Source organism: Labrus mixtus, chromosome 2, assembly GCF_963584025.1.
Source record: "Labrus mixtus chromosome 2, fLabMix1.1, whole genome shotgun sequence".
Taxonomy (NCBI): Eukaryota; Metazoa; Chordata; class Actinopteri; order Labriformes; family Labridae; genus Labrus; species Labrus mixtus.
In genome coordinates this window covers 12,405,464-12,475,212 of record NC_083613.1, presented here as the reverse complement: position 1 = coordinate 12,475,212, position 69,749 = coordinate 12,405,464, and the positions used below count along the sequence as shown (strand labels likewise).

Genomic DNA, 69,749 nt, shown 5'->3' with positions numbered 1-69,749 from the left:
TGCACAAAAGAAAAGAAAAGTTCAGGAATCATTACTACTGGTGCCTAACATCGTGACAGAGGAATTGAGCGTGTCTGCATTTTTGCCACCTCATGTTCAGACTCACTTTGAGTCTAACAGAAGAAGACAGTCTCTTGTTTTGTGTGAGGACATAAGAAACTAGACATGACATCTGCCTCAGTGTTATCAGTGGACTCCCCTCTGAAACTGAATCAGTCAGGACGATATAATAAATATGAATGTTTGAAGTCTGAGTGGCGTCCCCCGTCTGCTCCTGCAGGGGGCGCTGGAGTCCCATCGATGGCGGTCTCCATGCTGGAAATGCTGTCTCAGTCTAACTTTCAGTCAACCTAACGACAGGCTGAGAGCTGGAGCTGAGGCGGGTTTTAAACCTCCTGACAAACCGTTACATCGCGCCCACCTGTCAATCAGGTCAGCTACACGCCTGAGGATAACACTTCAAATCAAAATCAAAACAGAGCTGTTTAAAAAGATTTCAGCCCTCGTACAGTGTGTGCCAGTGATGACAATAGCTAATCAGAGCTATTTGGGTTTTTGGGAATGTTACATAAGCGTTATGCATAAGAAGCAGCTGGTGGTGGCAGTGATGCATGGGACATTTAAATCCATTCTCTTTGTATTCCATGAAATGATTAACTTTATTTCACCTCTGAGGTTTTTGAAACACGACGTGGAGAGAGGCGTGAAGGACAGCTCAGCGAACGCAAACTGGAAATTATAAAAAAAGGAAGAAAACCGAAAGGAAAAACAGAACATGTGGCCATGTTTTCATCTGAGATACAAACGCACTTCCTCTTACTTCGAAAAACGTTTTTTTTTTTTAAAAAGAGGAAGTTTCACATTTCTGAGACATCAACGAGTTCTCAGTTTTCTGAAGAAGTCTAAGGAGAAGCAGATAGAGCAGATCGTACCGACTACTGTGCGTCAGCGTCCTTCAAACGGAAGGGAAATGAGTGACACACACACACACACACACACACACACACACGCATACACCCCCTCCCCCCTATATGTTCTCTATCCCTCTTCCTGCATCTTATCCCATCTCCCTCTATCCCTTTTTCAAGCCCGGTGCAGTCTAGGCTGTGAGGGCTGTTTGGCCTGGGATCCGGCCTGAAGATTTCTGCCTTTTAATCAGGAAGTTTGTTCTTACCACTGTAACTTTTGCTGCTCTGCTAAAGTGCTCATGATGGATTAATCTGGGTCTTAACAAAGAGTAAGAGTCTTTTTACCTGCTTTTTGTAAAGTGTCTTGAGGTAACACTTGTTCTGAGTTGACGCTATACAGATACAGTTTGATTGAGTTAGAGGCCCCCACACGGACAGACTGCAGCCCTGGATGAAGAGAGACAATAACAGCACATTTCAAAAGACCACAGACCACTACCACAAATAGATCTGTAACAAAGAAAAAAAAAAAGCTCGAGGGAGTTCACGGCCTCTCTAACCTCTGCACAGCTGGCCAATCACAGCGTGACATGGGTGTGAAAGTCGAGTTCTCGGTTTGGGGAATGAATGGACACGTCTCTCTCTCCCCAGTCAGACATGGAGGAGGTGTGGGAGGAAGGTGTTCCCGGGGCTTTTTGACACATCGAGGGGGGGGGGGGGGGGGACGTTTGGTTTGACCCACATGCATACAACATCCTTTAATGTTTATATGTCAGCCATCAGGTGTGTGTGTTATGTAACCTCTAACACTAAGAAATGCAGAGCAGCGAGGGCGGCACGTCGAGGTCATTCAGGTCACTGTCAGGATCAGGAGGTGACTAACATCCAAGAACCGACTTCCTGTCTGATGGACGGCCGTGACGGATCTGTTTTTTTTCCCGCGTGGTTAAGTGGGAAGGTTTTTGTCTCGCCCCCTCCTTGTTCTGCTGAGCACCTTCTTTTTCTAAAAGCGATTGTTGCAAAAATGGGAAGTAGCACTTTGCTGATGAACGTGTTGTTTTCCACTTTACTGCACACACACACACACACACACACACGCACACACACACACACACACACACACACACACACACACACACACACACACACACACACACAGATAAGGAGAGATAACGAGCATTGACACATGTAGGTGACACACACACTTGCGTTGTGCTGACTCGTTATGATGTCACTCGCTTCACAGACAGGCTTAACACTAAAGGATCGCTGAGGGTATTTTGTCCGACTGAAGGATGTCTCCTGTCTCCTCGTCTTTCTTTCCTTACTCTCACGTCTCACGTCTCACGTCTCACGTCTCCTGTCTCCTGTTTCCTGTCTCCTGTCTCCTGTCTCCTGTCTCCTTGTCTTTCTTTTCTTACTCTCACGTCTCCTGTCTCCTGTGTCCTGTGTCCTGTCTCCTCTTCTTTCTTTCCTTGCTCTCACGTCTCCTGTCTCCTGAGAGAGCAAGAGGGGCGAGTGATGAGACAGGGAGCACGATGACTGTCGAGGTAGAAGATGGTCGTGTAGATGCAGAGAGCAGAGCGGACAGAGGGGGCGGAGCCAGTCGTAACAGCTGCCCTTGAGATGTGTCACATGATGATCATCCACACTCATGTTGTTGACTCAGACTTTGACACAGATGCCCCTCTTTGACATTGCGCCTCTTTTGCTAACCAGACACATTTCACTGACGGATAAAATTCTCTGGTGGGTTCAGTCCGGAGCAGACACTCACATGTTTCCTCCTCTATATTCTGATCATCTGATGCACACAGCAGCACAGGAGCCTCGTTCAACAAAAGTGCTGTCATGGCACTTTAAGGGCCTGAGTCCACCTGTTGGTTTGACCTGATAACTGGTCTCATATCTAGCAAACCGAGGGGCGTCCAAAACGGCCATGTGGGGGGTGTCTTAAAACCGCCTACCTTCTCTGGTCCAAACAAATCCAGAGCATTCAGGACTAGAATCTAAAGTTAGAAGGAGGACATACTGGATGCTGCATTGTTGTCAGAGAAGCCAGCACTTCAACATAGCATGTTTCATTAATGTTTGATCATATAGTAAGCTCACTTTATCATTTCACTCACTACACATCTTACTGAATGGACCGTAGATAGAATTTTTTAGTGGCTCTAACTGTACATTATATTTTTTAGTATAAAGCTCACAGCTCATGTCATCTATTTAGGGCAGAAGCAGCCAGGCTGCCTCGCACCTGCTCAAGCTGAGGCTGATTCACAGACAGCACACCTGGAAAGTTTTTTATGGAGCAGATTTCTGAACGCTGCTCCTTGTTTTCTGCACTGTGAGATCGCGGCGGCTTCGTCACAACAGCGAATGTGTCAGTGCTGAGACAGGAACAGATCATGGAAAGTGTCAGCAGCACATCATCCTCAGGCATCTGACTGTTTGTGTGTGCATGTGTGTGTGTGTGCATGTGCGTGTGTGTGCGTGCGTGTGCGTGTGTGTGCGTGTGTGTGCGTGTGCGTGTGTGTGCGTGTGTGTGCGTGCGTGTGTGTGCGTGTGCGTGCGTGTGTGTATTTCCTTCTGTCCTATGGTTTCAGAAGGAAATACGTCACAACACGACAGTTAAATACTCTCCAAGTTTGATTTCATGGAGACTTTAAGTCTCGAGCGAGACTTGTTGAGTTGAAATGTTGAGTTTTCTTCTTCTGTTTAACGATGAAAATCAGACTCTGCACAACACAAAACACTTCAATACACACTGTGATAGAACTCCTTACTGGCACTAACCCATGCACTATCAAACCCCTGCAGGGGTTCAAGAACGCAGCAGAGCTACTCGTCTTCAACCTCCCCAAAAAACATCATGTGTCACTCCTCTGTTCATCCCCCTCCACTGGCTCCCAGTTACTGCTCCCATCAAATTTAAAACTCTTTAAATTTGATGGGAGCAGTAAGTGAGAAATTTTCCTCATTATGCTCTGCCAATGAAAGGCACTAACTAGACTCTTCTCCTCTGTTGCCCCCCGGTGGTGGAACCAACTTCCAAACTCCATTCGATCTGCAGAGTCCCTCTGCATCTTTAAGAAAAAGCTAAAGACCCAGCTCTTTCTGAACACCTACGACCTTCATGATGATGATGATGATGTTGATATTTAGGATGGTTTAATGCTGATTAGAACTCTCAAGGACAGCTGTCGATGTGGTTTCCCTGCCTCTGGTCACTTCCTGTCAGCACCTGTTCTCTGCCTCTAGTCACTTCCTGGCTGCATCCGAATTTCCAAGTACCTCTTCAATCTGTCAGTAGGCAGTAGACAGTACCTACTATCCGTGCTGTATACTGTTAGTATCTACTATTCAGTAGGCGCGTACAGTAGGCAGATATTTGTTCCTACTTCATCTGATTCATTCAGTATGGAAGTGACGTCATTTACGTTACCCGAACCGGGTACCCGTTTTTTTTATTTTTTTTAGCTTTATTCAAGAAGAGTAATGCTCATATACAGTCAGGTAAAAAAAAAAACAATATTACAATGTAAATCAAGTAAAAGACAGATTAAATAACTAAATAACATACAGTACATAAAGAAAAGAACAAATGAAAGACAGTAATATACAGAATATAAAGTAAAATAAACCAATAAAGACACATTTAAATAGTGAAATCATTATTTAAATAGAGGGGGAAAGGTTTTATAATAATGTATACATTTGTTATATTTCTGTTGTTAATTAAAAGTAGTGATTTCAGTCGGGACTTTAAAGGTCCCATATTATGCTTTTTCTGGTTTTATATGCTCTTTAGTGTGTTTTCCAAGTGTCCTGTGCATGTTTAGGCACATCTATGTGCAAAAATGTAAAGTCTGCGGAAATGTGGCTTCTCCTACGTTCTCCTGTTAGCTGTAGCATTAGCTGCATGTAACGCTCGGTTCTAGCCCCCCTCGATAAAAATTTGTCAGTCCGACATCATTGTCAGTGTGAGATCACTGATCTAAGTCCATTGGCTCGTTGTGGCAAGCCCTGCAGCTCATGTTGAAATTTCCGAGACGCGTGCTGAGCAACTGACCAATAACGACAGAGCGGATCGGCAGACCAATCAGAGCAGACTTGGCCCACGTGGGGTCTAACAGTGTGGGCTCAACAGAGCGTAGCTGACAGACTCAGAGCGTAGAGGGAGCAAGGAGGAGCAGTACATGAAAACAGACACTTTTTTTTAACTTTAGCTATTGTGAACATACAAAAGTAGGTACATAGATTAAATATACGAACCCCAAAAAGGGCATAATATGACCTCTTTAACTCTAGATTAAAAATTGATTCAATTAATCCACGCTTGTTTGTTTTGATTTGGAGGCTGACGTGAAGTGATGATTTACGTTTAATTTCGCACTGCATTGTGGGTGGTAAAATACAATTCATTTCCTGAAAGGATGCATCCGATCCATACTGCATGAAACCCGGAAGTTAGTATGCATACTGAAATGTTCAGTAGACTGAGGTGGACCCAAAAAATGCTGCTGAATGACCACGACAGTTCAGTACACTGAAACTCCATACTGAAAAGTACGTACTGCATACTGAACTGTGACTATTCAGAAACGGCCCCTGTCAGCATCTGTGTTCTGCCTCTGGTCACTTCCTGTCAGTACCTGTGCTCTGCCTCTGGTCACTTCCTGTCAACACCTGTGTTCTGCCTCTGGTCACTTCCTGTCAGCACCTGTGTTCTGCCTCTGGTCGTTGTCTGCTCCCCTCTGTCTCCTTAGTTGTGTCGTTGTTTCTCTCTGAGTTCTTTTTTGCAGCCTAGCGGTGAAATAACTTGCGTCCAAAGACCTCTGCTGACAGGCATGATGTATGTGACGTATTGTGCTTGTTGTTTTTGGCTCTGTGTTCACACTGGACGGGATGGTGTTACCTTAAGCTTGTTATGTTTTGCTCAGAGGCTCAAACGTCCACCATGTTAAAATGTCTCTGTAGGGGACGCTGGTGGCTCACCCCATTACAGACGCAATAGTCCTTGCAGCGGGCGTCTGGGTTCAAATTGGACCCTAGGCTCCTGTCCTGCATGTCGTTCCTCTCTCTCTCTCTCTCTCTCTCTCCCTCTCTTTCTCTCTCTTTCCCTGATTTGTGACTCTGTCCACCGTCCTGTGTCTACAATATAAACATAAAAAGGCACAAAATAAATCTTTAAAAAACAAAATGTCATTGCAGGATGTTAATGGTTTTCCTTTGTGAACATTCAAATACAATCCACCCTGCACTCTGAGCTCATGGAGGTAAGCTCCTGCTCCCTGTTTGCTCTCTTCAGGTCTTTAGGTCTTCAGGTCTTCAGGTCTTCAGGTCCAGGTTTTGAAGCTGCAGATCAGAAGGTAAATCCTTGAATGAGTCCCAAATATACTCAACATAGTGTTCCAGCATGCTGAAGAGATCTCACTCTGAGTGTTGTGATGAAACAGACAGTCTACGTGTCCACGTTTTCATCTCAAGGCCAATGGTGCCTCCTAGTGGTGAGTCCTGAGATGTGCGCAGCCTCTGATATTAAACAGTTCTTTAGTCTTCTCATTCAGTGTTTGTGAACAAGCAACTCCAGGAGCTTCAGGGGCAGCCTGTTTCTGGCATGGATTTTTTTTTTGTCATTTGAAGGATGTGAAATGAGATGTTTGTGTGATTGAATCATGTTAAATATTTCATCTAGAAATTATTTTTTTCCATTAGTTTTATTTTATTTTTTTGCTGAAAGTAATCCATTAATAATCAAACCCAGAACCAAACAACACACGGACTGTTTCCCTCTCTTCTCTCACAGCAGTAGGTACAGTGGCTCAGGACGGCTGATGACAGTTTAGTCCTCTAGGGGGCAGCAGCATGCAGCGGAGTCATATGTCTCCTTACTTTAAGAACTCTATGAAGATGTAAATCAACATGACTAACTCATATTCCAGAGTCCAAGTCACAGATATGGACTCACCTTTAAGATCAGCTTTGAGACACGCAGGTAGACTGATGTTTGTATACCTCATGTATTTACACTTCAATCAATCTTGATTTGTTAAAGCGACGATTCATACGCTTTGAAACAGAGCGGGTTAGAGACCTTACTCGTTGGTAATAAAAACGGGATAGGAGGAGATGAGATAATATGCAGGAAGGATTTCTCTGTATTCCTCCTGTTCCTGTCTTCCACACTTCCTTTTCGCTGAGGTCGAGGTCGAAAGCGGGTCGTGCATGAATGAGGACGGCGTTGATACACTTAAAGCTTAAAATAAAGTTTTTTCAAAAAGGTTTATTTTGGGGCTTTTTATGCTTTTTTATTTCAGAGACAGGACAGTGGAGTCGGGAGAGAAAGAGGAATGACACGTGGTTACCACAGGTCGGATTTGAACCCCGGGCCGCCCGCATGCAGCATGCATGGAGCGCGTGCACTGACCACCAGGCCAGTGTTTCTCAACTAGTGGGTCGGGACCCAAAAGTGGGTCGAGGAGCCATTTTCAGTGGGTCGTCAATGTGTGCCTGGAAAGGTCGAGTGTCAACACGTTTGTTTTGTGTCTTTGCCAGGAGACTTGAGGGCAGAACACAATGTAAACATTTTTAAAAGCAAACTCAAGACCTACCTTTTTAGTAGAGCTTTTAACTGACTCTCATTTCATCTAGTTTTATTACATTATGAACCTCCTGTGTTTCCTCATTTAGAATAAATGATAGCGTTTCCTCAGTACCTGTTCATATCTAGTTATTTTTATTGTAGTTTTTGGATTGTGGGATAGGGGTGGGAGAGGGAGTCATGTTGTTGCTGTTTGATTTATGTTGATGTAAAGCACTTGGGATACGTTTGTTGTATGAAAAGTGCTATATAAATAAAGTTTGATTGATTGATTTGTTCTGTCACGTTCTGTACCGACTGAGGTCCAAACTTCATCAGAAATCGGATTGGTTGAAATTCGGATCATGAAGGAGTTGAGAACCCCTGCGCTAAGCTACCGGCGGCCCTGTAGACTAGACTTCTCTTTGTTTGATACACAAACACTGACACTGTGGGTGCATGAATGATTCTTTTGTTTCTAGCTTTCATGAAACTTGAATATGTGATGAATCTTCAGAGATGGTGTGATGATGTTGTCACGTTGATTTTTCACTCTCAGTTATTGTGGTGATTTAAATCAAATATCAGTCACAGTGATTCCTTTATAACGCTGACGGAGGATCATGGTCCTCATGCTGAGGTCTGTGCTCGTCTATTTGCAGTATCGTGGTGGTTTCTGTACAACACTGGTTGGGGGGGGAGTGGAGCCTCCTTTCATGAGCTGGGATAACTCGAGGAGAACGTCTCATGTGGTGGATGCTCGTGGTGTGTTCAAGAACAACAAAAATCTGTAACTCTCTTCACAAGACCGGTTTGATGTCTCAGACATCATGTGAGCTCGAACAGATTAAACACACACACACGTGCACACTAACGGAGCAGAAGGACTCAAAGTGACACCTGGACACAGAGCCGACAGCCCTTCACAATAAAACCTGAAAAGTCCGGAACAGGATGTGATGATTTGTAAATTCGTGTTTAGCCCTCTCCAGCTGCACCTCTTCTTCTTTATGCCTTTATTACAGAAACAGGAACGTGAAGAGAGAGAGTGAGGGATGACATGCACGAAAGGAGTTGGATTCAAACCGGGGCCGTCCGCTTCAACAAGTGAATGGGTCGAGCAAACTAATGATTACTTCACCACTAGGCCACCGGCGCCCTTAAAGTGTTGTGAACAGAAGAGGTGGTGAGGGTGCCGGTGGCCTAGTGGCCAATGTACAGAGGCTAAGGTTCTCTGGGGGGGGGGGGGGGGGGGATTTCCTACTCTGTACTTCATGTGTGTTCATGCAGCACGGTCTTCAGTGTGCAGACCCCTCCCCTTGTTTACTTCAGAAAGATCCTTCTTTTGTGATGATCTTTTTTTTATACTCAATCATGTTGCTAACCTGTTGCCACTTAAGGAGTCATATTGAGCACGTTTCTGCTCGTGGAGCTTATTAGAAACATGCAGAGGCTTTTTAGGTCGGGTACAATCACTTCTATCTGAACCAGTTCTCTTGCCCGCTTCCATCGCTGCAACACCTGTTGGTTTGACCTGATAACTGCTCTCATATCTGGCAAACTGAGGGGTGTCCAAAACAGCCGTGTTGGGGTGCCTTAAAACTGCCTTCCTTCTCTGGTCCAAACAAATCCAGAGCATTCAGGACCAGAATCTAAAGTTAGAAGGAGGACATACTGGATGCTGCATTGTTGTCAGAGAAGTCAGCACTTCAACATGTTTCCTTAATGTCTGATCATATAGTAAGATACCTTTATCATTTCACTCACTACACATCTCACTGATTGGACCTTTAAATTCATCAATAAAGAGAAGAACACACGGGAGAGGAGACGTCCTGACATGCTCCCTCCAGAGAACGACCATCAGTCTCTTCAGGAGAAAATGTGTCATCGTCTTTCAGACAGCAGAAAACATAAAGAGCCTGACATCACTTTTTCCACTTTCAGCACAAAGAGGTCGATGGAGTCGTTGAGGTTTGGAAATCTTGGTGTTTTTATTGTAAGTATTGCATCTTCAACTTACACGGCTAGAATCATCATCATCATCATCATCATCAGACTGCATGTTTTACAAAGGATGGCCACAGGTTTAGAACATCAGGAGGAGCGTCCTACTCAAAGTCAAACCTCCTGTGAGACCGACGCCAGCATGGAGTGTGGTTTACAGACAAACTAAAAAAACACTGCAACGTCCACTTTTTGTCGGAGCTGGTGCACGGCTGGCCAAGCTGCAAAACTGGAACTGGACATTCTTGGAGAGTGAAACCCGCATGAAAACACCTGACCTGAAACCCGGAGGTAAGAATATAGCTTTGTGATCTCCAGCACATGAAGATATGATCGTGGTGGTCTTTAAAATAATAACTCTGAGCAGTCTGCGGCGAGGGCCATTAACGCTCAGTGCAACAGTTAGATCTGATAAGGACGCAACAGCACCGCCGGTTAGGACGCGTCCTGCTGGATAGATCGCCTTCTGATGACGAATCACAAGTCTGATCAGCCCACTGAAGTCTGCAAACGTGGGACCTTTTTCTGTTCCTGTCCGCAGTGCAGGTTCATCACATCGACATAATGAAGACGAGAGAACAAAAAAACAACGAGAATCTGAAGGTTAATAACTTAAACGGGGGAGGAATAAATGTAAACTGTCCCTCAAAACGAGAGAGGGAGGGAGGGGTAGAGAGAGAGAGAAAGAGAGAGAGAGGGGAGAGAGAGAGAAAGAGAGGAGAGAGAAAGAGAGAGAGAAAGAGACAGAGAGGAGAGAGAGAGAGAGAGAGAGAAAGAGAGGAGAGAGAGGAGAGAGAGAGGAGAGAAAGAGAGAGAGAGGAGAGAAAGAGAGAGAGAGAGAGAGGAGAGAGAAAGAGAGAGAGAGAAAAAGAGAGAGAGGAGAGAGAAAAAGAGAGAGAGAGAGAGAGAGAGAGAGAGAGCGAGGACACTGAGGTGTTCTGAGGTGGTTTTGGTGGTTTTTCTTCTTCTGTAAAATCCGGCACCTAAATGTGGTGACTCAGCGTGACCACAGCTGGCGTTAAACTTTCCACCTTCACGACGTCCTTCAGAGAAAGCAAAGGATTTGTTCTGTTTCTTTTTTTTCCCATATATATTTCATCTTTAAAACCTCAATCGGAGGCCTTGTTTTGTAAAAGGTAAGACACATTTTGTCGACTAAAACACACGTCTAATAGAGACTACAATCCTCGACTCGGAGGAACGTGGAGCGTTAGACCCCCTTTCATCGGGTAGGAGCTGGCTCAACATCTGCCCGGAAAGTCTCGGCTATCGACGACTGAGGAGACGGACTCTCAAACACGACCGGAGAGGAGGAGTTAATACGAGACCTGGTTGACACGTAGGCGGGTTTAAAGGAAGGTTAACAACGATGTCTCAGACATAAGAACATTTTCTCCCCACTCCTCTGCAATGACCATTTCATTTTTAAAGTCGTCCCACCAACCCAAAGTCTGACCGGGTCTCTTCTAAAAACAGCTGGCGTTGTGGGCGTGGTTTGTGCGGTGGGAGTCTTTTATGAATCAGCAGTGACCTCCGTCATCCAATCAGGGGTCTCTGCTCGTTCCACATAGTGGGAGAGTAACTGTGTGTGTATGTGTGAGTGTGTAAAAAGTCCAGTTAGCAACGTTAGCACCAGCGCTAGTTTGGTTACGTCTACCATCGCTCTAATCTCATGTAAACTAAGAGAGACAGAGTCGCACGATGACGTCACACGGAGGAGAAACCGGCGCACAGCGTGACGCTCTCCCCGTCGACACAGAAACACCTTTAACAGAGTTTCTGAACATCTTCGCCGTGGGAGGAGTTTTACTAAAGGAGAGTTTTAAAACGCCATTTGTGTACGAAAGGTCAAAACGCTCAGAAGAAGATACGTTCAGAGAAATACCCGCCTACGTGTGTTTGGACCCGCCTCTGAAGGCGGAGCATGGAGCGGTTTAGTCTTCCGGCCTATCCCGTTGTCCGGTGTGTGCTGGTCGGGGGAGTCGTCTCCTCACACGGCGTGGGACTCTAACCAGGCGAGGCTCAGCACTAAGAGCAGCTTAGGGGCCCAATTACATTTCAAGTGTCCATCGAGTAAAACATCAGAAAACAAAATGGCTACATTTCTTATCCCCCCCGCCGCCCCCCAGAAAAAAGACAAATAACAATAAACCCATCAAATATACAACTCTTGGAATAAGGAGCGAGAGGAATGAGAGCGAACACGAGTCAGAGGCCGTCTGTCTCGCCGCTGCTCGCGCTCGCCGGGGGAGTGAGAAATAAATAGTTTGAAAAGGTGGCGTTTACTTTCACATACAAAAGGGTGAACGAGAGAGAGAGAGAGAGAGAGAGAGAGAGAGAGAGAGAGAGAGACGGAGACACGAGGGGAAATAAAAACACGGAAGAAGAAAGCAGTGTGGCTGAAGTGCAACTCTTAATGCCAGTGGAGTCTGGATGGCGAGCAATGACATCATAAACACCCGTTTTTCTTCCCTGCACGCTTCACGCTCTCTCTCCACAGATTACCTGACCGCCAGTGGAATGCCACAAACCCCCCCATCCCCCCATCCGACCCCCCCTCCCCCACATTTCATGAACACTAACAAACAAAAAGGAGAAAGAGTCGAATAAATAAAAAGAGCGCCACACAGACTCCGCCTCCTCCACCAGCTCGACGGGGGGAAGTTGATTCAACTTTTTTTTTTTTTCTCCTCGTGGCGGCGACAGCGTAAAAAAACATCCCAATGTTTCCAGAACAAAGTGAGAGAGTCCATCCGCATGTCATTGGCCGCCACAGGAAGAGATCTTTTTAAAAACACAAACACCCGGGAGCTCCACCTTTGTTTTCTTCTTCTCCTTTTTTGAAGTTTCATTTATTAAACTACTCGTATGTACAAAAGAAGGAGGACGTTAGCTTGTCGGACGGTCACACAGTCTTCAGGGAGGAGGGGGCGGAGCCTAGGAGTTATTGCTTGTTACTGCTGGAGAGACGTTTGTGGTCGTCGTGTTTCTGTGTTTGTGCCGTTTTTTTTTTTTATGGACAGCTCTAAAGTAGGCGAGTGCAGGGATGAAACACACACACACACACACACCTGTTATGATTCGCACTGAGCACCCACTTCCGTCAGGAATGCTTGTTTTCCCCACCCTCCGTTTCTGTTCGTGGTCGTTCTTCCTCGAGTGCTCTGCTGGAGACGACCGTGGCAGCCGCACAGCGTTGGCTTTAAAAGCTTTGTGGCGGTGGATCTGACCTGCTCCCCCCCGTTGGTTTGTTTCACAATAGCACCAGTTCAAGTGTCTGTGCCTCTGCAGTGTGGAGCAGAGGCAAAAAAAAAAAACACAGAAGGGGGGTAAGACGAAGGCTTAAATTCAGGGCTGAGGAGACGTCGAGGGGGTAAGCTGCGTCGATATGGCGTAAGGTCACACGCACTCACGCACACACACACACACACACACACCAGGAGAGATCGTTTAAGTGCATTTTGGATGAACTCAGGGGTCGTGTGTTTGAAAACTTCAGACTCTTCATTTGGGTTCAAAGATGAAGATGTTTGATCTCCCCTTCAAAGACGGTTTAAACCAGCTGGCTGCCTCACATCGGCGTGTTGGCGTCCCTGCTGTGGGCGTGTCAGTCGGGCCGGCTCGAAGCTCAGAGGTGAGGAAGAGCTCGCAGTGGAGTGCCTCCACCAGCAGCGTGAGGAGGAAGAGGAGGAGGAGCGGGGGAAACTAAAGGCTCGGAGCAGGAGGAAGCGCTGCTGAAGCGACACAAAGGCGGTTAGCTGTGGGGGCGTGGCCTCCGTCGGATGTGTGCGTAGGCGGACAGGCAGGTTTGGCGAGGGAGGTGGAGGTGGTGGCTGTGGAGGTGGAGGTGGTGTCGGACTCTAGGAGGGGAAGGCAAGTTTGACACTGCAGGAGGAGTAGCCCTCGTCGCTCGCCATGCTCTGCAGGCTGCTGTGGTCGTCCAGGTCGCTGGTGCTGGCTGTGCTGACGCTGTCCAGCTCTCCATGGGAGAATTCCGTGCTTTCAACGTCCACCTCGATCTCCTCTGCAGACCAGGACGAGGGAAAGAGAGAGAGGAGGGGGGGAGAGAACAAACTATTTAATCGTCTTTAAATAGCTTTACATATTTTTCTTAAAAATTCAAAAGACCAGACTGGACCATGAAAGCCTTCTAGGTGTGTTTACATATTAAACCTCTCACCAGGAAATGTCCTGTTTAGAGGTTTGACATGCAAACGACCCCAGAATGATGTGTTGATTAAGTTCAGCGACACCTCCCCTCACACGGCGTCCCAGAGGAGCTGTGCTGTTTTAAGAGCGCAGCCACACTCACCTTGGTCAGAGTCGGAGTGGTCGGAGCAGAGGGTTGAGCCTACACTGTCCATGCGTATCCTCTCGCCCTCCCCTGGGCTGCTCTGGGCCGCAGCACTGCTGCCTCCCCTCAGCAGCTCCAGCTGGCGTTGGAGGTGCCTCTGCTCGCGCTCCAGAGACTCCAGCTGGTACTGGCTCTTCCTGTCCGCCTCTTCAAGTTTCTGCTCAGGAGAGAGAGAAGAGCGGGACACAGGAAAGGTGAACTTTGAGTGTCAGAGAGCAGGGTCAGTGAACTGATCCAATATAAGAGGAGATGAGAGGAGGTGACAGGAGAGGAGAGGAGAGGAGGGGAAGAGAGGAGAGGAGAGGAAGAGAGGAGAGGAGGTGACAGGAGAGGAGGGGAGGAGAGGAGGTGACAGGAGAGGAGGGGAGAGGAGAGGAGGGGAAGAGAGGAGAGGAGAGGAGAGGAGAGGAGAGGAGGTGACAGGAGAGGAGGGGAGAGGAGAGGAGGGGAAGAGAGGAGAGGAGAGGAGAGGAGAGGAGAGGAGGGGAAGAGAGGAGAGGAGAGGAAGAGAGGAGAGGAGAGGAGGTGACAGGAGAGGAGGGGAGGAGAGGAGAGGAGAGGAGGTGACAGGAGAGGAGAAGAAGAGAGGAGAGGAGAGGAGAGGAGGTGACAGGAGAGGAGGGGAGGAGAGGAGAGGAGAGGAGGGGAAGAGAGGAGAGGAGAGGAAGAGAGGAGAGGAGAGGAGAGGAGAAGAAGGTTCAACACGAGTGCAGCAGGTGGAGCAGCAGAAGAAACATGGAGGAGAAAAGAGGAAAGTATGAAAGACAACTGAAGCAGCAGTGAGAGATAGTGAAGATACATTTTCTGTAAGGAAACTCTTTTCATCTCCACCGTCTGTCAGAAGACAAACAAGCCCCTCCCTCGTCTGTTTAAACATTCACACACTCAACTCGTTGTGTCCCCTGCTTTTTCCTCCTGCCAGCTTGGAAACCCGCTCCATGATTTCCCTCACCTTCCTTGTTTACACCATTTCGCCTTCTCTACGCCTACCTTCATTACAATACGAGCGAGGGGGGCGGCGGCGGGGGTTGACACCACAGTGTGGGGAATGACAACAATATGGGCTTTATCACCCCCCCCCCACTCTGTATTACGTGCTCACTACAGCAGCGCTCTCACATGCAGACTGCTCAATCTCCGGGCCGTCTCATGGCGGTCTTTAAAGCGGAGGGGAAGGCGTGCAGCAGGACGTCTGAATGTGTTACATGCTCTTTAAAATCAGGACGCAGCGAGCAGCTGGAGACGGCTGATAACACGCCACACCTTCAATTACAAGCCAAGACAACGCATCAGGCCGCAGGGTAAATAAAAGGACGGGAATATAAAACATTAAAACAGAAAAAATTAAAGGAAGTAAACTCTTTAATAAGGAGGCACTGCTCCGCTACAAACACAAGGTTTATTAGATGAACTTCATAAATCTGCTGCAAAGGCTTCTGGGATGAAGACGGCTGAAAGCTCCAATCAGACCGCACCCTGGAGTTAAAAAAAGAACGTCATCACATCCATCTGGACATCAGAACCACGAGTGATCCCAGCAGAACGCCCGCCACAACCCGATGAGTAAGATCCATATCTTATACACATTTCTTCATCTGAAAGAGGGCGGCGTTCTGAACACCTGCACGATCTATTTTGGTTTATTTGACATGGACATACTGTAACATTTAACCATACACAAGTTCCAGATGCTCCTGATCCGTACCTTTATGTGTGCTTTGGCTTTGTTGAGCAGGCCCAGGGTGGTGTGCCGGTTGCAGTCTGGTCCCAGAGGTATGAGGGCCTTCAACCGCTCCAGACACAGCCGCAGGTGAGCTCGTCTGCAGAGGAAGAGACAAACAGAGAATGATTAGATACAAGACGATGTACAACAGTCGAGACGCGAGGAGCGAAAGTTTCATGCACCGTGTGCTCAAAGTCCTGCTCAGCTTCGACCACGCCGAGTGAAAACAAAATAAACTTTCTGTTTTATTTCCAACACTGTTGAAGTCTCTCAGTCTGGACTTTTAACTCCAGCTTTAGTCCCGACCTTTGTCACCTTGAAACAAGCGCTTCTCTTCGGAGTGCAGGCTCATAAAAAAGAATGTAATCTCACTCTGTAAGAATCCACAGCTACAAGCGGGCTCATGTATTTTAAATCCCCAGCTTATAGTTCAGCACCGCAGCAGGTTACATATGATTCAGCCTCCAGACGATACTTTATCCTCTGCTGGTATTTGTTGCACCCAGCTTCAGTTACCCTCCTCGTCTACATGACTAACAAGTCTCAGATTTGGGTGGGCAGGGGGGGGGGTTGGGGGGGTGGAAAGGTGTAATGGACCTTGCTTGGCTCTTACACTCCATCATCCTGACAGTCCCTTATTCTGTGACGGCAGAGCGGCCCCGGGTACTATCTCTCCTGCTAATGGATCAGAGTCGAGAGGTAAAGAGAGATAATTGTGGCTATAACACAATCAGCACTCCATTAGCAGGAGCTGCCCTTTCAGCTAGCCTGAAGGGAACCAGGGGGCAGGGGGAGGGGGAGGGGGGTCATTGGAGCAACCAAGACTCAGGAACTATCTCTAAGGGGAGCCCAAAGGAGACAGACCCAGGAGACCGGAGCAGAAATTCTCTGCACTGATTACGCCAGGCTAGACAGCTCCATAGTACGCTCTGCTGCTTTAAGACTGGAGTGTGTGTGTGTGTGTGTGTGTGTGTGTGTGTGTGTGTGTGTGGAGGGGAGGGGAGGTTCAGCTATGCATGGATGCTGCTGATAAGAACAAGAGAGCAGAGTGAGGCATTACACCCATGCAGACCATGTGAGTGTGCGATTAAACGACGTGAACCAGACGAGTGCTGCACGCCGGGGGGGGGGGAGGGGGGTGCTGCAGTCTGTAGTGATGAAAGTCACATAACAGGTAGTACACACACTGTCAGTCTGGCCGAGTGTGATGATAACCATCCGTTGTGTGAGGTCACCTCTGAGTGTAATCAGTTTTATTCAGAGGAGAGAGAGAGAGAGTCCAAGTCTCCTCTTTATCTGTGAAACATCTGTTAAAGTGTCACTGCGCTACCGTACACACGCACGCACACGCCGATATCACCTAGCAATTAATCATCCTTCGCAGCATCCTGAGGGGAACGCACGCCGCTCCACCAGAATCTATGCCTCACCACAGAGAGGACGGCGTGGCAGGATATCTGTCCCAGCGACTTCTAATCCCCGTCCGTAATTAAGACAACAACTCCATCACGTGGAAACGAGGAATTTAAGTGGATGTTTCTGCCATGTTCTCCAGTAAGCATTTCTAAATGAAGTAGGTCAGGTACATTTCATCATCGCTGATACACCAGTACATTATTTATTATGCAGCTGTAGCTGAAGGACACACACACACACACACACACACACACACACACACACACACACACACACACACACACACACACACACACACACACACACACACACACACACACACACACACACACACACACACACACACACACACACACACACACACACACACACACACACACACACACACACACACACACACACACACACACACACACACACACACACACACACACACACACACACACACACACACACACACACACACACACACACACACACACACACACACACTGATAAAGAAGATACAGCGAGGTCAAAGCAGGATACACACGCCGGTCATGTATGGGCGTGTGTGTGTCTGACAGGCGTCCAGTTAACAAACTCCAGTCCTCTGGGACCACTATCTTCTTTTCCTGTACTCCCATTGAGATTTAAACATCCATTCCAGCAGACAACCTCAGATAACCCCGACTGCCCCCCCCTTCACTGACCCGATCTGACATGACGACTGTACAGAGGAAGCTGAGGGTACGCTGACCCCTCAGGCACCGCACTGCATCTCAAGCCTGCTTCTGTCTACCACCGAAATATCCCATAACGACTCTCAGCTGCTGATTCACCGCTTTCTGACGAGTCAGTGTGAAGCAGCAAAACACCCTTCCACAATCACCTGACGATGATGAGAAGGAGGAAGAGGGGAGAAGGAGTCTGCTGTGCTGTCACCTCATCCAGCACAGCACGTCCTGGTTCTGTCCTTTCCACAGCCACCTTACGGACTGTGTGATCTCCTCATGCTACAGCCTGGCAGCATGCACACATCCTCGCCGTGACTCATATTGACAGACAGACATGTGAGACGTGTGCTTGACATTTGTCCTAATCTCTGGGTGCATGATGTGCTCTACAGCGGAGCACTCTGATAACTGTAGCGCAGGAGGGAGTGTCTGAGGAACAGTGTGTGACTGTGGGAGAGAGGAGGGAGAATAGCTGTCACGTCGGACCTTCTGCTAATGGAGCTTCAGACTCAAGCTCTTACTCTCAAGTATTTCACACACACACACTAAACTCCTGAAAGTGTCCACATTCTGCAGAGTGAGCGGCATCGGGGACTTTACAGGAGAAATTCCCCCTAACAGTTCCCTAGTAAAACTCCAGCGTGACGTCAGGGTCGAATGAACACAGCAGGAAATGTTCAGGAAGATTCACTGGAACAGAAAGAGAGGGAGAGCGAGAGAGAGAGGGAGAGCGAGAGAGACAGGGAGAGAAGGGAGAGAGTGAGAGAGAGAGAGAGAAAGAGAGAGAGGAGGGAGAGGGAGAGTGACAGAGAGAGAGGAGGGAGAGGGAGAGGGAGGGAGACAGAGACAGAGACAGAGAGAGGAGGGAGAGAGAGACAGATAGAGAGTGAGGGAGAGAGAAAGAGAGAAAGAGAGAGAGAGAGAGAGAAAGAGAGAGGGAGAGGGAGAGGGAGGGAGAGAGAGAGCGACAGAGACAGAGAGAGAGGAGGGAGAGAGAGAGAGAGGGAGGAATTGAATGACCACAGCAGGAAATGTTCAGGAAAATTCCCTGGGACGGAAAGAGAGGGGATGATTAGTTCAGATCCTGCAACCGGCTCACGTGAAATGAAACATGTACTCGGTGGGGCCCGGCAGGAAAGAGGAGAGTCGGAGAGAAAAGTTTGACTGTTTGGGTTCACACATGAAATGTTCAGGACGAGTTTTGTTTGTTTGTGAAAACAACAACGTTCTAATGATTCTGAGCCCTTGAGAGGCACCTTGAGGTAACCGTGGAGACTGGGTTATCAGGTCAGGCTGAACCACCAGCACTATCTCCAATAGACTCACTAAGGGGTTAAAGGTCATGAGCTTCTGGTGATGCCCTTACTACAGGTCCCTAATCCCAGAGAAAGGCTTCTTTATCAACTCAACCCTCAGGCCAAAGAGCTTAAGCGGTTTGCAGCTTACGATATGAGTGGCAGCTTGTGACCATAAATACCTGCAAGCTGCGGCCTGAATCTGCATAACCTCCACCGCTATGTAGGCACATAACACGGCAACCAGCACCAGAGCACGCTGCTTCAGAGATCTTAGAACAGACCGGTGATAGTTTGACAAACAGCTGTGGATTCACCGTGCAGCCCCTTAACTTCACCTCCTCAGGTGCTACAGCTAAGGATTGGTGAACGTGGATACAGGATGTGATGTCAGAATCAGAATCAGAAATACTTTATTAATCCCAGAGGGAAATTCGATTTGTTACAGTCGCTATGAAATATACAAGCAGTAGAAATATAGTCATACAAATATTAATCAAATAGAATAGGAATGTAAGTAAGATTTCAATCATAGGTACAAGAAATATTTACAGGAATAAGAGTCAGATTGAATATATACACTGTTTGTTTCAATATTGCACTTTGTCATCATGAGACATATTATTCATTATTATTATATTGCAGTTTTAATAAATAATGAGTTATGGTGGAGGTTACAGTTTTTCGGTTATTTTTTCTTTTTTCTTATTTTGTCACAGGGTAACAGGCGGTTTGTGTAAATGTGGCACTTCCTGCTCTCCTGGGAGAGCTGTGTGGCCTGTTAAGGAGCACACAGCTTATCGCTTGTAGACAGAAGACATGTCAGAACAAGCGGTGCAATTGAGCCTCTGATTGGTCCGCTGACTCGACAATGTCAAGAGGATTCATCTCCAATCAAGTGTGTTGAGATATCGAAGACTAGAAATGAGATTAGAGTTTTTGCAGTGTAGAGACTAAGAGGAGCAACAAGTTGTGGTGTGGAGCTAACATGAATCAAGTGTCTTTAACGCAGAGCATCATTAGCGCAGGCTTTTGTCTGCATTGTGTTTTCATGGTGTTGGATGAATGGCACTGCGAGCTGCAGGTCGCCTGAATGGGGAACTCTTCCTTCAGCTGCGGTGGATTACATAACACGTGGCCGGTCGCTAACAGGACCTCTGCTCCAAACTGTCACGCACAGCGGGGAAATCCAATCCCCCTCTCAGCCCGCGCACAAGACAACACAGAAAAGCTGTGTTTTTCCGCATATTCCGAGGAGGGACAATCCTGGGCCGGGAAGCCAGTTGACATAACGTGTTCCATTATGTGTTGTTGTTGTTGTTGTTACCATGCAGGTTTAACTGAGTAAACAGCTGCTTTTGAAATCCCACGCTCTCTCTGTCAGTCTTAATACAGATGTATGAAGGAGCTGGTTGTTCAGCACGTCTGAAGCTGCTGCTGATCTCACACATGATTGTGGGAGTTACCTGAGACTCAGAGCGAGGCCGATCACAGAAGCATAGTTTGTTTTGTTTTTTGTAAGATATAGATTTATTTAAGATAATTTATTATTTATTTAATATAAGATTTATTTTTGGGCTTAGTTTACCCTCTGATTCATTATCCGGCAACACACTTCAGAGAAATGGGAGTCAGGTGTTTTCAATCCTACAGACCAGAAGGCTCACCAAAGACTCAGTCGACAACGGGGCGCTTCCCCTCGACCAGTCTCTTTCTCTTGTGTTCCTGATGGACCTCCAGATGGGTTCGCATGCAGGCAGCTCCTTTACTCTCTGACACTTGCCTTGCCTCCTCCTCCACCCTCATGTCACACCTCGACTCCACACGACTCACATGCACTACCTGCCCTGTTTCTTCCCCCGTCGTAAAAATGTAAACATTTTCTATTCTTGCTCCAGTTTGGTTTCTTCAGATCAAATCTCAGACACGAGAAGAATTCAGATTAAATCTTCTCTCCGACTATAACCGTTTCACTCGTGTCTGAAATGTGTCAAACGGCCTCCGATGTGACTGAAGCTGAGTCCTTTTTTTTTTTTTTTTAAAACACTTTGAAGCTCCTTGTTGGTTTGGTAGCGCTGCCCACTCCAGCTCTCACAGAACCCACGCACACCGTGTGTACATCCCTAGTCTGTGCTGCAAACAACAGCTCTACACTCGACCACCCTCGCCATCGCATCGCTCTCACACATACGCTGAGTGCATGAACCTCTGAAGGTCACACACAGGACGCCACAATGTACATGCACATACACACGTTGTGATATCTGATCTCTCAGTAGTGTGTGAAAACCAGCTGACAGGGAGAAGCACAAAGCAATCATTCAAACATCAGGAGATGACGTCTTCAAGATGTTCTAATGTCTGTGACGAGGATGAAGAAGTCATCAACAGGCTGCAGACCTGATCCAGGACAGGTTAGAGTTCTCCTTCAGAATCATCCTCGTTAAAACACTAAATCAGCCTCTCCCAAACTGAAGACTGTCGTGGCCCACTTTGAAATACAAAATGAGACCGGGGCCCGTTATAAAGTAAAAGTCTTGACTACAGCTCCCTTTCCCTTTTTACCCTTTCAGTAAGGGTAAAATATTGGACATGACAACATGATCTTATGCAAAGATAGACACAAAAGTTTACTAAACAGATAGTAAAATATCATATGATATTATGTCCATGAATAGTCATGACAAGCCTTACTCTGTTTGAGGGGTTGGCTCATGGTAAATATTGTGATATCTTTTTTATTTTTTACCTGGTGGAGGCCTTTTCGCGGCCCGCCTGTAGTACCCACACGGCCCACACTTTGGGAAGCACTAAATCATGAACAGCCGATTTGATGGAGCCAGACGTTGTTATTATCAGGCTTCCACTCAGGCGCAGGAATCTCGATAATAAACGCTGGAACTCACCGACATTTCATTTTCAACATGTTTTGAGTCATCGATCTGGTTCCCTTAAAAGTCTCTCTGCTCATTGGTTGTACGCCTTCCTAAAGGCTAAGGCTCTATTGGTGGGATTCAAGCGGCAAACTCGAGTGTTGAAAGTGTTGAGTGTTCACTAGAGGCTGCCTGCAGAAGCCCCATGAGTACCTTAAAAAGCCGTTTTTACAGCAGAGGTTAAACTATACACATCTTGAGTCTTCAGCCTCTGCACACGGGGCGCAGAGGAATTTTATTACCTCGACTTTACTCTGACTTATTTCCACATAACGTCTTGCCTCCTGAGACTGCCCCCCTCGTCTGAGGACAAAAAACTTCACGCTGTGAGGGACATGTTTGAAAAAGACACTCACAGCGTGCCTGATATTGTATTATTTTTAAATCAACGTGTGCATCGAGAGAGAGGCCTGTCGTTTCCTGTGGGCGAGTATCGAGAGGAAGAAGAGAACGAGCTGAAAATAGGTGAATGCATATTCATGAATGTGTTCTTTGTGTGTGAATAAAATAAATGGAAATAAAAAAGGGAACACCACCTGGGCGTGACACACACTGAATCCTTTTTTTTCATTTTTTTTTTTCTCCTCTCTGCTATTCAGAAAACAAAAGCCGCCTGAAAACAGCGCTGACAAAGCCACCTGCTCAGTTTTCATCCAAAGGCCTCTGAAAACCAACGCTGTGCGCAGACGCACAGGGCGGGCGGGCAGAGGAGAAATGGACGGCTGCCCCAGATTCCCAACTTGTGAAGAAGACGTGAATAATGGATAACTTCTCAGGCCGTCCAAGATGTCTGACATAATTACTGGACATGCTCTTAGAGGGGAGGGTCGCATTGCAAAGCCGAGATGCCGGTCAACACTCTTCACTTTGGCAAAGCCCACATTCTCTCAAACCCATTTCACACACACACACACACACACACACACACACACACACACACACACACACACACACACACACACACACACACACACACACACACACACACACACACACACACACACACACACACACACACACACACACACACACACACACACACACACACACACACACACACACACACACACACACACACACACACACACACACACACACACACACACACACACACACACACACACACACACACACACACACACACACACACACACACACACACACACACTTTGACCTACTTCTGATGCATGCAGAGGGGGAGGACATCTGACCCTTCACCCAGTTATTACACTAATTACACTTGGTGGTCAATCTGCTAAATTGACATGCTAGAAGAAATTAAGCCATCGTTACTGAGGGCTTCTCGTGCACGGGGAGATGGAAGAACTTGACTCTGCTTTTGTTCCTCTCCTGCATTTACTCCTTCTCTGATGTCGGGCTTGTTTAAAAGCCGCCGCGGATCAAGATTCACCGCCATGTCGCAGATTACCGGCGTGATTACGAGCGTTTTGTAAAACAAAGCCTCGTTTAAATTGGACTAAGCCCTCGTCCATTGGGTGTAAATTATCTCTCTGTGTGGAGGACGGCAATTAAATCAAACACGCACACTGTGGAGGTGTCTTTACGTCCTCTGATTCTTATTTTCTGACTCCATTACTGCGTGGTTGAAAAGCAGCCAGCGTCTTCTTCACTGAGATCATACTCAGTGAAACATGTGAAACAACATGTGAACATGTGGCACGCTGATCCAGGCTCTGCAGATGGCGACATACAATATACATGGGGACATGGGACATACATGGGACTCGGTCCACATGGCTGCCTATACATTTCATCCCCATAATGCTTAGCAGCATAATGCAGCTGATCACTTCGGAAATGTTAAAGACGGTTAGTCCATTTACTGTCAAATAAAGAGGAATTATTTGACTCTGAAATCAATCAAAACATTGCAGAGTGCTGTCTCTCATATCTGGCAAACCGAGGGGCGTCCAAAACGACCGTGTGGGGGTCTCCTTAAAACCGCCTACCTTCTCTGGTCCAAACAAATCCAGAGCATTCAGAACCAGAATCTAAAGTTAGAAGGAGGACATACTGGCTGCTGCATTGTTGTCAGAGAAGCCAACACTTCAACATAACATGTTTCTTCAATGTCTGATCATATAGTAAGGTCACTTTATCATTTCACTGATTGGACCTTTAACTTTGGCTCGTGTCAGTAAAGTTTTTCTCGAGTGAGATCCAGTACGCAGACTTCACCCGTTTATAAGCATTTCAACTCAAACACAATGGCTTCCTGTGTTCGCTCGCCACCTTTGTGTACTGGCTCGCTGACTTAACACAAAGCACGCTTGTTTTCCTGCCAAGGATGCTTCTCCTAGGACTCTCTATGTTTTTTTTTTTTTTACCCCCCCTGTGTCTTTCTCCCATTCTCTCTTTGACAGAGGGGGTGGGGGGAGGGGGGGTGTCATTCTCTCCCTCCTCCTCTCACATGACCGCTGTCGGGTTGCAGAAGAGGTCACATGTTTATCCATTCAGACAGTGGCACCTGACTGAAAAGGGGGAAACTAGCACTCACTCGTTTGCCTGCTGGAACAATCATCAAACAGCGAGCAGCCCGGCCGCTAACTGGCGCCGGCTGTATGTGCTTCACCCCGCTCCAGCTTTATTATGGGGGCTATAAATGGCAGGTTCAGGAAATGACAAACGCAGATGGAAACACGTTTTTTTTATACGGTGATTATAGGACGGTGAAGTCATTATTCTAGGTTTCCCCTCTTGTTCAGGCACTTCAGGACTTTAAACGCTTGTGGAGCTGAGTATCTGTGTGTAAGCGCTGAAAGTTACACGTCGTCCACTGCTGATGCGTCAGTCGGTCCGTCATGTTTCCACACGCACGCCAGATTAGAGCAATCTTTGGCCGGCGGCGATCGCCGGCTCTCTTTCTCTGACAGACTGATGCTCCCCTCATCTCCGTTATGAAAGGCGGACAGATGGGATAGTGGGATAGACGCAGAGTCAGAGCGAGATAGTAGAGAGTGAGAGATGTAGAGAGTGGGGGGAAGGGGGGGGGGGTTCTGTGTGTAATCTGCCCAGAAACTAGCCACGGGCACAAAACCAGAGCCAGACTGTCAGACGAGTTCCAGCGAGTTTAGCTACGGGGAGCGACTCAGATCTACTCGCTCGCATCAACTTCTGAATCAAATTTTTATATCAATGCGACGACCTAAAAATGCACGACACAGAAGCATGCTCCACATTCATCAACCAGTGACACCCCCCCCCCCCCCCCCCCCCTTGCTGACAAATCTGAGGGATGACGGGAAAGCTCATCTCACTCCTGCACACAGCGACTGCTTTTTCAAGTCTTGGAAATTAAAAAATATCACTAACAAGTCTTGGAATCGTTACGGGAACTCTGCAGCACGATGACCCATATTCCAGTTACATGGAAGTGGAAGGAAAAGAAAGGAAATGCAGAATGGGTGAAAAATGCATCGCTTGCTGCACACGAGTGGGAGGGAGAGGGACTTTTATATATCTGTGAGCAGTTAAGCAGTTGTGACCTCAATCCCAAAAAAAGAGATTCAGAGTGCGTGGAGGAAGAGCGAGAATCTTTTCCAACTGCTTGTAAAAGATTCAGGGCTGAGACCGCACTGGAAACTGTGGAATAAAAAACAAACGAGACGGGCTCAAGAATTGATTAGCACTTAGAGGAACCTGCCACCGCTCAACTACCACAAGCAGTTAATAAAGTGAAATCGTTGATTACTACGCAGACCAATGCAGCCGTCACACTCAACCCGATGAAGCTACAAACAGCCATGCATGATGCATAGCAACAGAGCGGGGGGGGGGGGGGGGGGGGGGATTGAGGACAGATTGGGAGGAGAGGAAACTGAGGAGGCTGAGATCGAGCAAAAGATGGGCGAGTTTGGAGGCCAAGGGATGAAAGTGAAGTGCACACACAAACGCAGAGTTCATTTGAGTAAAGAGGAAGCAGGGGTGGGAGAGGGTGAGGGGGGGGGGGGGGGGGGGGGGGGGGGCTGAAGCCCATCACTAACACACGGATTAGTTCACACGTGCACACTGCCTTTTAATCTGCTCCACTGACAAAGGTTGGAATAGAGAGAGAGAGAGAGAGAGCGAGAGAGAGAGAGAGAGAGAAAAGAAAGTAGGGGGGAGACAAAGAGATGGAGTCAACGAAAGTGATGTTAAGCTAAGTAGAAACGGAGAGGGGAGGGGGGGGGGGGTAAAAGGTGGAGGAGAGTACATGCCTTTAGGTGCACTGTACATCGGTCGCAAGAAGTCAAGCCGCTATCTTTGGCATGAGCCTCAGATCACGTACTGGATACACCAATCACGATCCATCGCTCGTGTCCAAATCATTTTTTGGAGCATTTGGTCTTGGAGTGATGGAGTGCAACACCTGACTTAAACTGGTGATGTTGCAACTACATGCAGGAGTGCATTCAGCTCCTCTGGCACCAGCTCTCCATCCATCTGATCTCTTCCTGAATCCTTCCCCACACAGCGCCACACAGCGTCCCTGAACCACCCTAAACCCTCACGCTCCCCTTTAGCCATGTGTGACTCCCCGAGTAAGGGCAGAGGCTTTGGATTAAAACTCCAATATGGGCCTGGCTCCTAAAAAATGTGCCTGCATGGTGTAAAGCTCCGGAGAGCCAGCCAGATGTCGCCTCTGGGGACATGGAGTGGGGGGGGGGGGGTGTCCCATCAGACCACGTCCTCTTCCAGATGTGTGTGATGTGTTTTTTTAATACATCCAAAATAAAGAGGGGGGGGGGGGGTTAGGAGTGTAATCCAAGTGATTACATGAGAGTGTCCGAACACACAGAGCCACACTCTCGCTTTCTCCCTCACCTTGATTAAACTCGCTAAGTTACTTAACCCACTTGGCACGCTCGCTGTTCCACTGAGGGCAAGTTCTCAACACCACAGAAAAGGCAAAAAATGAAAGTGAGCGAGTGCCCTGAATCAGAGAGCATGTGAGGTAGATGTTGCGAGCGTTAAAGGGTGGGGACTTCTCTTCATCCCGCTGTGCTCATTGGTGAAAAACTCCCATCTCTGATTGGTCAGAAGGCGGTAGTGTTTTCCCCTTTTTCCCCAGCTGTACGACTAAAAATAGAATCTGGAGTCAGATTTAGTCTAATTGAGTCTGTCTTGTGTATTTAACAAGCATCCTATTTTCCCCCCCTTTCTATCTTCATCTCTCCTTAAGGTACAGATTAGGTTAGCTTGGCTGCTCACGTGACAAGCTGCTCATAGACAGAGGAAGGAGAAGACGAGCATTTCTTCCTGGAAGTGGATGTAACCACAGCCTCATCCGATCGGCCCAATGTGGGCTTATTCAACCTTTTCAACATTCCTTTAATGGCACAGGCTGCACATGTAGCTAACATAGCCCGAACATGCATTCCCTATTCCAGATTGTTTAATTGAAACACCTACAAACAAGGTCATTCAAATCAAAAGTAGACCATGACGGCGCCCTGAAAGTGTGCTGACTGAGCCCGTATGCCCTTATACGGCCTTGTTCCCGTTCGATGACACCGTCCTCCCATAGAATGCTGTGTGCACACACTTTTTCAGGATAAGGGCACAACAAAAAAAAGACGTCAAGATAACACAAGTCAAGGGTCAGAAAGGGGAGACCGGTCTGGAGTGAGGGGGCGGGGCTTCAAGTGCCGACATGCGCTCCCCTGTGTGGCACCTTTTTTTTTTTTACACCTGTCCACAGAAACATCAGTGCAAAGTCCGACTCTGAGAGCTCAATAAAAGGTGACTTTTTATTTTACACTTTCTTCTTCTAGCTGACAGGAAACCAGCAGGAACACCCGACCACAAAACACAACGCTGTGTACCAAGCCAAGTCCGTTATACGGGGAGGTTACCGCTGCAAGACTCAACCACAGGAAGTGTTGCGGCTGATTTCAACAGGATGCAAACACCGCAAAGAGTCCGCTTGAGCGGCTACACACCAGACGACTTAAGGCCTCTGCAAATAGTCAAAAGCCACCGCCACCACCTCTCAGCCAGGATTTAGTCCGTATTGTTTATCTAATTTTCTGTTTTTTCTCTGACAGCAGAACAGTCAGCTGACAGCAGGACAGTCAGCTGACGACATCCAGCGTCCTCCATGTTTGTTTTCTTCTGAAGTCATGTTTGATTTAGATCTCGTGTCTTCAGGTGTGTGGTCTCTCAGTGTGGCTGAATCGTCTCGTGTGTGCGGTCAGATTACGATGTTGAATAATGTTGAAACCGTCCTCATGTCTGTGGTCTCCCACAGCCAGCTTTCCTTCTTTCATCCTCTAGTTTGTGCCCCTTATCTCTTGTCCAGTCCAGCCACTTCGGCTCATTAGGAAGGTAGAATCTGGTCGATTTGATCAACACTGTTTGTCTTTAAGGCTATGGATTTTTCTATTTTCCTGACATTAAAGGCGAGTGTCTCTCTTTTAACTGTATGTGAGTGACCCACAGAGAGCGCTCATTCACAAAAACCTTCTCCTGTCAGATACCTGGCAGCCCAGCAGACTGGTGGCATTTAGAGGTCAATCAATGAAGAGTCATTCACTCCTCCTCCACCTCAGCTACACAGAAATGATCACTTCTGTTCCCTGCTTCAGGACGCTTTCCTGTCGTGCAAAGTGAAGCTTAGGCGAGGTGTCGTCTACGTCTCGAGAGCCGACATAGCCGTTACAGCTGGCTACCCTCCACTCTGGTCTGGAAAGAGGCGGACATGTCACCACAATGCAGCCGTCACTGTTGTTACTGTTGTTACTGTGTGACTGTTTGTGGTGGCTGGTCCTGCCCCGATACAGGCTCATGTCTCACTGTGTTAATCACAGGGCGGAAATGTTCCCCGTGCTCATGCTGACACAGTGGGAGTTTGGATCAGGCTTGCGTGCTCAGGGCTTCCTTTAGTCAGGTGTGTTTAACCTATCCCTGTGCTCATCCCATCAGCCTGCCAATTACATCCTCGTCCTCTGACAGTGTTGTAAGCTAAGCCAAAGTCAGCTACGCTGTTAAAGACTAGCACCGGGTGGCTTTGCAGAGAGGGGAGGGAGGGGGGAGGGCGTGCACGTGTGCGTGCTCTAGCTGGGCTCACCAGACCAAAGATCAAGTCCCTTAAGCTTGCTTTTTTGAGCCAAGAAAAGCTTACAAGTCGTCACGTTGGTCAGAACAAATGGTCCCAGTTTTAGGCCCTGCAGCGAAGCCGGAGAAAAGGCTGCACTCACTGGGACGACAAAAAAAAAAAAAAAAAAAAAGACCGGTGGAGCAGTTCAGCTCTCTTCATGGAGCGTAAGCACGCACAGCGAGAGAAAAAGTAACCGAGGTTGATTCATGTTGAACGCTCAACCAAGCCCAGGGTTGGAGGGATGGTACCGGATGTATCGCCCGCTGGTTAGAAAGAACGGGACCAACATGAAGGCCTTCACTCCCAACAGATATGAAAAATGTGACATCTTTTCTACTGATGTTGACTGAAATACACGTCAAAAGACTCTAAGGGTTATATTTGATGAGATATGTATGTCCTGTATGCTGAATCTTCTGAACCACAAAACAACACTCATGAACATCATGGTGGAATGAACTTCCAAACTCCATTTGATCTGCAGAGTCCCTCTGCACCTTTAAGAAAAAGATAAAGACCCAGCTCCTTCATGAATACCTACTAACTTAATGATGATGGTCTCCATATTATTGATGATGATGATGATGGTTGTGACGATGTTTTTTGTTTGATAATGACAACTTATAAGATGGTTTCTATACTGATTAGAACTCTCAAGAACTGACATCACTTCCTGTCAGCACCTGTGTGTCCAATCGGACTCAAAGCTGATTGTTTGCGCTTACTGACATTGTTCCCTTTTTTCTAGATCCTTGCTTGTGTTGTACTTACTCTCTGATGTACGTCGCTTTGGATAAAAGTGTCTGCTAAGTGAATTGTAGAATTGTAGAACACCAAAATCAAAACCTCTAACAGCGGAGAGAACGCCCACGCCAATCCAGAAGTGATAGCAAATAATGCATGACGAGAGGGCCGACCCGAGCCTTTTTAATATTCCACAGGCGCACACAAAAAAGGTGTTTAATCTGCACTGTTTGAAGAATCGAGCGGAAAAGCTAATATTGCTCCTGCTGCCGATGGCACCGCGGGGAAAAACAATTTAGGCCTCGCCGTGATAAACAATATTAAAGAAAAGGAAACGGGTCAAGGTGGAAGAGGATGGGGAAGGAGAAGCAACACTTCTTGTGGATTTACTGTAGCAGGTAAACGCCTGTCGTATTGAGTCTCCATAAACAGAGTCATGAAACAACAGGTCAGATTAAACTGAAGCTGTAAGCACCAAAACAAACACACGTTATCTACCTGTTTTAAAGAAAGGGGGGGGGGGCTAAAAGGCAGACGGCTGTGAGATCAAAGCGCTGGAGCTGCTACAGCGTTCATACTTTTTTACAGTTAAACCCTTCTTAGGCGGTGTAATTCAGCAGCGACATGTGGAAGTGAAATCGGGCTGTTTCATGATCAAAGCAGCAGAGTCACCCCCGTTATCTGGTCGCACAGCAAGGAGCATCTGGAATGTGATTTTCTTTCCCGTCTCTCCGGGTCCCTTTTATCCTCGTCCCGTGGTCTCTGCTGTCACGACGAGTCTACTCATTGCGGAGGTTATCGAGACCTGTGGTGGCAGATTGTCTCACCGGCAGCAGATAAGCATCGCTGATAAGTATTGGGGGGGGGGGAGGAAAGTGCCCGAGTGAGGCCGGACCACAACGGAGCAAAACTTCATTTTACAAGACTTGGAAGTCTGCTGAAATGGAAGCTACCGTTGTGGAATCATGCTATAAGCCTGACACACTCGAGTGAACAACTACGCCTGATACATATAGCTTACAGCGAGGCATGTGCTTACAGGGAATTGGATTAACTGCTGGCAAAAAAGGGGGATTATAAATGATTCTGACTTTAAGTGTGCTTCTAAAAAAATGGATTACCATTTTCAATTCAGCCCTCTTTCTTTGCTAATGGAAATTCAAATTTAACTGGTGCAGGATGAGAGTGAAGCAATAACAACACGCTCAGTGTGTCCCGCTGGAAAGGTAACACAAGTGGTGGGGGGGGGGGGGGGGGGGGGGGGGGGGATCTGGATCTGGTACAGGACGGCCTGTTCCCAGCACTGTAATCAGCTGCTGTTCTCTCTCTCTCTCTGTCTGCATGGACCAGCATGGTGGAGCCCGGAAAGGGAGGAGGTAGAGGATGCAAGTTTCAATGGGTGTTGTACTCATGACAGGAATAAAACAGTGATGATGTCAAACACACCAAAGAGGCTGTCGATCATCTTGTCAGTCCCTTTTATAATGCATGCACGTTCATTTTCCCGTGGTAAAGTTATCTTTTAATGGTTCACTGCATTAACCACTAATCAGTGCTGCAACAAGCCAGCTCTGATCCCTCCCGCTGTGCCACCTACGGGCCTTACACAAGTCGCGTCTGATTGGAGGAAGAACTGCAGGCCATAAATGGCCACAGGAACAAGCCTTACTACGAAGCGGCTCACTGCAAGAGTGTAGTAGGAGTGACGAAAAACAGCCTTCACACTGCTGTAGGAACAAACATCGGAGCTTTTTAAAAAAAAAAAAAAAATGTATTTGTGTGGGAGGAACACTGGGAAAAAACGCATCCTCGCACAACGGGTGCTGCAATCTGCCGAGGCCAGTCAGCTGAGCGGCCGGCCGGCCTCGTGTGGCATCACATATGAGCATCGAGATGACACATCAACTGCTGTCTAAATATAACTCACTGGACGCCTCTCCTTCCAATGTTCCCATCCTTTTTGGACGAGGCTGCCAGGGAGGATGGTGAGAAAAAACAGGCCGAGGTGATATGTAATTACACTGAATGGATCCAGCCTCCCACATCCTCTCGGTGTACCCACACCCTCACAGATAATGAAATGGAAGGGAGGCTTCTTTGTTTTTTCATATACCATAAATCCTGTAAGTCTAGCCGCTCTTATTCATGGTGTCAAAGAAACCTCTTTACAGCAGGACTCTTAAAGGCTGCAAAGTCACCGAGCATAAACACCAGCGAGCACTCGATGTGGGTGGTGAACTCCATCAGATAAGGGCTTCTAAGAAACCAGTGTTGGCTCCTTTCACAAGTCATGTGGTAAACCATCACAAGCCAAGGTCTCCCTGAATACCCCACATTTCTTCCACTGGAGATTCTATCTTGAACGCAGAGATATAGCTCAATGTGTGCAGGATCTGACAACAACTGAAAGGACTTTGTGTTCAGATTTAGGGATGAGGTTACATCAACCACATCTTTCCATCAAAACAAACAGTGAACTTTTGACTCTGCTCTGCCTGCATGCAGCCTCGCCTGTCTGTCTGAGTCAAAGCTCTTAACCTGGCAATCAAGCTGTTGCATAACTCTAAAAAGGTGCAAAGAATGTGTGCACAAAAAGAGGAGGGAGATGAAAAAAGAGAGAAGTGTATGTCCTTTACTCTGCACAGCTGGGTCACCTCGTACTTTTGATTTTAAGGACCTGTTGAAGAGGAAGTGCCGGCTCGACAAAAGGGCAAAAACCATTGTGGGAAACAAAATGAAAGTAGGCCAAGGTGAACTTATCACATGTCATGGCAGAGTGAGCGTGTGTCTGCAGGCGCTGCTTTTATGATGATTTGATGCTAAAATGCAAACTTACCTATTCTTCTCCAGCTCATTATGTGTGGACCTGCAGAGACAGAAAACACAAGTTGTCAGAGCGGACTTGAACACGCTCCACGTGCAAAAACTCAGGCGCAATAAAAAAAAAAAAAAGGAGTTTATGATATTAATTATATGAGCGCGATAGTCAGGGGCCGAGAGAGACATGGTGAATTACCTTGTCAAATCTGATTTACAGAGTTATTAATTACACCCAACGTGACCAACTTTAGGCTCAGCGCTCTGGAGCCTTTACACCAACATATGTCACCGTGACAACCAGGACTTCACTGTGGAGTTACACAGCCTCTTAATAATGCACTGCACTACTTTGGCTGTGTGTGTGTGTGTGAGCGTGCACCTACACATGCACACTGTGCATCCAGCACGCAGGGTTCAGTGCTCTGTTAATAATGTAAAGTGAATCAGCTGGTTCCTAAGAGTCTCTTTGTGTGGCGACATGCTGAAGGGAGACGACCAGCTCTCCTCCTGATGCTTAAAATGGCCAAGTTCCCATTCTCACACACACACACACACACACACACACACACACACACACACACACACACACACACACACACACACACACACACACACACACACACACACACACACACACACACACACACACACACACACACACACACACACACACACACACACACACACACACACACACACACACACACACACACACACACACACACACACACACACACACACACACACACACACAGCACCTCGCCTCAAGGTGCACACGTTTCAGCAGGGGATGATGGACTCGACGTCCTCCGAGTCATGTACGCAGCTGCTCTCTGCACTGGTGGTTATCAATACTGCAATATGCTTTTCTGAGCTCAGCTTTCGGAGGAAACAGGAAATATGAAGAAAACAGAAGATAAGAAAGAAGGGATGGAAGGGGGGGGGGGGGGGGGGTGGCGTCCAAGGCCTGTGGCTCAGTGTGTAAAGAACTACCTCAGAGGACATTAGTTTTTCATGTTGAATTATTTAGACCAATAAAAACACCATATGTCTCGATTTGAATACATTACTGGTCATGTAGTCGAGTATGCAAGACTGGATGTGAAGTCAACTGTGGCAGTGTAATTGATTTAACATGACAGGTTCCATGGCCAGGTTGAGTGGCTGCTATCACAGCAAAACACGGCGCTCATGGAGGAAGCCGGCCAGCCTGAGCCGTCCCTGCAAAACCTGTGAGAGCCTTAAGTGCTCGCACGCCTGCTCTTGACAGGTTTCAACTTACATATTCTACAAGCTCGTCCAAGTCATGCATGGCTGTGCTCTGCTGCAGCCAGTCACACGCAGAAATCACAAAAACTGAGAAATCCAAACAAAAATCTGTTCAGCTTCTCAAAAAGCAGGATACAGTGCAGAAATGATTCTTTGGAGGGAAACTGATGAGTCAAAGCATTCCATGATCAGTGCAGGCTTTGATGAGCATGCCTCCTTACTTTCTAACACTCCACTGATATCTGTGACACTCTGTGAGTACGAGACGTAGTTTGGCTAACAGAAGACAAATACTGAGGAGCACATAACCCACGTCATCATCTGTCGCTGTGCTTACACCGTCCGTGTTGCTTGGAAACCCTTGTCCGGATCTGTAATCTCTTACAAACCGGCATTTCATCACAATCACCTTCTGTGTGTTTTTTTGGTTGAGTATCACTCTCGGAAAGATGAGAAATGTTTTTGTAACCACGTCAGTGTTCTGCTTCATCTTGACAATGACTGCAGGAAATCACAGGACAGAATTATTGGACGCAAAAGAAGATCCTAGTCCTTAAAGAGGTAGAGTCAGAAGCTTCCTCCTTCAAAATAAAATAGAGCAGCTTCCTCCTTCAAAATAAAATACAGACTTCTCCTTCAAAATAAAATACAGACTTCTCCTTCAAAATAAAATACAGACTTCTCCTTCAAAATAAAATACAGACTTTTTCTAAAGTGAAGCTGCTCCATTGTCCCTTCTGGGCCTCCATACATGTGTGGTGATGACTGTGTCTGCAGAGACTCTGTCCTCTGACTGGATTTTACTGTTCTGCTTTGTTCTGGTTGACTCGGGACGTTTCTGGGTGGAGCTGGTGTGTTTCCCTCAGCCAATGACAGCGCAGCAGGTGAGTTTAGGAGACCGGTGAATATGACGGACGTGGACGTAGCAGCAAAGAAGAGAAGATATAATCAGAGTGAGGAGAAACACCAAGCGGATAAAGCTCGTTCTAAAACGAGGGTGAACCTTGTGTTGGTTTTTACCCGTGGACGTGTAGTTGGTCTGCTTCCTGTTGGACAGGCAGGTGACAAACACCAGCGGTTAGCTTGCAGTGTAGCTACAAGCAGTAAACGTACACACTACGTCCTGCAGGGAGGGTGGAGGGGCCCAGTTTGAATGTTTACAAACATATCTACTGACTCCTCCTTTAAGTCAGTTATAAAACAGACAGCCACGGGGAAGCCTCAAAGTTTGCACAAGGAGGAATCACCACAAAACCTGGTTCAAGTCCCCAACAATCACTGAACATTAGCGCGACCTCACATTCAGAAGGCTCAGTTTATTCAGCTCGCTCAACGCTCCCACTGGCTTTTATCATCACACACTTCTTTAACGACCTCTCAAATCAACCACATGTGTCTGGAGCTCAACAACAATGCAGCACAGATTACAAACTGGCTCAAGGCCACGCTAACGTGCAGCAGAGTCCCTCCTGTAAGTGTGCAGGTATACGCACCGACAGAGTGGGTCAAGGAGATAAAGCGAGCCTGCTATAAACAGTATATAGAGGACAGAGTCAGATAAGCCCATCACTTTAAGCCTCCACATGCTACTGAGAAGTTAGCTACAGCTGGACTGAGCTCCTGCCACCCTGCAAACTGTGTTTCAAACACTGCTACAGTTTGTCTAATCCCTTTCTATCAGCACTGAGTTCAATCATATTTTAGCAGGTCTCAGTGGATGAGGTTTTGGTTGTGTTGGTAGTTAAACACAAATCCTTCCTCGTCTGTGTTTGTCATTCACAGACTGAAGACGATGAAGGTGTGACTTGTAGATTCCTGTGGACGCTCTCTGGATAACGTTCTCATCATACAAGGTGGTGAAAATGACTCACAACTTAAGTCTCATACCAACAATATTTCTCGCCCGTGTTGGCCTTCTCATTAGTAGAACTGTGAAGTGAAAGTGGACCCTAAAGACACAGAACCGTGCCCCATCGGTGACCTGACACCTAAAGGGACATCCAAATAATGTCGTTTAGCGAGGTGTGCAAGTCCAGCGAGAATGAAAGAATCTGCACCACGACGTGAGGATGAGAAATGGTGTTAAATGCTAAATGGTGTTAGAGATGTGAGCATGTCCCTGCAGAGAGCAGGACTACATGTTGTTGTTATTTCCTGTCACACCGTAGGAGCTGTGTTAAGACTTGGTTACTTTGGACAGAGTACATTTATAGATATATTTATGAAGAATCCTCCCCAAAAGGGCAAACTCATCAGAAGCTGTATGAACAGCGCCTCAGACCTATATCTGATCCTGACTGTTGCCATGCAGAACTAGGCAGCGCTCAGCGCTTGTGATGAGTAATGCGCAGTTCCTGTTTGTGGCCCGCTCTAACATTAATATTAAAAAGGATCAGAGAGAGAGAGAGAGAGAGAGAGAGAGAGAGAGAGAGAGCATGGAGGGGTTTGATGCATGACAGTGAATGGATAGATTAATGTAAGCAGCATAGCATCAAGAAAAACACAATGACATGGGGGTTAACTTGGGGGATTCTCACCTGCTTCCCTTACTCAAGTCTCTGTTCTCAAAGAAAGCACTGTGCCTGACATGCACCACGATCAGCTAACAATGTGATTATCTGTTAAATGAATGTTCATCAACACACATCAACAGCTTTCTGAGAGCTGTGTTTGACACACACATGCTTATCTTTGCAGGTTATATTTGCATCAAAGTGGGATAAATGTAATTACTGACTGCCCTAAGTAAACATCATCAGTGGAGAAAAGCCTCCAAGTGTTCACCTTTGGATGTCTGCAAACAACACCGGCCATAAATAGCTGCTTTCCCCCCCTTTAGGGCACAAGACAAAACTACTACTCTCTCCCACAGTGAAGAATACATGTGACATGGAGGGAGGGGGGGGGGGGGGGGGGGGGGGGGGGGGGGGGTATGCATGGAACAGAAATAATTAAAGGTATCTTAGTGGAGCTGATTCATGTGTTTATTTATCTGTGGTGGAGAGGACGTTACAACATCAGAGTGACTTGTTTTTCGTTTAGAGAGGTCGTCACTTTCACCACGGTCCCTAACCTCAGCCACTGCAGTCCGTTTGACAATCAGCTGATGAAAAGCGAGCAGAGCTGTTGGTGCTTCCCCCTCCCTCCTCTCTCCCTCTCTCTCTCCCTCTCTCCCTCTCTCTCCCTCTCTCCTCAAGCCGACAAAACAGCGCTGTGGTCGGTCATATGTGCACATATTTACCAAACAAGTTTCTACACGTTTGAAGTCTCTTCAAACAAAGCCATGCAAACTCACTGTTAAAAAAGACCGTGTATGTTTTCATGTCAGAAGCTGCAGCCAGCTCACAATGACGCTCACAATGACGCTCCTAATGACGCTCCTAATGACGGCTCTCCTGTTTAACAAACGAGTGAATGATCGCATGCTGAGTGCATCAACACAGCGCAGAGTGCATGTAGTAAAACAGACGGGTTGAATCACAAACATCTGCAAGAAACACCAAATATATGAATATATGAATGTTATGAATGTCATCTTGTGTTGGACCTCATAGTATCCCATATTGAAGACTTGCACCATGCATGGCTGTCATCTCTTCTGCCTTCCGTAAAACATCTCTGATGAAGAGTGTCACCCGGAACAGAGCGTGCATGACGGGTTCTTACTCACCTATTGTGATTACTGCTGAACTTCTTGTTTCGGAATTTTCTTTGCCTCTGGTAGTTTGTGTTCTGGCTGTTTGACGGAAACGTCGATGCATACCCGTGCTCACACTCTGTGGACAGAGAGAAAGAAAACGTTATGCTGACTTTGGGACAGTTTACAGGTGACACAGGACAGGTAGGCTCAGACATCCGTGGTGACAACACTTCCTTCTTCTTCTTTTAAATGCACAGCGTTGGGTTATAATCAGCAGGCAGTCACCCCCCCTTGAAATGACATTTAAATGTTTAAATTACCTCTGTCTCTCCTTTCTAGAAACTCCGCAGCTTCTAATAACCTTTGGATATTGATTAGTTGAACAGCCGTCATTCTTCCCTGAGGCTGGCTGTCGTTAAACGGACTCAAGCTTTGAACGAAACGTCGGCTTTGTCGCTTTTAAATACAAAGAAGACGACACGTCGGTTATTACTGCCTCTGAATTCACCCCGACGAAACCAAAGAAAAAGTCGTGTTAATATTGAAATCTCCGGTGGTTGTCGAGAGGAGAAGAGGAGGTGGAGGAAAAGGATCTAGTGGTTCCACGGTGGCAGCCGACAGCCGATCCTTTGCTCGCTTTTAGCCTTTAGAAAACGTCAGCCTCGGCGTATGAAAGTATGAAAAGTTTGTAGGAAACAGGATATTAAACGGTTATAAAAACGCATTAAAAACGATATAAAATCCCCCGAGGGAGCCCGGAGCCAGCAAAGTGCCTGCTGCTGCTCGTTTCCTCCTCTCTCCTGTTTGTTTACCTAGCTCCACAGCTGAGAGGCGGGCACCTGACGGGCCGGTCTGCGCGCAGTGCTTTCTGGGAAACCGAGTCTATCAGTGCGGTTTTATAAAATGCCAACAATTATGACAAATTTCTTGTCTTAGTCTCTACGATATGTGACTAATCAACCAGAAACAGTGCTGCGTTATTGAAGGATTTCACTTTCATTAGAATAACTCAGTGTAAAACTTAATGTGTCTGTTAGTAAGAGTTTATTACAGTCCATGTAGGGCATCACACATTCTTAAAATGTGATAATGTTGTTGATCTTGTTCATTTTAATGGACTTTATTTTTCTGCTAGTGATGATTAAGCAGAAATTGTGCCTAGGTTAAATCCATAGGTTACATCACGAGAGTCAACATTATATTAGGTCGTCTTCCTTTTAAAAGGCATAGATGCTTTTTATTTGTCAATGATTCCAAACATGAAAAAGACAGCTTTGACTAATCTGTGAGATAATATTGCTTCAACTGAACACAAATGCTCCTTGTGTCATTTAACCCTCTGATGATTATTCTGCCCGGTCTCCTCTTCCTCAAACTGCCGCGTAAATGCCTACAAATCCCATAATGCACCAGGGCAGTGGGGGTGTACTTGCCGGCTGAAGCCAGGCCCAGCAACACATGACGTCGCCGCCGATCGGGCGTCTGATTGGGGGGCGGCTTTGACAGACTTCGAGGGTTGAGCTCGCATCTGACCAATCAGAGAGGAGCGTTGCGCCATGTGGAAACCAGTGCGACACGCCCACACGTAGCAGGAAGCAAACAACCGAGAGAAGAGCCGTGTCGGTGCAGAATTCCCACGTTTCTTTATAATAATCCGTGTTATTTCTCAATAGGACTTTTGCAACGCACTTGGGCCCATGTACTCGACTATTCGGAGCTAAATATTCGAATATGAGAGCGAGGGAAAAAAAAACGTTGTCTGTCTTTAAATAATGGCTTGTTAAGGGGAAGGGAGGATAATCACTCTTATTCTTATAAAATCATCATTAATGATCCGCCATTGAAATCTATTTTAAGGCCATGTGCAATAGGAGGGGGGCAATGCAATCTGCAACGCAACATCTTCTGATTCCTCATAAGGTTGCACAATATTTAAGCCAACACATTAAACATCCAGACCACACGGTTATAAATGCGTTTAATAAAAGCCTGATCAGCATGCAGGCTCGTCTTGTTTCTCTGCGCTTTATCCATAAAGTTCAGGATTTTTTCGATCGTGTGTGCGGGGGCACAATGACATCATCCTGAACTGAGTTGGAGGGCGCTGCAATGTGGCCAGATTTATCATCTCGGATTGGAAGCCAACCTGCACACCCACACTCACCCCGTGGTTATGTTAGGCTATATCAAAGCTTTATTTATCAATGCTGTGGTATTAAATATAGTGCTGGGAGTTGTGCAGCAGCAGAGCGATGCACGGTGCAGATAAAGCAGCTCAAACACTTCAGTAAACATTCATAAAGCATTCGTTTATCTTCTCCTGTAACTGCAATGGTTATATCACTCATATCAGGCTGCTGTGCTTCTAGCAGGCAGTGGTACTTAGTTGAATGAACTCAGCTCTTTGTTGTCTGAGTCTGTTGACAATGAAGTCTTGTTTTCCTGAAATTCAGTGGCAAATGAAAAAAAAAAAAAAAAAAAAAAAAACGGATCAAACGCAGCAACAAATAAACTCACTTCCGTCCTTCCTGTCGGAGCTCTCCAGAAACCGAGCAGCCTCCAGCAAAACTTGTACGTTTTTCAGAAAAGTGTCGATCTGCTCCATGTGGGAGTCTTTGGAGTTGAAGACGTCATTGAAAGGACAACTAGACATATCGAAATCCTGCTGATCCAAGAGAGACGCGTCGGAATCGAAGAAGAACTCCTCACTCTTCAAACTTCTTCTCTGCCTCTCACTTTTGGCCATTTTTCTCCCCTCGGTGTGTGTGTGTGTGTGCTGGTTTCTGTTCTGGTGACGAGCTGAGCGCAGTAAACAGTGAGGCAGCGACCAGTGGATGATGCTGCTCTTGTCAGATGGTTCCTCTTTCCTTTTTTTGCGTTTTTATGAATGCGGGGTGTTTAATGTGGAGCAGTGGCCAATGTCAGCGGATGGTGGTGCATGGGAAAACCAGAGCCCGGCCCCCCTCAGCCTGAGGAATCCGCAGGGTCCTAATGCCCGTCAGTCTCAAAGGTATTAGCAGTGCCTACTATAAGTAGAATACACAACTTGATGACTTGAGTCAGAGTCAAGCAGTAACCTCCGGGGTTGAAAAAAAAATGAAGCCGATGCTGAAGTGTAAAATCCTGCAGTTCCTTGAGTGTCCACTAGAGGCTGGCTGCAGAAGAACAGGAAGTCACATACACACCCATTCTAAAAAGCCTGTTTTTACAGCAGAGATTAACATGTTTACAGCCTGGTTAAAAAAAAACAAATAGGTGTGATTAGCTCATGTCTCGATCGACACACACTGTACGGGGGGTGAATGTTTTGATGACTCATCAGTTTTGATTTGATGAAGGATAAGAGTTATTCACAATAAGGTGTGTAGCTGACCTGATTGACAGGTGGGCGCGGTGTAATGGTTTGTCAGGAGTCTTAAAACCCGCCTCAGCTCCAGCTCTCAGCCTGTCATTAGGTTGACTGAAAGTTAGGCTGAGACAGCATTTCCAGCATGGAGACCGCCATCGATGGGACCCCAGCGCCCCCTGCAGGAGCAGACGGGTGACTCACTCAGGTTTCGTCCAGTAATATTTACAGTCTCTGAGTCAAAGTATAGATCCTCCTGGTCATATTGTATTCTAATACAGGGGCACCGGTTGTCTTGTGGTTAGTGCACGCGCCCTATTAAGGGACGCTATAGTCCTCCGAGTGGGCGGCCCCGGTTGTGTGTTTTTGACTTTGTGAAGTTTATGTATTAGCAGCCCCTTTGGTGTTAATGCTAACTGGCGGTGAGGTGTTTGTTATTAGAGATACTTTAAAATAGAAAACTAAATAATGAATTTATACAAATGTTACTTTGAGATCTGGATGTGATTTGGTTTATTAGATTCTTCACTCAGTCTCAGACGGGGTGGCAGGGAGACTGTGAAGGAAAATGAAAGTGAAAATATTAAGACAACCAGGTGATCTTTATGACATCAGGGGGATGACTGTGCGGAAGTGAGAGGTCAACGAAAAAAAGAAATGAACACTTATAATGAAACCCAATTCATTTTTGACTGAGCATTTTTTTCTCTTGAGTAAAGACTTCCTGTTTCCAAAAAAATCAGACTGACGTGGTCTCAGTGACGTCACTCATTAAAACTGAGTTTTGATGCTCTTTGATGGCGGTGGCTATCTTGGAAATGCTGTCTCTAACGAACTTTCGGTCCACCTAGCAACAGGCAAAGATCTGAAGAGGACCGGTTTGCTGAACCAGGCTGTAAACATGTTTATGTCTGCTGTGAAAATTAGCATTTTAGCAGACGTGTTAATGGGACATGCAGCCAGCCTCGAGTGGACACTCTAGGAACTGCATTTCCTGCACTTCTGCGTTAGCTTCATTTGTCAACACTGGAAGCTGTCGCTTGGACAGAATCTGCACTGATGTTTTAAACCTTGGCCATCCTGAAATAGCCAACCAACAAATTGGTAATAACAGTAGTAGTGGTATGTTATAGTATAGGGCTTTCACACCTGCACAAAACTCATAAAAAATTCCTGATATTTTCACGTTTGCTTCATTTGAAGCAGGTTTCAGCCGCTGCATTTGCTTTTGAATTTGCAGCGTTTCTGAATTTTGTGGTGAGTTTTTCCTAATGCATGTCGTTTCAGCCTTTGCCGAGCGCTTGCACCTGTCGGCCGCCGTTAAAAAACACAGTTTAGCAGGAACTTAGTACTGGTAGTATTCTGGTGGTATGAGCAGCCTGTTTAAAATTACAAATGTTATTTGACAGATTTATAAACCCTACATGAGGTGTTTGTTATTAAAGATAGTTTAAAATAGAAAACTAAATAATGAATTTATACAAATGTTACTTGAAAATCTGGATGTTTTAGGCTCACTGATTTGGTTTATTAGGTTCTTCCTAAATCTCAGTCTCAGACGGGGCGGCAGGAAGACTGAAGGAAAATGAAAGTGAAAATATGAAGATAATCCGGGGATCTTTGTGACATCTGTGCAGAAGTGAGAGGTCGACGAAAAGAAGAAATGATAACTGAGTGAAACCTAATTCATTTTCTCTTGAGTAAAGACTTCCTGTTTCTATAGTCTGATGTAGTCTCAGTGATGTCACTAATTGGTTTCTGAAGCTCGTTGATGGCGGTGGCCATCTTGGAAAAGTTGTCTCTCTCTGTTGCTCCGCCAACTACTGCATTGTTATTTTTACGTCATGCCTTGTCTCAGGAGACCCCCCCCCCCCCTCCTGATTGACATGGGCAGTCTCCCGCTGTCTGTTGCATGTGTGAACAACCAGATCAGGAGGATTATAGGAGCAGTCCTCCTCAAATTATCTTGAAAAACTGTGAAAACTGCTTCAGTATAGCAGGAAATATAAGATTTGCGTGCTATTATTCGGTAGCTTAAAGAAGAGGCAGTTCAGTTGAGGTTGTGATGGTTCAGTGTTTGCTTTTTGGACAGATTAGACCTGAAAGACAGCGAACCCAAACTGGCTTTTCTCAAACAATAAATAATGTGAGCCTCAAAGCGAGGCAGGAGAGACTTCAATAAGTAAGTAGTGAGTCTGTAGATCCTTCATGTGTCAGGAATGGTGACTGAGAGATAAGTCCTCAGCCTTGATCTTGTGCCATTCTCAGAGGACCTTTAGCTGAGCTGTTTTTACACCGCGGCACGGTCCGTTTTGAACCGGAACATGTCGAGGCAGAGGCCCAATATTCATCTCTGATACCCCTCCCCCCCCCCCCCCCCCCGCCACTTCAAAGAGCCAGCAGCAGCCCGTGACCGTTTGATGTTAAGTTCACAGAGATAGAAACTTTCAAGTCCAACACACAGGGGAATCTGTGAAGGTCCCTCCCACCCCCTGCTTCACCTCTCCACCCTCAGCGAGGGGTAGCAGGAGAGGAAGGAAACCCATTTCAGAGCGTCCCTGTTTGGAGTTAAGAAAGTGCCACGGCCAGCAAACAAAAAGCACTCGGAAACTTCCTCTTTACGATTTTAGCCCAGTTCCCAGGTTTGGGGTTATTAGGTGCAGCTCTGCGGGCTGAGTTTAAGGTTGCATTTGTCCCCAACTGTCCCCGACTGCTTATGTATTCAATGTAAAATGGAGATTAAAAGGATAGCATGACAAGTTCTCAAGGCTTAATCATATTACTTTCTACCTCAGTAAGGGTCACTCTGGGTCACACGCTCAACAGGTCACAAGGCACTCTGGGAGCAGGCGGCTCACGTGCCGCAGGGAGGCAGAAAAGTGGAATGATGAAGAACAGGAGGGAGTCATGTGCCCCAGCAGGCGACACCGGTATGAAGGTAAAGACTCAAAGAGGCGTAAGAGCTCAGGGGTGTGAGTGTCCATTGTTCGAGGCTTCCCTCTGCACATACAGGCCAAACCAGTCCTCTTCACGCCATCATTCAGATCCAAGTCATTAAAAAGGCAACGCCCACACCGAAACAAGCAGACAAGCTGTGTCCTAAAGCTGCAGAGAGACGACTCAGAGGAGATACAGGGACCAGAGGTCAAACGTTTCAGTGAGGCCGGCTCATCACCACAACAACCCAGCGCTCCTCATGTGAGATAAAGCAGAGGAAGGAATGCTAATAGATCCTGAATGGACAGGAAGTTCCGGGCTGCAGTGAGCATTGTCTGCTCGTCCATTGACCGATAATCCTTTTATTTTTAAGATAAGAAGAAGAAGATTTTTCAGAGCTGCAAGTAGCATGAGAATTGTTGATTAATTCACATCAATTAGTTCCAACTAAATAAATTGAAATCAACGAGTGTGATTCTATCTGCGCTTACAGACTACCAGTCGAAGGCGGGATACTTACACCCGTTACGCCTGCTTTGTGTGAAATGTTAAACGCACGGCGGCGGAATGGTTGGGCGCAGTCGTTACGGCCCGTATCTCAGGGTGATCATATTTTCAGACCTCAAAATCAAAACACTTACATTTTACCACAAACCCTCATGTATGGATCCAGAGATCGGTGACCTGCTCTGGTCACACGAGGTGGTTGGTAAAGGTTTCCTCCTGAGCAGGTCCCTTAAGTCGGTCGTCAGCGGCGTTTGCTTCACTGAAGTAGATCGTAACAGAGCCACTTCCTGTCTGAACCCACCAGTTGTGTTCGCTCGTTTTGATCTGGCTTTGTATGTAATTTCCACCGTGTGCGACTTAAAATAGACACGAGCAGTGTGTGCTAAACGCAGCATATTCATTGGCTGCTACTTTTCAAAGGAAGCTGTAACTCTCCTGGAGCTCTTTTGGAAAACGCTGACTTCCTGTTCAGTAAGACAGCTCACCTACCTGTCGTTACATAGTAGGTCCTGTTAGCATGGTAAGCTAGGCTACCTGTGGTTACATAGCAGGTCCTGTTAGCGTGGTAAGCTAGGCTACCTGTGGTTACATAGCAGGTCCTGTTAGCGTGGTAAGCTAGGCTACCTGTCGTTACATAGCAGGTCCTGTTAGCATTGTAAGCTAGGCTAGCTAAGCATCAGCTGTAACCCTGAGATTGATTGACACAGACCAATGGGTGTTGAGCTTTGACTCGTGGTGCTTTAGTGATGTTTTTCTATTGGTTAGAACAGCAATATCGCAGCTTGAAACGGCAGTCTGAATAGGGCTTATGTGCAAACACAGCAGGCCAGTGAGCGAGCTGGAGGTGTAGTGATGCTAATATCCTGCGACTGCTGCGCGACCAATGCGATCGTGGTGCTAATAACGAAGCTGCTTCATCTTCTTCGCTACTCGTCAGATAACAAGCAGCATTCATGTAAAACTAATCAGCTGTCATGACAGAGTCAGATGTTGCTTTGCCCATCTTGGATATCTTAATCATTATGACCGCAACGTCCTTCTAACATCAAGTCCAGCCTCCTGGGACCCCCCATCCTGTCCAACAGAGAACTCTTCAGACTGAGAGGGATTTACTTTAATAACTACTTCAGAAAACTTCAGGGGAAGGCCGTCCTGCATGTTTCAGGACTGCGTAAACATCTTAAGTGAATCCTGATCTCACTGCATTTCACCTGGGAGAGATTTCAGAGTGTGTTCAGCTGGAGCCATTATGCATCATCCCTCTGTCAACATCATCCATTCAGCCTCTGTGGACCTGGCAAAATGAAACTCTCATTTCTCCTGAAAGCAGTTACATAGGGCTGGGAGACACATTGACACAATTAAAACGCACGGCCATAATGGGTCTCTCTCGCCTGTTATTGCTTCCTCTGAAAACTCGCTGACATTTTTCTAAATGCCACCGATTTACATCATTCTCGCAGGACCACTTGGGCTGGTGGTGTTCACGGGTAATTAGGCAACGTCCTCCATGTGCACCTCCGCTCTATGGGAGGTTGGAGTGGGATGAAAGGGAAGAGGGATGAAGGCTAAAGGGTTCAGTGATGGTTGAAAGAATGTCTTCAAAAGAGCTTTCACACGTACACAAACCTGTGAAAACGTCCCATTAATGTCCGGGTTGAGCTGCATCTGAATTTACCTAGATCATCTCCCGGCAGTCAGGTGAGAACAAATGGAACACACCATATATCCTGTGACCGGTGAACTTAATCAAACTGCTTCATCATGTTTTCTGTCGACCAGTATGTTCTTCACAACAGGCCATTAAAAGTTGAATCATGATAGTGTTGGACTCTGTTGACACGTCATTTCTGTGTCTTTATTTCAGAATCAGAATCAGAATAAGAATCTGGGTTTATTGCCAAGTACATTTACACATACAAGGAATTTGACTTGGTGTATTGGTGCTAAACAATTAACAAGGAAATAAAGCAGAACTAGCAACAACTTAAATAATACAGTATAAGAAGATATTAAAATATATAAAATAGTAAAATCATTTAAAAATGTAAAAAAAATAAAAAATAAAAAACACAAAATGTACAAAAGGTGCAATGTAGGAGCTGTGCAGTGGACTATGAGAAAACAATTTTGAACGTCGTCCTGCCTCCTGAAATGACCCCCCCCCCCCCCCCCCCCCCCCCCCCCCACCCTTCCTCCCCACCACCACAACCACCACCTCTTTAGGAAGCCTGCCTGAAATTTTCAACCAATTTTCACTTGTGTAAAATGCCTCAAAACTCCACACAATGAACATGCAGGACCCTCCAAAGCGACACCTTTTGTCCTGGTGGTGAAATGTGGAGATTTGAGGAGTGGTCATTCATACCGCTGCTGACCTTTTTACAGCCTTGTTTTCCTGCTGTTCAGCTTTTCCAAATCACCAGAAGCACCCTTCTGCTTCCCATTCAACCCGCCGACCTTTTCACCTCAGCCTGTGCGGTTTACACAAGTTCACTGAGTAAAAGGAAGAACTGAAACTCTAACTTTAGCTGTTGCAGGTTCAGAATAAATAGCATTTTAATTTGGATGTACAATCATGTTTTAAAGTTTTTTTTTTCTTTTTGAATCTGCATATTGAAATACACTTTGAAGGGTTAATATCCAAGATAGAAGACGGAGCGTGGCAGTGGGCAGCTGCAGGGTAACAGCGCCCTAAATCAACCTCTTTTGTTTCTGTCCTGTCCACTGGTGTGGTTAACAAGACCTCGGAAAGAGAGCCTCATCCTTAACCTTTCTGTCCTCTCCTCATCAGTAACAATAGGTATTTGTTCTCCATGGGAGGTCAAGCCTGATCACGCAAACACTCAATGCATGACCTGCCTGCAGCTCCCCCCTCCCCCCTCAACAGATCAATTACAGTAATTCTTGGCTTAAATGTAAGGTAGCCATGTTGCATACACACAAACGTGCAAATCCCAGGTTGAATAGTCCCAGCTGCACAACAAATATGTACCACTGAGCTTCAGTTACGTCTTATTTACAAAACTCTTTGTGCAAACTGACGGCGTGCTAGCACAGGTGCCCGGGCGTAATCACTGCCTGTTCAAAACACCGTCCATCAGATAAAGGGAACACCCGCTCCAGAAAAAATGACTGGGTGAGAGTGACAAAGCATTTTTTTGGTGGGAGCCCCTTCAACTGACCTCGTGTTGACACTGGGCTACACTACTGTCAGTGTGCTTATGTTCCCAAGGGCCTCCGAGCTGTGCGCTCCTCTGCTTTGTCAGGGCTTTCTAGCCAAGATGCTAATCTGTCTTCCATCAAGATTTCATGTCAGGCTTCTCTTTTGTTTGGCTCGGACCGTGTGGCTGCTGGGGAAAGGCTTCCTGGGTATTATCTCCTCTCCAGGATATTCCCAGCCCTTCCTTGTGATACAGTATCAAAACAACACATTATACAGCTGTGCCCCGCCCTGTTGCTCAAATCAGCACTGTTGATGAGAAACTACCGCTGTGCCCCTCAATCTCAATTCTCACTCCCTGTCTCAACACTCTCCCTGGAGCATGTTTTTAAATAGCACTTCAACGTGGCAGAAGACACCTGAAATACCCAAAGCACTCCCAAACATGCTGATGAAATGACGCTGTGGGTGAAACAAAAACCTGTTAGGTGACAGGCTGGTGTTGCCCCTCCCCAGGCAAATTGCCCTTTGGCTCTCGGTGACCATTGTTCCTTTTTCTGTTCCCAGGCAATGACATCTGGTGACAAAGGTCCTAGTGGGAAAGAGGAAAGAGAGCCTGAGAGTGAGCACTTACACAAGTACATATATATACACACACACACACACACACACCGTGTGGAGGTGCCTTAAAACCGCCTACCTTCTCTGGTCCAAACAAATCCAGAGCATTCAGGACCAGAATCTAAACAAAGCAGATGATGCTGACAAAATTGTGCCATAGCTTTACGCTGTCATAGTGCCTTTGAATGCTTATTCAGTTTAGGGGATCAAATAAAACCTGAATTCATACTAACACACACAATTCACCCAATTAAAGGGGAATGTCAGAGAGTTTGGCAGAGCAGACGCTCACACACATGCAGCATGTCTTTCCTCCGCTGTCACTGGAAGCAGCAGTGGGAACATTGATTTGTTCAGGTCCCATGCTAACCTCTCATTTATCCACGGGGGGCTCAGACCGCTGTCTCTAAGGCCCCGCTGGAGGTGTGGCACAACCGTCCCCTAAAACATTATAACCCCCCCCACACCCCCCATTCTCCCACCCACCCATACCAGCTACCCGCCTGTAGCCCCATGCCTCTGATGTGGGATGCTGCCAAATTAGCCAGGAGGGCCTTGAGGCAGTGTGTCTCCTCTGCAAATTAGAGAGCAGAGGAAGACCAGAGAGAGAGAGCGAGAGAGAGAGAGAGGGTGTGCAGAGGACAGAGAGAGAGAGATATTGCAGGTTCAAAGAGCTAATGACCTGCAGAGGAGGGGAGCAGTAATGGGAGTGGGTTGAGAAATAGGACGAGGAAGAGACATGACCTCATCGGTGTCACTAGTTTTTAGTCTGAACAGACGGAAGAGTGTTAAAACATTCTCACGATATATCGAAGTACACATACTTAACTCAAACACACATAAATGACTCTGGGCTAAAACGACTGGCTGACAGTCCTCATAGGGAAACACAAAGTTAGTAAACAAAGGTCTTCCTACATCGTTGTGACACAGGAAATACATCTTCTTGAAATGTCACTCCAGCCAAGATGGTTTCTGTCTATTAAAATGCACAATTTTACAAATGTTAAATCTAGTTTCATCATTTTTTAATATATCGAAGGATCAAAGTTCAAACATATCTTAAATAATCCTTATTGTAATATGTGACTTCCCTGCTCTCATGCTGGTACGGCTGTGATACAGAATATAAAAACTTTGCGGCACTTGTAGTAAAAATCCATCGATATTGAGACCTGTTTTGTTACCATGGCAACAAAAAGCACAAGCCCTCTGCAGCTAATACCGGCTCATTCTTAGTTTTTATTAACCATTCAGAAACCTTCCATTAAAATTTCACCAATAAGTTGGCACTGCCTCACAACATAAACATTTCTCTCTCTTGTGACGTTTTTCAGTCTTTAGATTTCACTTCCTGTTTTATTTTGTTTCGTCCTTCCTGTTACTCGTTTTGCGTGTGTGTCTTTAGTATTTCCTGTTTTATTTTGTAGTTCTTATCCTCGTGTTTCATTGGTCGCCAGTCAATCACAGACAGACAAACTTCCACACTTACACTTACGGCAACACTGTCCCTGATAGGTTGTACTGCTTGGCCTTCCTGACTGGTCGTATAGCTATAATGGCTGGGGAGCCACCGTCTTGATTAGCTGAGGCGGGCAGGTGTGCAAGGAGGAAACTATTTGGGACTGTGCGATGCTTTGTGGGAGTTTGGCTAGGAGACCCTGTTTTCTTTGTAAAGTAGTCGTTGAATAATTGTTCCGTCTGTCAACCGACGCGTTTGAACCGAGGACAGTGAGCTGCGGTCCAGAGAGCAAAGCATCGCAGTGCAGAAGTGAGGCTGCAACAGGAAACGTCCGTCTCCCTTACATTAGTCAGCAGCAGACGCCTGGAAGCCCATGGACAACCTAACGAGCATGTCTTTGGACTGTGGGAGGAAGCCGGAGTACCCGGAGAGAACCCACACATGCACAGGGAGAACATGCAGACTCCACACAGAGAGGCTCCTGTCAGACGGGGATTCAAACCAGGAACCTCCTCACTGTGAGACAGCAAATGGATAATTATTGGGGCGCTGGTGGGGCAGTGGTTAGTGTGCGCTAGCGGGCGGCCCAGGTTCGAATCCCACCTGTAGCTCCTTTCCCGCATGTCATTCCCTACTCTCTCTCTCTCCCTGATTTCCAACTCTATCCACTCTCCTATCTCTCCATTAAAGGAACAAAAAGCCCAAAAATAAATCTTAAAAAAAAAAATATATTTATATTTTGTGTTTAAGCAAACTCACACAGGAGTACAGAGAGAATTTATTGGGGACTACTGTCAGCCATGGAGTAACACAGATTTGACTGAGCAGAACGCTCTGCAGCACCCTTTCTCACTGAGATAAAGGAACAGCTAATGCAACAATGTGGATTAGATATATGTTTAAATAAAACATTTTAGGCCATGGCACAAAGGATTAACTTGATCTGGGCTTGGCAACACTACCAGTCGTTGTTAGCTAGATGAATAACGTTTGTTTGAGCGGTCAGTAAACAGAAACAGGATGTCATAAGACGTGTCCTAATCTTTAATAACGTCCTGCTAATGATGGAAATGTTCAAATCTTTGATGACGCATTCGGCTGGTGAGACATGCAGACTCTTACTCTCTGGAATGTTGTTTGCAAAATGTCCGACGTCTTTGATGTCTCTACAGCTATAATTTATACTCGTGGTTAACGTCAGTTTGTACTTCAAACTCTTCAAAGTGCTTCTCTTTGTCTCAGATCTTTGAGTGGGGAAAAAGTTTTAATCACGGCCGACGCTGGCTTCTTCTGATTAAACACCCAATGCTAACACGGGAAGCACAAAACACTGCAGGGTTTGAACGAGACGCTCACAAACCCAGACGCGGTGACAGTCTTGCTCTCTTCTGTCTTTCTAACGGGCGACTGATCTCTGACCTCCGCTGAGCAGTGAGTATGCGCTCTCAGAGAAGCTGAAGGGAAGAAAGCGAAGGAGGAACCAGAGGAGAAGAGAGACGACACGAGCGTAGATGCTGTGGGAATCGTCTCTCGGCCGTTTTCACACCCGCTTCCTGTTGTCACTGCTCCCACTTCCTGTCCCAAAGGAACTCCGCCACGCCTCTGCTCGCACATCCCACAATTCTCTTCTTTGTTTGTGTGCATGTCTGATAAACACAATTGTATTTTTAGGGTTGATGCATGAATTAATGTGGACACAGTAGATGCTTCTTCAGTCAACGTTCTGGTGGTTAAACTTCAAGCCATCCCCACCCTTAATTATCTCCCCCCCACCTTCATAACTCTCCTCCCTTTTCTGTTTTTTGTTTCCTTTCACCTTCCTCTCCCGGAGGCTCTGTCTGCGTTCCTCCCCCCCCCCCCCCCCCCCCCCCCCCTCCTCTGTCTCACCCTCCTTCTCCTCTCTGTGGTTTTTCAGTCTGTTCTGTAGTAAGGAGGTGGCGGGGGGGGGGGGGGGGGGGGGTGCAGTCTGGCTGGGGATGCTGCCTGCGAGAGGAGCACTAACCTTTCTTTGGGTTCTTGCTGATTTCATTATTTTCATTATTAGGAGACTTCCACCGCGGCAATCCCATTAGGATAAGACGAGGCCCAGCGGGAGAGGGCGCGCTGCTTGGGGGCGTCGGGTGTGTGGGTGTGTGTGTGTGTGTGTGAGTATGGAGTCGGGGTCCTGCCAGATAACGGACTAAACCTAAGCATGACTGAATTTACCCGGATTGTGAGGGGGTCTAAATATCAAATGCCCCCACTCTGATACCCGCCTGCTGAACTCTGAGCGCTACACGCTAACACGAACGTGCAAAAGTTTTCAGTTTCAGTTGTGCTTCCAACGGTATTATAAATGCCATCTATTACTTTAGCACCATATTTCTTTCCACGCTGCAGACGCCTTAGTGTCCACAGAAAGCGTTTTACGGGTGATTCAGCGTTTCAGTGCTCGCCGTCCTGAGCTGTTTGTTTGTCGCTGCGTTCACAGCCCTCTCAGTTGAAAGTACATCGCCAAGCTCGTCCATAGCCCTGTTCAGATCGCCGTTTCAAGCCGCGAAATTACAGAATAGGCCCCTGTGACCCGCTTCGGCTTGCTTAATGTCAGGACGGCGTGATGGGGGGGACGAAGGGATCCCCTCGCTGTACCGTCTTCAGAGGTCATGGTCCCGTCCCGTGTGCCACGCAGCATCATTGTGTTGTTTGTCAAGTTTTGGTTTTGAGGCAGCGTGACACGATTGTTGTCTGGAAGAAGAAGGTCGAGTTTATGGCGTCGTCTTGTCTTATCTAACATCAGCTCTGTGTTTCATTACACAACTGCCTTTGTGCTTTATTGCAACCATCGTGCTCGCCGCTGTAATTGTTCTCTTAGATTTCATTTGTGGCTACTCAAACCGAGGTTCACTTGCGACTGTGACGAGGCTGTGAGGGAGCGGAGGGAACGATAGCCAATGAATCATCATGAAAGTGAGGGGGTGTGAACCTCAGCGGCCTCCTTACAACATCATCATGTGGAGCAGAACTCCCGCCCTGCACTCATCACCCTGACAGCTTTAACGCCCTGTTTAGCGCCCTTTTTAGGATCTGAGCGTTTGTGTGTGTGTGTGTGTGTGTGTGTGTGTAGGAGAAGAGTGAGGAGTGGAAGAGTGGAGGGGAGTTGAAGACCTTGGGGGTTTCATTTTAATTGAAGAGTATGTGGACATATATACTACTTACATTCTTACATACCAAACATTTACTACATAACTGTACTTCTACACAAGTACACACACACACACACACACACACACACACACACACACACACACACACACACTTTGGTGTCAAATCTAAACTCTGAGTCAAAGAAAAAAAAAAAGCTTTGGCAGATATTAAAAAGCTGAATAATCAAATGAGGGTCGAGACTGCAGCATGCTATGAGTTATCCTCTCAGTTACCATGGAGATCAAGAGCAAGTGTCACCACTGCACACACAAACAGAAAAACACATCCACCAATATCTGTACTCGCTGTGACCCTACACTGACTTCATGTATTTCACATATCCACTAAGTCAGCCCTACATGTAAATCTGCGGAGGAGCTTTGTGTCGACTTTGGCACCCCCTGTGGACAAAGTGGTACCTCCGATCTCTTTGCTGATTTGACAAAGAGACAAAGGAGTTCCCGCGCTAATTATAGATTACACTTGCGACAGCCCGAGATAACACGATGTATGCTCCATGCTTCGTCATCCTGCAGAAATAGAAGTCTTGTGTATCTGCTGCAGAGGACTCCGGACTGACGGAGCTGAGACGCAGCACAGCGGAGACAGAGGAAACACACACTGAATAAAATATAAAAAACTTAACTAAAATAAAAACATATCAGCTCTGCTAACGGAGCGGAGACGGACCGAACACACATCTGGTGGAATTTAGAGATAAGTAAATCCCATCCTGCTTCATACTTCTACAAAATTCCTGAAAACTCCTGAAGTTTTAGGGGTGGGCTGCTGTCAGACCCCAATAGTCTCCCACTGTGACGTGCATGTGTGAACAACCAGAACAGGAGGATTTCAGGAGCCGTCCTCCTGAAGTTCTTTAGATATTTCCAGGAGTGCATGTGTGAAAACATTTCAGGCCTAAATGTACTGTCCCAACATTGTTATGAACTAAAGCCTGGCTCACACTGTAGGATAATCAGGCCGATTTGAGCTCTGATTCTTCCTTCCCGATAATAGCAGGGTCGCCCCCGACTCAAGTCTGCTCGGAACCAATTATCTGATCAGATTATTTTGTAGTTTGAGTGGCATAATGTTACAATCTTAACATGCCCGATCTGCTCGGCGATCGTCGGGTCGTCCTTTATCCTACAACTACTTCCAATTCCTTTTTATTCCACCAACCGCCGTCCTTTGGAGTTTTCAAATGGAACTTTATTAACAACTGTCAACGCTCGTACAGTGTGAGCTCTCAGGTCGTGCCCGACAATCGGGTCGCACAGTGTGAGCACCTAAATCGCAAGGTCTGGTCCAATGTGACTTATATACGATCGTAGAAAAATCGCACAGTGTGAACCAGGCTTTAAGGAAGCTCCTGACATGAGTTAACCCTAACCCTAACACAACATGAACTTAACACGTCTCATCTCACTTAAAGACTTTATGTGATTTTTTGATCCAGCAGATGTCGCCCTTGAGCACCGGCATGAAACCAAAACAACTCGCGCTGCATTGTTGTGTTAGCATGCTAATGCTAGCGATCTTTATTATGCTCGTATCTTCACACTGCATGTAAATTTACCTGAAATGAGCGTGATCTAGAAACACAGTTAAGCAGTGAGTACAGTATGTTATTCTTCTTTTCTCTAGTCCCTCAATTAAACAACTTTTATACATGAGGGGAGGAGTCAGCCGGCCGTCCCAGCGTTATAAACAAACTGAAGATAGGACTCAGAAAAACGCAAACATCACAGACAGTGGGACTCGGGTGTTACACCCATTGTAGACAGTCATGACTCACAGAGTTATTTTCAGAGGATATACTTGATTTCTATTACATTTAAGTGTGAAAAATCACATATAAAGCCTTTAAAGTAGACCCAAAATAACTGTTGGCTAAATGATGTGAAATCTTGGACCCTGCCTGAGCACCCACTGACCCACAGTGGAAACTGGGTGACTTCAGCAGTTGGCCGTTTGTGGGTAAGTGGGTCCAGGATGGGCCTCCAGCGAGGAAGAGGAGAACAAAAGGAGCCAAAGGGAGAGAGTGGTGGAGAGGGTCCTCCAACCTCTACAGCCAAAACTAGGTCTCCCATTCACTGAGCTGTTCTGCACAGACAATGGGGCTGGATGGGGGCGAGCGAGTGAGTGAAAGAGAGAGTCAACAAGGACTTTATGGGCACGATGAGGTCGCTGGTGCCAGCCGAGCACATGTCCAAATGTTAAAGGCGTGTGCACATGTTTTTCTTTCCACAAAACGAGACCTAAAAACGCACAAACACACTCTCAGATAGGCGGAAGAAAGAGGCTCCACGGCAGCCTAAATATGGATCCCTACTGAACATCTGTGCTTCATCCAAAGCAAACGCCTCTGCTTTTTTCATCGCCCGCCCTGCTCGCCCCTGAATGGTGGTTTGATGTGTATTGTTGGGGCCTCTGGTCGTGAACCCTGCTCTGTGATATTTTTACTCCCAGGGAGATTCTTAATAAAGTGGAATGGGCCTTTAGCATCCCATTTCCATGGCTGATTACATGTCACATATCACTTTTTCCCCACTATTTCATCCTTTCTGCTCCTCGCCGGACGTTAAAATGAGTTATGAGTAAAGCAGCCGCCGTCTCCGGGGAGGCGTTTTCTTTTTTTTTTGCGCCTGTCTGATATTCAAATGTTCAAATGTGAATCCACTGCTGCCTGCAACGGACGACTCTGATGAGAATTTATTGCCGTGTTGAATAATTCAAACATTATCTTCGGGGGGGGGGGGGGGGGGGGGGTGCTTCTTTTTGGGGCAGATACAATGAGCTATGTGAACAATTTCAGAGAGTCAATCGGCAACTCCAACACAGCCGCTCACTGTGTGGAGACGGGGGAGAAGAGAAGACAGAAGAAGAAGAAGAGAGAGAGGTTGATATTTCATACTGAGAGAGAGAGAGAGAGAGAGAGAGAGAGAGAGAGAGAGAGAGAGAGAGAGCTGTGACAAGATGCAACGGAAATAACGATGTTCAAAATGAATCCATTTCTTTATGAATTATTTCCTCACTTTTGTCTTTACTTTCTATCTTTTTTAAAGTGTCTCTCTCTTTCTTCCTCTCTCTCTCTTTATTCCTCTCTCCCTCTCTCTCTTCTTCCTCTCTCACCTCACGTTGGAGAACACTGATGAAAACAACGCAGGATGGGATCTCCTCCACCTCACCCAGAATCTGTATTTCTTCTCTCTCTCTCTCTCTCTCTCTGCTCTCCTTCATGTGTGAAGGGGTGTGTAGAAACCAAACGTGGAAGCTCTCCCCCTCCTCAGACAAAGGGCGCAGATGGCCGGCCCTCCTCAGCTTTAGGGTGGGGTGGGGTGGTGCGAGCAGACGCCTGCGACGGAGCACCGTGCCCTCCCATGGAGTTCATTTTAGTTCCCCGCTGAAAGAGACGGCGGACAGAGGGGGGGGGGGGGGGGGGTGCTTTTTATAACAAGAAGGACTTAGAGACCCTGAACTCACCCCCCCTCCCTTCAACCCCCCCGACGACCCTCGCCACTGGCCCGTGACCCTTGCTCCTCTCAGGGTCACATGCACGGTTACTAAGGTGGGAGGAATGCCAAAGCAGAGGACCGAGAACACGACCTCTTGGAAAAACAAGAGGATTGTTTCTCATGAAAGATTCAAAACTGAAAAACTCAAACCTTAGCTTCTTTATTTATCTGAAAAGAATCTCCTAACCCGTATTCTGAGTCACCTCTCCCTCACACAAACAGATAAACATCGTATTTAGAGACATGAAAACACACTGTTTGATCTCAGTTTAAATATCTGCAGATTAAGGCCTCGTGTTTGCCAAGTGTTTTTTTTCTGATCGCCAGCTTCGTTTAAAAAAAAAAAAGTTTTCAATGAGGAGAGAGCGTTCGCAGCAGAAAGCGAGCACTCCTCCTTTTCTGTGCGGCCTCTCCGAGCACTCTCAACTTATCAGAAAGGGGCCGTTTACGTTACCGCAGCTCTTTTCCAAATGAATGATATCTCCCCTAGTTTAGTCTCCTACGGATCGTGTCTTGTAATAAATAAACGTCTCGGGAAATAAACAATCTAAAAAAAAAAACATGCAGTAAATACAGCGTATGTTGTCAACAGACTGTTGTCATGGAGACAGGACGGACGTGCAGCGCTTTTCTTCTCAGCGCACAAACACTTCATGCACAGTCAGCGCTTTACTGCCCCGTAAAAAAGGACAGGTGGACACGAGGCCTAAGCGTGCATTCACTCCTGAGCCGGTTGGTCTGTTTGAAACTAGCTTCGGTCTCTTTGTCGGATTGGTCGTTTGGTTTGGTTTGAACGCTCAAACAAACTGGTGCGGACTAAAGAACTGAGCTCTGGTCAACTTGAAAACGGGGATCTCGGTTCCCTTCCAATTGCACCAGAGTTCGGTCCGCAGTAGGTTATAACGCGATCTGAACAAAACAAGGGAAGTGAATCAAACAGCAGTGCATTGTGGGTAACATTAGCATTACTAACACCTCCAGCCTTCAGTCCTCCCTGCAGGTTACATCCACATGTCTGAGCTAAATCACTCTGGTTGATATACACAGCTGAAGTAACTTTATCTCCATGTTATAGATCAAAATACTGAGAAACGTCACCGCACTACAGGACGCCATTCCTCCACTGTCCTGTTGTTTACCTCGGGGTCAGGCAGCTCTCTACAATGTAGAATTCTATGCAGTCTAGAATTTAGACTGCAGTACCCATTTTAACCACTAGGTGTCAGAGCTACATGCTGCTCCTTTAAGGGTTTCTACAATTCACTTAGCAGACACTTTTATCCAAAGCGACGTACATCAGAGAGTAAGTACAACACAAGCAAGGATCTAGAAAAAAAGGGAACAATGTCAGTAAGAGCAAACGATCAGCTTTGAGTCCGGTTGGACACACAGGTGCTGACAGGCATTGCACAGAGGCGAAGCTATCAGAACCAGATAGAGACAGGGACTCAAAAGCAGACTCACACGTGGCTGACTTCAGAAAAAGGCAGTTTATTTACAGTCCAGGTCGGTACACAGGAAGAAAAATCTTCGAGGCAAACAAATCCAAAGGGAGCAGGCAAAACGCAAAACGGTAAGGCAGGCACAGTCAAAATCACTAGAAGTCTACTAGGAAACATGCTGGAACAAGGTGACACACAGGAACACACTACAAACTGGCAACGTGAGGGAGGAAACACAGGGATATATACACACAGACAATCAGGGGATAACGAGACACAGGTGAGCACAATCAGGGCAGGGAGGCTCAAGGCAGGAAAACATGAGGAGCAGGATCCGAAAGACAGAGAGAAGGGTAAGTACAAAATAAAACAGGAACAGACAAAAATACTAAATAAATGAGTAAAAAACAAAACATGACACTAGGTAACTTTACAGATCCTGTCAAAAGCACAACATTGACGGCAGTTCTTGAGAGCTCTAATCAGTATAGAAACCATCTTATAAGTCGTCGTTATCAAACAAAAACCATCGTCATTACCATCATCATCATCATCAATAATATGGAGACCATCATCATTAAGTTAGTAGGTATTCATGAAAGAGCTGGGTCTTTAGCTTTTTCTTAAAGGTGCAGAGGGACTCTGCAGATCATTCCACCACCGGGGGGCGACAGAGGAGAAGAGTCTAGTCAGCGTCTTAGGACCCTGTTGTGAAGGTTGGATCCTAAGACGCTGACTAGACTCTAATTCAGGTTTTCATCAGAACTAGAGGTGTTAGAGGTGTGGCTGATTTCTGAGTGACCTTTGAATAAAAACTACCCAGTAAGTGTGTTATCATGATTTTAGTTTGTGTGTGCAAAAGTCTCACGCCTCCCCTGAGATCTTTGGTCTGGGGTCCTGGACCTCAGGATAGGAACTTCTAACTCTCGTCAAGGGGAAGCATAACTTGATTACTCTCATTATCCCACCAGATGTCAAAGAGGGAAATCCTCCAAACACTTTTAATCTAGACGCATGCTAAAGATGTTGTGCATCGGCAAAGAGGACCAACAATCAAACGTTTACCAGACAAAACAAAGAGAGAAAACAATAAAGTAGCAAAGGGTCAACACGGACCCTGAATGTCAAATCATATCCGTTTATCTCAAATATGTCTTTATGTCTGGACCCAGCGGTGTCTTTACGTGTGTGTGTGTGTGCACATGTTCACGTCACCATCATCCCTCTTTCACTTAACCCTGAGTATTGTGTGTGTGTGTGTGTGTGTGTGTGTGTGTGTGTCCTTGTTTGTGACGTTATCCCTGTTCTGACAGCTCGTTCTTGTTCAAGGAGATCTTTTCAGTTATCCCAGGATAACACAGTCAAAGCGATTCAACGTGGCTGATTAGCGGTTAGCCGCTCCCCGCTCATGTTTTGGCTGCGCACCAAAACATGTAAACATACATCGTCTACTTTCCCTAAGCGGAGTTTGATTAAGGGGTAGCGTCGGGGTGCGGGATAATCTGCAGGTGATTATCTGCGGTAGAGAGGAGGCAGATTCATAATAACTATGTAATACACAGCACTTAGTTCCTTTGACCCAATGACCCACATCCCGTCTTGTAGAAGTGGGAGCCTATATTGTGATATTGAAAGAGCTTACAATGGCTTATCTGCAGGGACCTCGGGCACAGTGAGGCGCTTGTCAGCCCGCTCCTGATCCACGGGGATTTGACCACAATGTGTGCATTATAATGGGTAGTGGGATGGATGTAGGCGCGCTGGCAGCTGTCCCACACACTGTACAGAAAGTATAGAAACTGAGTATGTTGGGGGGAGGGGGGGGGGGCCTGTTTGCACGTCTAAGTGTGTGTATGTAATAAAGACAGAAAACATTGCTCGCCAGTCAAAGACGGGAGTGTGTTGTGTTGTGTGCCTGTGGGCATGTGTGTGTGTGAAATGTGGGGTATAGGGAAGACATAAGTGGGCTTCTGTGATCATGTATGAAAGTGTGCATGGGCTGTGTGTGTCTGTGTGTGTGTGTGTGTGTGTGTGTGTGTGTGTGTGTGTGTGTGTGTGTGTGTGTGTGTCAGTGTGTCGGTGTGTGTGTGTGTGTGTGTGTGTAGAATGCACACATGCACGCTTGTCTAAACCCGTTCCTGCTGTGAAAGGAGGACATGCATACATATTAAACATTTATGCATATGTACAACCAGACGCACATGGGCTGCAATTCTGAAGATGTGCTATAGAGTATGCGTCAGTGTGTGTGTGTGTGTGTTTGCGTGCACATGTGTGTATTGTAGAGAGAAAGGACAGATTGTTGTCAAGGCTGAGTGCGTAAATGACAACCAGCGAGTCCAAGTGCATAAGAAAAGGTTTGTGTGCAGTTGTACGGTGTGTGTGTGTGTGTGTGTGTGTGTGTGTGTGTGTGTGTGTGTGTAGTGTTACAGTGAGCCAGTAAATGGAGGTCAGTGTGACTCCTGAATAGTGCAGAGAGGAAAACATGAGATAGAGATTAATCAACAGCTTCTCTCTCCCTCTCTCTCCCTCTCTTTCTCTCTCTCTCCCTCTCTTTCTCTCTCTCTCTCTCTCACTCTCTCTCTCTCTCTCTCTCTCCCTCTCTTTCTCTCTCTCTCCCTCTCTTTCTCTCTCTCTCTCCCTCTCTCCCTCTCTCTCTCCCTCCCTCTCTCTCTTTCCCTCTCTCTTTCTCTCTCTCTCACTCTCTCTTTCTCTCTCTCTCTCTCTCTTTTCTGGACTGCTGATTCAAAATGACCCCCCCCCCCCGTACCATCTTCAGAGGCGTTACAGAGGGGAGAACAGCGCTGTGTGTGTGTGTGTGTGTGCATGTCTGACTGTGTGTGAATGTGGAGCTCTTTTTGGTCCCTCTGAACCTTTATTTTCTTTAAAGTGATATTTTATTCTACTTGCCTTTTTAAGATCAGATCAGGATGAAATGCAGCAAAGGTCGGAATCAAGCACACGGCTGCTGCGGCGAGGACATAGCCTCTGTTCACCACTAGGCTATCAGGCACCCTGGTCCCTCTGAACTTTAGTCAACCAAGACCTGACAAAGGTTCAGAAGGAAATGTTGTGATCTCTGCAAATAATCTGCTGATGCCGAGCAAAAGGAGCGTGCAGAACTTTTCACTGTGAGAGTTTGAAGCACTTTTCCTTCATGAGAGCGTTCAATGTGCAAACATCTTTAAAACATGTCTGTCATCTCTCCTGCGCTCCAGTGCTTCATGAAGTAGCTCGTCAAAGACCTGAAACATTGGGGGGGGACTCCTCAAGGACTCCTCATGTTGCTTCTTCAGCCAGTTGTATTCATAGAACATATTATGACATGATCCATCTCATGTTGCATGCAGGAGCTCAAATCCCTCTAAAACATGAAGATAAAGCAGAGCAGAAAGTTTAACCCGACTCATTTCCTCTTCTCTTTACGGCCCTCAAGCTCTTCTCCACGTCTCACATCTCTCCCTCTCTATCTGCTACACCTTTCCTCCCCTGTGCCCTTCATCGCCTCCACCATCCATCCTCCTCTCCCTCCTGTGTCTTCCTTCATTCTTGCCTCGGCAGAGAGCCGGTCACTGGGGAGTCGCATTTCTATCTCTCCCTCCTCCCTCCCTCCCTTCCTCCCTCCGTCAAAATCCCCCCACTGTTGTTGTTGTCTCCAAATCTCTGCTGGCAGACTATGGAGAGAGCGAGATAGGCAGACAGAAAGAAAGACATAGACTTCTGCCCCCCCCCCCCCCCCCCCACACCTCCCCAATACCTCACCTCACCACCTCCCCTCTGTTGTTGTCGCCCCTCCAAATCTCAACAGGCCGGCTGGAGAAAGATGGAGGGAGATAGAGAGGGAAAGAAGGAGAGAGAGCGAAGACTTCTCAACAGGGGGATAGTTCTCAGGGCGGCAGGAAATTACCCATGTTGTTTTTCAGTAATCCTTTTTTAATATCAGGGTTTGGGACCAAAGGGGGAGGGGGTATCAGGAGGCAGGGTAGGGAGAGAGGGAGAGAAGGAGGGAGACAAAAGAGGGATCCAGGCCAGACAAAAACGATCGGCGGCTCCCAGGGGGAGGATATGGTGTCTGTGTGTACATAACACACATCTCAAGTGCTGTAAATGAATAGCATTATGAGTCCATCTGAGCCTCTCTGTAATACCACCAGACTCCACTACAATGAGAAACACGTTTCTTAACTTCTCTGAAACACTTCTGATCACGCTGTGGTTCCAAAAACACAAACAAATCTCTGAATGAAAGACAAACTACTTCATGTCCACAGAATCCTGCAGGAACATCCACTCACTGGCTGAGGTTTTAATCACTGCTGGCTCAACTCATTGGGCAGTTACATTTACCTTCACTTGTTGAACATGATAGTTAGGATTCCAAAATGTCACCCAGCCACAGAGGTTTAGGGCGCACTCACACGAGGTACTCCGTACTGTGCCTAAGCACGCTTCACCCCTTGAAGTCCAGTTCTTTTGACTAGTGTGAGCGCTCCCTACACTTCCTCAGCCCTGGCCCACTTTGAAGAGGTGTGCTTCGGCCATGCACGAGGACAAGCATGGGGACAGCCTTCTGTTATGCCCCACCATAAGGCAGCCCTGTGATGCTAACAACAAACCATAATGTGATCTTGTAGTTCTCTTTTGATCTTGTAGTTCTCCTGTGATCTTGTAGTTCACTTGTGATCTTGTAGTTCTCCTGTGATCTTGTAGTTCTCCGGTGATCTTGTAGTTCTCATGTGAGCTTATAGTTCTCCTGTGATCTTGTAGTTCTCTTGTGATTTTGTAGTTCTCCTGTGATCTTGTAGTTCTCTTGTGATCTTGTAGTTCTCCTGTGATCTTGTAGTTCTCCTGTGATCTTGTAGTTCTCCCGTGATCTTGTAGTTCTCCTGTGATTTTGTAGTTCTCCTGTGGCTTTGTAGTTCTCCCGTGATCTTGTAGTTCCTCTGGGATTTTGTAGTTCTCCTGTGATTTTGTAGTTCTCCTGTGATTTTGTAGTTCTCCTGTGGTTTTGTAGTTCTCCCGTGATCTTGTAGTTCCCCTGGGATTTTGTAGTTCTCCCGTGATTTTGTAGTTCTCCTGTGATTTTGTAGTTCTCCCGTGATCTTGTAGTTCTCCTGGGATTTTGTAGTTCTCCCGTGATTTTGTAGTTCCCCTGTGATTTTGTAGTTCTCCTGTGAGTTTGTGAACCCGTGAGTCCAGCTGCTCATGGCTGCGCTCAATAAATCCCCAGGGCTAGGGTGTGTGCTGTCGGACGGAGCAAAACCACGGCGGAGATGGAACTCTGCACACACAGATCCTGTGCTAAAGTTTCCCATTTTTTTGTATATAACAACTGATGACATCACGTTAACCCTTTATACTCCCATGCAAACACAAACACACACACACACACACAAAGTGCTTTTCAGCCCTGTCATAGTCAGTCATAAAATGTTAGCATTGTGTTTTCAGCTGGTTGACCATACTGAAAGTGGAATGTGTTCAACTTCCAAAAAGTCAAAGCATTCCTTGAATGGCACACTTCCCTCTGACTTCAGGGCTATGTAAGGGGGTGGGGGGGCTCACACTGATAAGGATGTGCCTGCGTTCTCAGCCATTAATCAGTGTCACTTAGGGAAATCCAAGCCTCCCATTAGCGTTCCATTGAGATAGTAGCTGACACAAAGACAAGGATCAGCCCACAAGACACCGCTCACAGTAGCTTGGTTGTACTGGATTGACCCCCTTTATGGCAGATGCACCCCTTTCTTAAGGGAGATAGCGTCTGTCCTCCACTCCTCCCCCACCTCCCTTTCTTCAGATGGGTGTGGTGGATGGAGGGGGAGAAACCATGGGAGAAAAAGTGTCTCTATTAAGGCTTTGTGAGCTAACATGTACACCCTCCTTTCAGGAGACCTCGTGCCCCGAGAATGTGGCATAGCGGTGATATATACCCGGTGCAACACACACACTCACACACACACACACACACACTCCACAGGTTCATGTTATAACTGTGGCAGAAGTCTGACGAAGCCAAGGATCCTGAGGGTTGAAGAGAAAGGGAGAAAAGGCGTCTTTTCACTCAGCGCAGTATGACTCAGGTCAAAGGAGGACGAAGGAGAAACATGCGATCTATCTGATTTGTGGTCTTTGATGGGTTTGAAAATCTGCCACCTGACCAGTTGTAGCTTTGACATCTCGCCGTATCTGATGTGTCGGCCTGAAGGGGCTTAATTAGGGTCAGCACAGCCAACTCCTCCTTATACTTTCCCCTCAGTTTTATCTCAGAAGTTTAAGAAGTTTCTCGTTCCAGAGATCGTGTTCGAGCAACATTGTTGCTGTGAAAACCAAGTTTGCCAATGAAAGTCAATAAAGACAAATGAAGAGGAAGTAGAAGTCTATAGGAGAGAACACAAGAGGAGTAAGCATTGCAGACATGATGGTGATGAACGCTGGTTGGAGGGCCCCCCAATTCATTTTTGCCTAGGGCCCCAACAGACTCTAGAATCGCCTCTGTTTGAACTCCTGATAACTAAAATATCAGGAAAGGCTGCTCCTGAAGTCGTCCTGAGTCGGTTGTTCACAGATCCACAACACTGTGATTATATCAGACAGGAGAGGAAAGAGTCCGACTTTATGACGACATCTTTAGCATTTAAACCGATGTGTCTAGAGTTGAGCATATTCAAAGTAATCGAAAGGACGTAGAAGAACATATTTATAGAAGTAATACATATATATATAGGCAGTTAAGTTTAAGAAGTATCTCGTTAAGAGATCGTGTTCAAGGCTCCGGGCAGCAGTGTCTAATATTCACAGACGTCCAGGATACGTCAGCATATCTCCAATAAATGTCTGCTGCTCTTTTTACTCTTTGTGTTTGTAGCATTCTTAACGATGTGCAAACTCTAAATCATCCATTTCTGTTTTCTAACTTATTGATCAAATTTGGTCATTCATGCCTTTGTTGGACACGCCCCTCACCTCTCATGTCAGAGCTCATTGGTCTAACCAAGCCGATCTTTACAGGTGCCTCATTGGTTGATAAATATATGTGGTTGTATGTGGTTGGTTTTATGCTGCATTCATGTGGTGTCGGAAACGTCGGAAAAAAGAGTTTCCGAGTTGTAAAACGCTCATGAATTCCTGCTCAAGTCGGAAACAATGACCCGGAAACTCAGAAAAAAAATAAGTGCCCGACTTCAGAATCGTCATCACCTGGGGGGAAAAATGCATTCACACATCTTTTTCGTAGCATCAACGTTTTTTTGTAGAACGACTTCCCAACTCGGAAACTCCCCGAGCACCCGAGCAGCACCTGAAGGCAGCACCTGAAGGCAGCAATACACCTACCCTGTTTAAATGATGTTTGCAATGTGTTTCTTGATGACCCTGATGAAGGCCACAAGCCAAGACGCGTCGGTCTAAACAATTGAATAAAGTTGATCTTCATACTTAAAGTGCTGCTGCAGCTTTTTGACCTCTTCAAGCCTTTCACTCTCCGAGCGTCCAGCTGACGGGTAGGTGGTGGAGACTCAGAACGTCAGAAGGAGAGAAATGCAGCCAGGAGGTTTAATTAAAACATTTAGTGTGTATTTCATGAAGTGTTAAATCAAATGGATCCCTTGTTATCCATCCATCACAGTAAAGTCTTGTCCAGTCTGTGAAGGTTTCACTGCACTCAGCTCAGTCCAGCCCCGTTCAGTTCAATACCATCGAGTAGAGTCCCGCCTGGGGGCATCCAAACTCTGCACAATCTAGCCTACTTCAGCCCTCTACAGTCCGCCCCGGCTGCCTGGCCGACCCCACAGTGATCTGGCAGTTCATGCAGTCAAGTTACAGTAACCTGCTCGACAAAAACAAACACTCGATCACACTCGGCTTACATCAGCACACCTCAGGCCTCGTCTGTCTCTTCCTTCCTGGAGCCCTGCTCTCTCGTGATAAGGAGGTTAAAGGGCGCCGTGTGTGTGTGCCTGACAAGGGGACCATAGATCACAATGAGTATCCATAGCTCTTCCTTTTTCTGCTGAGGAGGCGCAAACATGCCCGTCCATCATGCCCTTTGTAGAACCACATTGATCCCTGACACGGTTTGGAGCGGTATTAACAAATGATGGCGTCAGATTGGTGGAGGAGATGTGGTACTGTGTGTTGGAGATATTGTGACTCAAATGAGCACATCCACCAAATGACCAAAAAGCTGTTTAACCGATAATAAAGCATCATGTTCACAAGCCGAGAGGAAATAGGATGCTATTGATCTCCAATGGAGGGTTAGATTTCCAATGGTCAAAGGATCCAGGTCTCATTCTACAGGGGGAGGAGCCTGTGACAGAGTGGCCTATATATAACCCAGAGCAGGGAGTCAATAGCTAGAGGAACAAATGATACTGCAGCTGATGGTGATCCATGTTTGTAATTCCTCTGTGCAGTCGCTGCATCTGTTACACTGATCTCTTAATGCAAGAGTAAAGAGCCTCATTGGCCTGCCCACACAACGCTCCTGCCCTGCCCGGGCCTGAGCACGGTTACCTCCTGTACAAACGTCATCATACGAGAAGTGCTGCCGGAGCCTCAGGAGGTGGAGACCAAACTCAGAGCCAGAAGAGAAGTCCAAAAAAAGTTGTAATCACATTCAGCAGCTGGCTACACTGAAAACTAATTTTCAGCAGTTTAAATTTTAGTCCCAGTTCCTACAGCTAGTTCCTGCTAACCTTCAATGTCTGAAAAATAAATAATCTGAAGCTGGTTTTGTGAGATATGAAGTGATCTATGACCTTTATTGACCTTTTTCTGCAAGAACTGATGTGCTGGCGTGTTTGAAGTCCCACTGGCTTGTAAGGAACAGGTGTGTTAGCGTACTAATTAAAGCTCCGGCATGATGAGCTAATCACAATGCAATCCTCTGTAATTATGCTGCTGCTGCTGCTGCTCCCGGCGCCGCCCTGCATCACTGAGCAGCAGGCGAAGAGTGCAAGTCAGTTTGTGTTTGGTGTGAGCGAGGAGCGATTGTCTCAGGATGTCAGTGCTTGTGTTGTACGTATTGCATCATATCTTATTTTGAGCTAACACGTGGTGATGTACAGGAAGTGCATTTAAACTAGATCAATGACGCACTTATTAAATAGTCTTCACCATGTTCCTCTAACTCTAATATGTGTCTCTAGTCTGTCTGCAAACCCCCCAATGATGAGAAAAGTCCATCCTCTCCGTCTTCTGCCTGCTCCACTTTTCAGAATATTTGTGTAAGGCTACAGCTCCACCTCCGGCACCTCTCTTTCCTGCCCCCTGCGCTGGTAATGCGACTTCAGGGTCCGGGGCAGAGCAGAGATCCAGGGCAGCTGCATCTCCCATGGGCCGGCGTCAGAAACCGACGGCATCCTTCCAGACTGCTGCTGCAGCTAGCCGTTCGTCTGTACATGCCCCCTCCCCTAATCTCAATGACCCAGTGAAGAACCTCATCATCGGAGATTCAATAATTAGAAACATGAAAATCCGTAGCGCCAGCGTTTTTTCTTTCCCCAGCGCTAAAGTGCTGGATATCGCAGAACAGGGTCCGAGACTTAATACATTCCAACCCAGGAGCAGAAACCATCATTGTTCATGTTGGCACTAATGACATTCCCAAACAGCAGTCTGAATTGCTAAAATCTGACTTCAATAAACTTCTAGTCACTCTCACATCCCTGAACATCCATATATCTGGCCCAATTCCCACTTATGGCCACGGGGTGGGGCGTTTCAGTCGGCTACTGAGTCTGAATTCATGGCTTTACTCTGCCTGTATCACCCACAGTGTCAATTTTATTGATAATTTTAATGTGTTTTGGGAACGTAGGGGTCTCTTTGGTCCAGATGGCCTACACCTGAACCGAGCTGGAGCTCGGGTCCTTTCAAACAATTTAACGTTTGAAACCCTCCCTCCTCCGCCCCTGCACAGGAACTCTAAATGCCACACTACGACGTGCACGATTGGAAAAGACCGGCCCGTAAGACCGTGACATTCTCTGGGTCCCTGTCCCCTTCTGTGGAGCTCCACGTCGAAAATTAATTCAACTACAGGACTTGGACCTTTCAAGGCTTCTAGCACTTTCAATATTCCAGTAAAAATGTCTTTCCGATATCACCGAGGCTCAAAATCCCGATCTGCCACTGAACGTCGCAGCCTTGTAAACTCTAGTAACCTCCGCTCTCTGCCATGGACGCCACTAGCGCACGTCAGTAATGCGGCCCCAATTAAACTGGCTCTGATAAATGCCAGATCAGTGCTAAATAAGACTTTTATTCTTAACGACTTTTTCACATCCCAGGGCCTAGATTTCCTTCTGGTGACTGAAACTTGGCTGAACTCTAATGATGTAAGTCCACTTATTGAGCTTTCTCCAAATGAATGTTCCTTCTTTAAAACGCCACGACCCTCCGGACGGGGTGGGGGTCTGGCAGCAGTTTTTAAAAACAAGTTTGATTGTTATTGCCTTGCTCTGGGTTCCTTTTCCAGTTTTGAAGCTCAGTTCACTAAAGTGTGTACAGCAAACCCTCTTCTTATCATCATAATATATCGTCCTCCAAAATCAGATAAACATTTTATCACTGAGTTTGCAGTTCACTTATCGCAAATTGTGCCATCATTTGAAAGAATTTTAATACTGGGTCATTTTAATATCACCTTGTATGTTGTCCGTCAAAACCACTTGTGTGTGAATTTTTAGACCTGATTGAATCATTTAATTTTGCACAGCATGTCTCAGGTCCCACTCATAAACATGGCCACACTTTGGACTTGGCCTTGTCTTGTGGTCTTCCTGTTAACAATTTGGAATTAATGGACCCTTGTCTTTCAGATCACAGTGCCATTATTTTTAATGTGTCTCTCTCTGACCTGTCATCAAATGGTCTCCTCCCCATGCATTACTCTTGTTACATTAACTCTTCCACTGCCAGTTTAGTCTCAGCTGCATTCTTATCTGCTCAAGATACTCTGTCCGTTGAAACTTTTCCTACTGACCTCTGCACTGAGGATCACATTCAATTATTTAATGCTACCTGCTCCTCAATTCTCAACCATATTGCTCCTCTCAAGATAAAAAAAAAACAAAGCCTAAATCACAGCCTTGGCTTATTGAATCCACTAGAGCCCTAAGGAGGAGCTGCAGACAAGTTGAACACAAGTGGAAGCAGGATAAGCTTCAAATCTCACATGACATCCTTAAAGAGCGGCTGATCAGCTACCAAATTGCAGTCAAGGCAGCGAGAGCAAAACATTTCTCAGATATCATCTCAAAACATCACCATAATCCTAAAGTCCTATTCAATATTATAAACTCTCTCACCTGCCCCCCTCCTGGATGCTCTCTAGACACTCCCCTAGTAGAGCAGAAGACTTCCTAAAGTTCTTCACTGAAAAAGTTGCTGGCATTAGAAAAAATATCTCAGCCCCTACCAGGCACATCTCAGCCTCCCTGCCTTTCAACTGCTCTGCCCAGTTAAACTGTTTTGAGCCTATCACCTTAACCTCATTCAAAGAGACGGTTTTTAAAATGAAATCTGCCACCTGCCCCAGTGACATAGTACCTACCAAGCTCCTCAAAGATTCCTTTGATGTTACCGGCCCTTTTAGCCTCTCCATTATAAACAGCTCTATGTCAACTGGTGCTGTTCCTCCCTCATTTAAACATGCTATAGTGCAGCCCTTGTTAAAAAACCCCAACCTGGACCCCATACCACTTTCCAACTACAGACCCATCTCAAAACTACCCTTCCTTTCTAAGGTGCTAGAAAAGGTTATTCTGGAGAAATTGCCCTACCTTCATCATAATAGTATTCGACCACACAATTTTAATTAATCGCCTGCAGCATTGGGTTGGTGTTGGGGGCACAGCCCTGACATGGTTTACATCATACCTGAACAACAGAACCTTCTCTGTAAACGTAACCAACGCCACATCCTCCCAATCTGGTCTGAGCTGTGGGATACCACAGGGAACCATCCTAGGCCCTCTACTATTTTCAAATTATCCAGAAGCACAACCTCTCATACCACTTCAACGCAGATGACACTCAGCTTTATCTACCGGTCAA

General features: G+C 46.5%; 1 protein-coding gene across 2 annotated transcripts; it reads right to left on the bottom strand.

The window, feature by feature from the left end:
* Positions 1 to 9,460: 9,460 nt before the first annotated feature.
* On the bottom strand, positions 9,461 to 40,424 carry mxi1 (max interactor 1, dimerization protein). Of its 2 annotated transcripts, none has more exons than XM_061064831.1 (6): positions 40,025 to 40,424; positions 37,538 to 37,643; positions 32,615 to 32,644; positions 15,558 to 15,672; positions 13,811 to 14,009; positions 9,461 to 13,522 (listed from the first exon to the last, which is right to left on the bottom strand). In XM_061064831.1, exons 1-6 carry the CDS (start codon positions 40,251 to 40,253, stop codon positions 13,359 to 13,361), a joined length of 843 nt encoding a protein of 280 aa, XP_060920814.1. In that variant the 5' UTR covers positions 40,254 to 40,424; the 3' UTR covers positions 9,461 to 13,358. The 2 variants fall into 2 exon arrangements, with proteins under 2 accessions (XP_060920814.1, XP_060920822.1); XM_061064839.1 differs by lacking the exon at positions 40,025 to 40,424 and adding an exon at positions 37,828 to 38,327 and having other exon boundaries at positions 11,893 to 13,522.
* Positions 40,425 to 69,749: the final 29,325 nt, after the last annotated feature.

Coding starts and splice junctions, on each gene's coding strand:
- mxi1 (XM_061064831.1), bottom strand. CDS start 40,253: ATGGCCAAAAGTGAGAGGCAGAGAAGAAGTTTGAAGAGTGAGGAGTTC. Junction 37,644..40,024: donor CTCCGACAGGAAGGACGGAA/GTGAGTTTATTT, acceptor CTCTGTCCACAG/AGTGTGAGCACGGGTATGCA. Junction 32,645..37,537: donor TTCAGCAGTAATCACAATAG/GTGAGTAAGAAC, acceptor CTGTCTCTGCAG/GTCCACACATAATGAGCTGG.